General features: G+C 35.1%; 2 protein-coding genes across 3 annotated transcripts; one reads left to right on the top strand and one right to left on the bottom strand.

Moving 5' to 3' along the window:
- Positions 1-28,768: 28,768 nt before the first annotated feature.
- Positions 28,769-43,422, top strand: POU1F1 (POU class 1 homeobox 1). 2 transcript variants are annotated; one of them, XM_070942669.1, is made up of 7 exons: positions 28,769-28,915; position 30,994; positions 34,221-34,286; positions 37,770-38,012; positions 38,145-38,309; positions 40,972-41,032; positions 43,155-43,422. In XM_070942669.1, the coding sequence occupies exons 1-7, from the start codon at positions 28,769-28,771 to the stop codon at positions 43,363-43,365; spliced, it is 894 nt and encodes a 297-aa protein (XP_070798770.1). In that variant the 3' UTR covers positions 43,366-43,422. The 2 variants fall into 2 exon arrangements, with proteins under 2 accessions (XP_070798770.1, XP_070798769.1); XM_070942668.1 differs by lacking the exon at position 30,994 and having other exon boundaries at positions 28,769-28,982; positions 34,203-34,286.
- Positions 43,320-62,344, bottom strand: CHMP2B (charged multivesicular body protein 2B). Its single transcript, XM_070942670.1, has 6 exons — positions 62,167-62,344; positions 49,479-49,570; positions 49,095-49,289; positions 46,805-46,907; positions 46,365-46,471; positions 43,320-46,230 (listed from the first exon to the last, which is right to left on the bottom strand). The coding sequence occupies exons 1-6, from the start codon at positions 62,198-62,200 to the stop codon at positions 46,117-46,119; spliced, it is 645 nt and encodes a 214-aa protein (XP_070798771.1). The 5' UTR covers positions 62,201-62,344; the 3' UTR covers positions 43,320-46,116.
- Between the last annotated feature and the right edge of the window lie 9,745 nt (positions 62,345-72,089).

Raw genomic sequence — 72,089 nt, 5'->3', positions numbered from 1 at the left:
CCGGCTTGGACAAAGTTCGAGAATAGAAGGCAATGGGGGCTTCTCTTCCATCTGGCATGCAGTGACTTAATACCACCCCGACGCCAAATGGGGATGCATCGCACGTTACTCTAATCGGTAATGTCCCATTGTACTGTACCAGCACCCTGTCTGACGTCAATGTGTTCTTTATTTTTTCAAAAGTGATCGTCTCTGGTCTTCCCCATTTCCATTCTGTTTTTCTGTCCAGAAGCTGATGCAGTGGTTCAGCAATTGTAGCTTTCTGTGGTAGGAAGATATTATAAAAATTCAATAAGCCCAGGAACGCTTGCAGTTCCGTTTTGTTAGTGGGAGTGGGTGCTTCCCGGATGGCCTTCAGTTTGCTCGAGGCGGGACATATTCCTGTGCCATCTATCAAGAAACCCAGGAACTCTACTTGTGTTTTATCTAAATGGCACTTGTCCTTTTTCACTTTTAGTCCCACCTCCTGGAACCTGGCTAGCACTGCTCTCACCCATTGCCGTAATTGCCCTAGGTCTTTCGCCGAGATTAAGACATTGTCAAACTATGGGACTACCCCTTTGATTCCCTGTAATAGGTGCTCCATCAGGCTCTGGAACAACCCCAGGGCTACACTCACTCCGAACTGCAGGTGCTTACACTTGAATGCTCCCCTGTGTGTTACTATGGTCTGTGCTTCTGCTGTGGCATCGTCTACGGGAAGTTGTTGGTAGGCTTGTGCCAGGTCAAACTTGGCAAAAACTCTTCCTTGGCCCAACGAGTGTAATAAGTGTTGGGCCACTGGCACGGGGTATGTGCTTTGCTGTAACACCTTATTTAATGTACTTTTATAGTCTCCGCAGAGACGCACTGATCCATCTGGCTTGATAGGGGTCACGATGGGGGTTTCCCATCTCGCATGGTCGATTGGCTCTAGGACTCCCTGGGCGACTAGCTTATCTAGTTGCTCATCTATCCTGGGCCGTAGAGCAAAGGGAACCCTCCGGGGCTTGATTCGGATGGGGGCTACTTGGGGGTCTAGGTTGAATGATATTGGGGACCATGTACTTGCCTAATTTGCCATTGAAAACATCCGGGAATTCTTCCATCAGTTCTGCCTCCCATTGGTCGCCTCCGATGTGATTGATTCCGACTTCAGCTAGTCCCAAAGGTTCGAACCATTCCAGGCCCAAAAGGCTGGATCTGTCCCAGTCCACGATGGTGAGAGGAAGCTTCCCTCTGAATGCCTTGAATTGGATGTCGAAGTCCTTTGTGCCCAGAACTGGACTCCGGTTCCCTTGATAATGCACTAGTGTGAGTTATTGATGCTTGAGAGCGCGGGTTGAGATGTTAGGGACCAGCCGCTTGATGATCTTCCAGGATACCATTGATAGGCGTGACCCCAAGTCGACCTCCATCTTGCTTCAATGAGGACGGTCGCTGCCATCTTGTTTGAATTTCCCACGCTCGCATGGCCTACAATCCCTGACTGGTGGTCTCTCCCCTCTCCGATCCAGAATCCTCGCTTTTCCGACCTCTTCCGAATGGTTATTGCCTTCCACCTGTCTGGAACGGTCGGCTCTTTTGTCATGAGCTGGATGGTTGGTTCGGCCGGCTCCTCCGGGATGCTGGTTGGGTCGCTCTGCATGCTCTCGCTATGTGTCCCTTTCGGTCACATCTCTGACATAACACATCGTGGAACTTGCATTCTGCCCTTGGGTAGTTGCCTTCATACCCCGCACACCAAAAGTCTTTCTTTCCTTTTCCTTTTGGCTTCCCTTTTTGGTCCGGGCCGAGGTGGTGTACTTCGTCCTCATCCTCCTCTCCTTCTGACTCAGATTCTGCTTCCTTGTAATGGACCAAGGATTCTTCTTTCCCTTGCACCCCCTTGTTAACCTTCTTCATGGCCGCTGCAGATTTCTGGGACGCCTCCATTGCTGAGGCTTCTTCCAGGGCCTCCTTGAACATTATTTGGGGCCTGGCCAGTAAACTGCTTTGTAATGTGAGGTCCCTTATCCCAGCACTAGCCGATCCCTCATGGCTTCCTCTAGGGTCAAAAAGTCGCACGCGGCGGCTATCTCTCTTAAAATTGCCATGAACTCACTGATTGTCTTGCCCTCTCTCTGGTCCCTTCAGTAGAATTCATGCCTTCTTACCAGGGACGATGCTTAGGGAGCATAGTGCACCTTCAGGATTCCTTGTAGGGATGTCCAAGTCATGGTTCTCAACTCGGCAGGGGCGGCAAGCGCTTTTGCCATTTTGAATACGGCTGGACCACAATGCGTGAGAAAAAGGGCTCTCTTTCTTTGTTCCGACAAACTCAATAGGTCTTTTGCCTCCATGTACATGTAGAACCTTTCCATGTACGACTCCCAATCTTCTCCAGCCAGGTTGAATGGTGCAGGTGGGCTGATTGAAGACATTATCGTTAGCCAATGATTTGACTGGTGTCTGTAGTTGTTGATCTAGGTGGCCGATGATTGCTTGTGGAGATGTATCGTTGCGTTCTTCGTCCTTCAGGATCCCACCTTCATCGCCAATGTTAAGTATGGGCCGTAAAGAAAGACTGGACACTCTGTTAGCAACAAATACTTTATTTAAGCTCCGTAACTGCAATGGGGAATCCCAGCCATGGCAGCTCCTTTTATAGCCCGGAGCTGTCCGCAGCTTCAGCCACTGATGCTTGCTTAAGTTTCCCGCTCCCAGGTCTCTTTCGTTGATTGGCTCGTTTGAATCTGCCATTCAATATTCAACATTCACAGTGAAAGGTATACTTTTACTAATGTCAAGTGGTTATAAAATAAGCAAAGCTGGATCTGAATATTTCCACTCAAAATCTGCCTTTTGCCAAATTTCCAGACCCTACCCTCTTGACCAGTTCATAAGTGTCCCAATGGTATTTGAATTTGAAGTATTATCTTTGATGTGATTCTGTAATAAATTGGAAATAAATTCCAAAATGCTCAAATATTTGTAGCTTTCTTCTGTGACTACTGCTTTTATCAAATATTTCTTGTTAAATTACATTCTATATTCAACAATTTTGCTTTTGTGGCTTTCGTTGCATTGATGTCAAATCACACTACAATTTTTTACTGAATTCTTTTGTACTTTTAAATAAAGAATCTAGTTTAATCTTTGTTGTCCCAAATAATTTTAAACTTCTGTATAGCATAAAACATTTTTGTAAACTCCTTTTTTTGGATAATTAATACCCACAGTTAGTTTTGTTCAAAATTGTGGTCAGTAGGGCCATTGATATTGTAAAAAATAATGAATCAAATTTTGAATCTTGCAAAATTCCATGTTTGATTTTGACTTCACCTTACTCTTCCCTATTAGCAATTAGTTTCATTTGTGAAAACTTCCTTGAAATATTTATAAATTGTTATATTATTTTTTCTTTTTTCTTTAAAGCCAATTTGGCATTAAATAACTGGTCCTTCATTCCTCTTGAATTTTTGATGCACTATTTTTGCTCTACATAGAGTGAATCATTTCTTCTCAAAGTAGCTGTAGATTTTATTTGCAATTGTAATCATAAGTTGCTTGTATGTTGTTGGCAAAGAGATTATGATTCTGTAGTTTCAGAAGTTTCTCCTTATGATTCTGAATTAGGAATGCCTTTCCAGTAATTAGTCATTTTTCATTTTTTGGTGCTTCCAAAATCAATTCATCAACTCTACCAAGATCAAGTATAAATCTGTCAATGGTTTTAGTTAGAATGCATGGAGAAGATACCATGATGTCAAACAGAATATAGTTAAAATAAATTCTTTCCATCTGAGCATAAAGGAAACTGCCTACATAGCAGAGGAACAAAAGTACAAATCTTAATTGACAAGATTATTTTGGTGAACAGGAAAGAAGGAAGGGAGGGAGGGAGGGAGGGAGGGAGGGAGGGAGGGAGGGAGGCCAACTTAACTGTAGTTTGGATGGATTACAAGAAGGCATTCAACTCCTTGCCACATGATTGGATAATCAAGTGCCTAGAAATAACAAGATTCAGTAAAAATATCAGACATTTTGTGCAAAGATCAATGTGCATAATGGAAGACATAGTTTCTGAACAATGATAACCAAATGGGAGAGATTGATAGTCACAGAGGAATCTTTCGATGAGCCTTACTGTTTCCACTACTGTTTCCATTACTGTCCACTATTGTTATTGCATCAATTCCTTTGTCAACAATACTGAGCAAGTCAGATCATGGCTATCAAATATCAAAAAAGCATCTTCCAAGCTATCCGACCTAATTTATATGGATGATTTGAAGTTTTATAGAAAAACATCATTTGAAATGGAATCACTGCTCAACACTGCCCAAATATACAGCTGAGATATTGAGTTTGGATTGGACAAATGTGCCATTCTTATCATCAAGAGAAAAAATAGTGAATACAGAAGGATTCAAGATGCCCTATGGATATAACATCAAGAGACTGGGTGAACATGATAACTAAAAATACCTGGACATCCTTCAAAATGACAACACGAAGCTCATAGAAGTTAAGGAGAAAAATAGTATTGAATATATCAGAAGAGTGAGGATGATCTTAATGTCCAAATTCAGTGGCAGAAATATCATCAAGGCAATTAACACCTAGGAAATCCCAATTATTAGATATATAGTTGGAATAGTGGACTAAATTCAAACTGAAATAGAAGCAGTGTATCACTTAGCTAGATGCTGCAAGAAGATTGCACTGATCATTAGAAATATTGGCATTAGAAATTATTAACAATGATTAATTGGAATATCTGAAAGAAATGGTAGTTGTCTGTAAGAACTGGTGAAACCACAAAAATAGAAAAAGTAATAGAAAATGAAGAAGCTAAAGTGCTCTGGGACTTTAAAATTCAAACCTTACCACCTTACATCTCAGGCTGAACAATTGTTGATAAGACAGATAAAAAGGTATGGATGGTGGAAGTGGCAGTACCTGGAGAACAAGAAGAGAAGAGAAAGAACTGGAAAAAATGGCAAAATATAAAGACCTGCAAACGGAAGTCTTTCTGCAAAAGCAGAAGCAAAGATAGTACTGATATTAATAGGCACCTTGTGTGCAATTTCAAAACATCCACTTGAACACCATTTGCATTGACAAAATCATCATCAGGCAATTGCAAAAGGCAATGTAACAGCTTACATCCAAATTATTTTAATATTACTAAACAAAAATATCTGCCTATCCTACATATTTGGGAAGGATGTGTTTCCAAATCTGTGCAACCATATAACCGTTTTATAACCAAATACTTTTCCAGGCACTATAATGATGTTGCAGTATCTACATACTGCAGTCATGTCTACATAACACAAACAGGCAACAGTTTATAATCCTGTTTATTTCTTCACTCGGTGTTCTGAAGTTGTTCTCACTTGAGAGAGAATTTGTATTGGGGTTGTATTGATATCAGATAGCACTTCTGTAAATGTCTTATCTCTGAGTTCAGAGCTCAGCAGACTGAAAAATCTTATCATGAGGAAATTTTAATTCAGACTTCAAAATTAGAATGTCTATATATAATTCATTCATTTTGATCACATCTCCCAAATATAGAATGCAACACTGAAAGAAAACTAATTATGTCTTGAGGCAAAGCTCAAAGATGAAAGCAAAGAGGTAACATGGCTTATTTTATTTATTTATTTATTTCCCACAATTATTATTTTTATAATAGGATCAAAGTGTTTGGGATCTGTTCAGCCAGAACAACAACTAAATCTAAAATACCTTCACAATTTATATCTTTTCTGTCAGTTCTAAGATTAGTATATGTAAGGACACTATTAGTCTTTTTGCCCTAGAAGAACGCTATTATTATATTTAATTATTTTGAGTTTCTAGATTACAATTTTGATAGAAGTATACATTTATTTTTACATCCATGCCACAGTTACCCTTCTATGTACAAAAATGCACATTTCTCCACCAGTCTGTTAAATATAGAATAAAAGATTCATAGGTATGAATGAGGTTACATAGAATATTAATTTGGAATAATTTTATATATGTAAATATTTACAACATCATTTACACAAATGTAATCTTGGTTTTTTAAAGACATACAGAAAATCATTTATATATATAAATATTAATTATATTCTAGCATTTGGCTAGAATAGCTCAGCATTTGGTTTGATTCTGTCCTCACTAGTATGTATTTATTTCTAAAGACCATATTATAGTGCCATCTGTAGGTAAAAAGATAAATTGCCACAACTTAATAGAGTTTACCAACTGTAAATGGCAAATTTACATTTAGTAAATGCCAATATTCTTATGCTGAACTGAATGACTTCTTTGTATATGATAATATTTCCTATTTCTATTGAAATAATTCTTTTTTGTGCATTTACAAAAATTATTACTACTTTTAAATGTAATATTATTGCTGCAGCTTGAAATTTTAAAAACACTTTGTCATTTTAAAAGAAAGCCTAGTTAAATTTTTAATCACTGGCAGTATAATTCTAATGTTAAACATAGAATGTGCCAATGTTAAAGACTCTGCACCCATTTTGGGCTAGAACAAAATTCAAGGTAGAACACCATTTTCTTATTTTGTCCTTTATTTTTTGCTTTGCTCTGTTTTAGACTTTTTCAAGTTATAAAAGAGAAGGTAAAATATTTTTTTTTAAAAAAATCTAAATATTCTCTGATGAATACTGGTTAAAGATATCCAGAAACGCAATTTAAACCTATTATCAACCTTACACAGTAACTCTTTCTCGGTCTTTAATATTTAAGCCAATATCTTGGAGAGTCAATCTGTTCACCACCAATGCATTGTCTTTTGTCTTAGGATGACTACAGATGTCTTTGTAATGCCCGTAGATGTTAAATAAACAGCAGGGAAATAAATTAATGCCAGAGAGATAAATTCTGCATTTGTTTTTAACAGGTGTCTTATAATTTGTAAAAACAAACAAACAAAACAAGACTGTCACAAGTAAATGCCTTATTCTCCATTATGTAAATAGTATATGAACAGGGTATCAGGGGTTAACTTATTCTTCACTTCTTGATGTATTCATACTTCACCACTCCCTTTTCTAGCTCCACCCATTGTATATATAAGGAGCTGCATACATCCCTTCTTCGCTTCTATCTGTGAATATTCAGTGAATATAGAATGCCTTATGTAAATAAAGAGAGATATATTTGAACTCTTAATTCTCAAATTATTTATTGAGTCTGATCCTGAAAATATCGCAACAATCTGGTAGCAGAGGATGGTTAAATTGACTCAATAAAAATTTAAATATGTCTAAAAGAGATAGGCCCAACACCAGGGCATACAGCAAAGAAATGGAAACGGACCAAGAAATAATCGATGAGTCCACGAATGCAATTTCAAGAGAATCTGAAGAATACACCACAGAAGACGAAGAAATAATAAATGAAAATGATGACCAGGAGGAAAATGAAATAGAAAACAACGAACTCAGGTCAGAGATACTAAAACTTTTAAAAAGCCAAAAGAGCGATGAAAGTCTCATTGCGAACCTCCAAGATATACTAAAAAACAACGGAGCAGCGAGAGAAAAGCACATCGCTACTGAAAAGCCAAAAGACTCAAAAATAGTGAGTGAAATGCTTACAGACAAAAACGCAGTGAAGAAGAAAAACAATGATCCCGCGCTAAATTTCGAATGGCAGCCATCTTGGTTTCAACAGACACCCAAGGTGAGCGAAGCAGAGCCAATCAGAAAGCAAGATTCAAAATTTCTGGCGCGAAAGGCCTTATTCGATAAAGAAAATAAAAAAGAAAAAATATATACCTCAGAAGAATCAGAATCAGAGAACGAAGAAGATTCAACAGACATACAAATAAAGTCAGCAATGAAAATGCTTTTTGCTGCATTTGGATCGAAACTGAAGATTACTAAAAAATCAACCAAAAAACAAGCAAGCAAGCCAGAGCCTCAAAATCTACCCGCTCCTATCCAGACAACGAGAGCACCGACACCTGAACCCAGAGAGCCCTGCAGATACCACCCCACGCCGCAGACTGATCCAAGGACCAGCGCCTTCAGCAGAAGGAAACGAGCACCCGCTATCACCAGGACTCCCAAGATCGAGCCGGAGACTGATTCATCGGAAGAAGAACAAAGCGAACGAGCTGCAGCAGCGAGAACCTCTCACGACGACTCCAGGAACGAAATGAGCAACGCGCATGCACAAGACTATGAGGACAACCCAGGAAGACATGAGATGCGGAGAGAATCATGTAGACTCGTTGCGAGCATTCCCACGCCGTTTTGCAATTTCCAGCATTTACGAGACCACGGACTACCCCCGGTTGTAAGTAATGGACCCAACAATGTTGGGAATTTACCCAGTGACTTCCCAAAGCTGAGGATAGATGGCATTAATTTGCAAGAATGGTATCAGCAGCTCCAGGTTGTCTTTATGAAAGAAAACTTATTGTTTTTTATCACTAATCCCCCAAAAAGACCTTGGACTCTAAAGTTAGATTGCCTACACCATAGAGCATTTTTCTTATTAATTTCCAGTGTGTCTCCTGCCATGTATCATAGCATTAAGCAGAATCTGACTGTCTCAGAAATTATTCAATGCATGTTCAATTTATTTCACAGTGATAGTGTAGCTACTACCACAAGAATGTCTAAAGATTTCTTCTCTTCTAGGATAAAGCCAGGGGTTACCATAAGTGAACATTTAATATCTTTAAACAAAATTAGAGCAGAACTGCATTTAAGGGGGGAGGTGATTTCAGATCAAACGATGAAAAGTGTTATCATCAACTCACTTGACCCATCATGGGATAATTATATGTCACATTTAGACACAATCAATCTAGGATACTTATCCATAGAAAGTCTATCCAATAAGTTAATAGCTGAAGACAATTCAAGGAGGAGTCGCTCTGACAACCATATAGAACACAAACAATATAGAAAGGTAGCATTTCAAGAAAGATATCATGAAACATTTAGATGTCACAATTGTGGGTCCAAAGAACATAGTAGGAGGGATTGCCCTAAAATTACAAGAGAAAGACATAGATCAGAATACAGAAGTAAGTACAACAACAGACAGTCTTCCATTGATAGACATAGGTATAGAAGTCCACCTAATTATAAAGAACATAGAGGGGGCAGAGATAATTCAAAGGGTAGGAAATCTGGTTCACTGAATGGACTAAACAAACAAGACAACACTAACATACAACAAACAGAAAACAATAATTGGCTTATTGATTCTGGAGCAACTAATCACACTACAAATAATAGAAATATATTGTCTTCATTTGTAGAGGATAAATTTGTAATCAAAGTAGCTAATCAAGAAAAAGTCCAAGTAATAGGTAGAGGGAATGTAACCTTACCTGGTCTAGGAAAAATAGAGGGGGTATTACTAATACCTGAAATACCTCATAACATACTTAGTGCCATAAAACTAAGCAGAGATTCTGACACTAACATTGTGTTCTCAAAGGGAAAAGCAACATTAGAGAAAAATGGAATAGATATAGGTACAGTAATAATCAAAGGAGGCCTACCTTATTTAATGACAAGGGAGAAATGGTTACACAACATTGATTCAAATATGGAAGATAGCATTGAGATAGATAATGGAAACAATAGTAACAGTGACAATGATGAATGTGAAGTAACTCATAATCACAAAGATACACACAATGAAAAAAAACCTAAAATAGGTAAGCCAATTCACGATGAGTGTGCTCATGTTTTACATAGGAAGTTAGGACATGCCAGTTTTCCTGTAGTACAAAAGATGACTGAACACGCAGAAGATGTTAAAATAAAAAATTGTGAAAACTATTTGGAATGCTCAGTATGTAAGTCTACAAAGCTGAAAACTAGTCCCAGACCTAGAAGATCAACAAGGTCAACCAACAAAATTTTTGATTTGGTACACATGGACCTAGTTGGTCCACTAACACCATCAATTACTTACAAAAAACGTTACTTCTTAACCATTGTAGATGATTATAGTCGTTATGGATTTGTTTACACATTAAAACATAAAGATGAAACCTTTCAGAAATTCAAAGAGTTCTACAAACGTATAGAAACACAGCACAATATTAAAATAAAACAAATCATGACAGATAGGGGATGTGAATTCATGTCTAAGGAATTCTCCCAATGGCTAAAGGACAAAGGAATGTTACATTACACATCTAGCCCATTTTCCGCATTCCAGAACGGAGTGGTAGAGAGAAAGAACTCAACATTACAAACCATGATTAGATGCACATTAGAAGATGCTGGCTTAGGCAAACAATTCTGGTCAGAAGCCCTACAATATTCTAATTACACACAAAATAGAACTTGGTCCAGCATTGTAAATAAGACACCATATGAAGTAATGTATAATAGGAAACCAAAATTAGCACACATGCACATATTTGGAGTCACTGCAGACGTACACATACCTAAACAATTAAGGCGCAAAGGAGAGAACGTATCCAGAAGACTTAGATTTATGGGATACGAGACAGGCACAAAAGGATACAGATTCATCGATAATAATAATAAATTTATAGTTTCCAGAACGGCTGTGTTCCATGAACAGGCCAACTGGTCTAAAATACATCTTAATGAAATATTCCCAAACACCAACCCAGACACTAAACTCCAAAGAAAAGGGACTAGAGAAGAACACAGTCACAACACGCATAAAAACAAAACCAAAACATGGACAAACAGTCAACACAAAATAAAGACAGACTCTTTAACAAAAAAAGAAGCAAGGTATTTACATGACAATGATAGTAAGCCTGAAAGAACAATCAGAAGTAGTAGAAATCAAGTGCCAAACAAATACAAAGATTATGTAATGTATATGGATGGAGAATCAACAACACCTAATACATATGAGGAAGTGTTAAAACTTCCTCCTGAAGAAAAAGAAAAATGGGAATCAGCAATGACCAAAGAGATGGATAGTTTACGAGGGCTAAATGTATTTACACCTGCAATTGCACCAAAGGACAAAACCATCATTGGCACTAGGTGGATATATAAAATTAAAAATTTAGAGGGAGGCAATACACTATACAAAGCTAGATTAGTTGCACAAGGTTATGCACAGAAATATCCCGAGGATTATACAGACACATACTCTCCCACAGTAAGAACAGAGAGTGTCAAAACAGCTCTAGTTATAGCATCAGCACTCAATCTCAACGTGTTCCAATATGACATACAGACTGCGTATTTACACGCAAAATTAGATAAAGAAATATATGTAAGAGCACCTCACAGTCAATACACAAACAAAAATGAGACTTGGTTATTAAACAAAAGTTTATACGGGTTGAAACAATCTGGTAAACGATGGTATGATTGTTTAGTAAAAGTACTTAAAACTATGGATTTCAGTGCCACTACTGCTGACAATTGTTTCTTTGTAAAAAAGGATGGTGATTCCATAGAATTTGTATTAATCTATGTGGATGATATTTTGTATATAGGTAAACATAAAGAGAGGAGAGAAACATTTGTAACAAAACTAAATGAACATTTTTCACTGAAATCTTTGGGTAAAGTAAATAAGTATCTTGGTGTTCAAATCAGTAAAACCAGAAGGGGATTCAAACTTTCTCAAAGAGATAAAATCATAGAGCTCTTGAATAAATGTAATTTAAGTAATGCTAAGCCCTGTGACACTCCCATGCAAACTGATTTTCTAAGGAATGCAGACGAATCATCCCCTGAATTCAAAGATAATACATTTTATAGATCAATCATAGGTTCCCTTCTTTACATTTCCAATTGGACTAGACCTGATATTGCCTTGCCTCTCAACTTATTGTCCAGACATGTCAGCAAACCAACATTATACCATTGGGAAGCTGTCAAAAGGATATTAAGATATTTGAAGAATAGTTTAGACTTTTGTTTGTTATTGGAACCTGATAATATCAAGGAGCCCATCCTCACATGTTACGCCGATGCAGATTGGGCTGGCGATACTTCATGTAGAAAAAACACATCTGGTTATATATTTCTCCTTAACGGTTGTCCAGTTTACTGGTACACTGGCAAACAAGATTTAGTAGGTACTTCAACAACAGAAGCAGAATATGTTTGTCTATCTAAAGCAGCAAATAACCTTGTATGGTTTAATGACTTACTTTCAGACATTTGGAAAAAACCCACCTTACCATTTATCATGCATGAAGATAACAAAGCTGCTATCGAAATATCTAGATCTGATGTTATTGGACAAAGGTCCAGACATATAGATATAAAATTTAAACATGTGAGACAGTTGTCTCAGGATGGATTTATCAAAGCAGTTCATTGTGAAACATCAGAGCAAATAGCTGACATATTAACAAAGCCTTTGCCGTCCAAGCAACAGAAATATTTGACTTCTAAGTTACATGTTTTATATTGTTCTGAATCTGAATGTAATTGGTGTAATATATCGAATCGGCATTTAGAGGGGGATTTGTCACAAGTAAATGCCTTATTCTCCATTATGTAAATAGTATATGAACAGGGTATCAGGGGTTAACTTATTCTTCACTTCTTAATGTATTCATACTTCACCACTCCCTTTTCTAGCTCCACCCATTGTATATATAAGGAGCTGCATACATCCCTTCTTCGCTTCTATCTGTGAATATTCAGTGAATATAGAATGCCTTATGTAAATAAAGAGAGATATATTTGAACTCTTAATTCTCAAATTATTTATTGAGTCTGATCCTGAAAATATCGCAACAAAGACATTTGCCTCAATCGGAAAAAAAAAACACGATGAAATTGTCATGGAAACTATGATCCTTAAACTTAAACTAGATATATAGTGTTCAAAGGATTTTGTGAATGTACTACTGTTCATTGTACAATCATTTCACCAGCAATTTGCAGCTTGAGTAGCTTTTCAAATTTCAGTTGTAGTGTCAAAGGAAGATAATATTTGGGAATGTCTCCAAAAAAGCTTCTTCAGTTATAGTTCTTTAATAACTGTGAAAAGGAAAGTCCACTTTGAAAAATAGTTTGAGAATTTCTCTTTTCTCTGGATATGGAGAATACAGAATAACGAGTTGAAAGGGACCACGAGGTCTTCTAGTCTAAGCTCCTTCTCAGGTAGGAGACCCTATGCTATTCTGCACAAATGACTGTCAAATCATTTCTTTAAAACCTCCAGTGATGGAGCACCCACAACATTGGACGCAAGCCATTTCATTAATATTATTTTCATTGTCAGTAAATTTCTCCTTAGAGAAATTCTAGAGTGGATCTCTCCTGGATAAGTTTCCACCCATTGCTTCTTGTCCTCAGGTGCTTTGGAGAAGAGTTTGACTCCCTCTTCTTTGTGAAAGCTGTCATATATTAGAAAACTGCTATCATGTCTCCCCTATTCCTTCTCATTTTAAAATGTAAAATGTTTAAATTAAAATGTGTTTAAATTTTGAAAGAAAATAACCCCCCTGGAAATATTTGCATATGACTAAGGTTGACTGTGTTCCATCTAAAGAAAAATCAGAGATGGCTTCCCTATTCTGTGTTCTAAGTACCAAGAGAGAGAAAAAATTAATCAGTTGTTTCTTCCTTTTTCTTGGCCAGTGTTCTCAAATGTTTGTTTGCTAGAACTCACACATGGGTCCTAGCTCAGAAAAAAAAAAATTGAATAGCATTAACATTAGAACAAGACATACATTTATGTGGAACGTACATTCATTTCAAAATATAACATACCAATATTGTACTAGCACATTTACATTTGCAAATGCAACAGGAACATCAATTTACCTGTTACGCAACATACCCTACAAATATACCTTGTATTATCTGCTTGCAAAATAAAGCACAGAATGCTCATGTAACCTAAGCCATCATCTTATGAATTCTATTCTTCCCCATAACAAAGTGTATTTTTGTAAAAGCAAAACAAAATACCCCCCCCCCCCACAAAGTATCGATGTTCCCAGATAGGTTGCCGAGCATGTACTTAATACTCTGGCCAACGTTCCTCTTCCACATTATTCTATCTAGATCATTAACAGCAGGGACACAACTGGTTATTACTGCTATACTAGTTATGGCATAAAACATTTTTTTAAAGTAGACTACTCACAATTTCCAAGTCTAATTGCCATACTTAAATAATTGAATAATTTCAATAATTGAAACCGACAAGTTTTGCTTCATATTTAAAATGTTTTGTAAACTTGCTTGCTTCGTTCACTGAGGAACATTATCTTCTGATATGGATCAATATGATCCTCAGCCTCCCAGAGTGTTGATTGCAGTACAGTTACATTTTTATTTTGTAAATTTTACAGTTCTGAAATAATAGGCATGTAGTGTTGAAGTTTGCTAATCCATCCTTCTCTGTATTAGGACAACTTGTATTTATATGGCAGTTCATATATCAACCACAAGATGGCTTTATCTAATATTTGAACAGAAAGCTTTCAGTGTTACAAGATATACTGTATGTGTATTTCTGAGCATTGTACGTACATATATGTACAAGTATTTATATTTTTAAAAAATGGATATTAAATATGAAAATTATGAAGGAAATTTCTTTAAATGACTCTGAAAGCCAATAGGATTCATTAGGCCAATCAAATTTACACAAGAGAGGGGGAGTCTGCTATAATAAACGTTAAAGCCACCAATTAGTGATCTGTTCCTTAAAAGGGGCAGGTGGCAACATCTGGCAACACCAATCTCATAACATTGTCCCTAAACAAAACACAGGTCCAAAGTATGCCTCCCCCACCCCTCATCATCATGGATTGGATGTGTTATAAACTGGGTCAGGTCCATGACTGTCATGATTGCCCTGAATTTCCACACCATCTCTGAGTCTGCTCTCAAAGATGGCAGATTGAATTCCCCAGAGTTGTAAGTCTGGGTAAATATACCACCAGACTGGATGATTGATTGCGACACAAACAAAAATTAATCTGGAGTGATCTGGTATTCGAGCATATTAAACTGGATATTTTTTATTAAATAAAGAGCACTTAAAAGACTTTTTTAAAAAATTAAATAGTAATAGCTCTGGACCAGAATTTTAAAATCTTTGCAGTTGATTGACACTATAAGGCTCTTTATAGATTTTTTTTCAACAAATTATTCTTCTCCCTAAAATAAGGTGACCAGATTTTAACATTGGTAAAGAGGGACATTGTGGGCGTGGCTTATTGTGTGGGCGTGGCTTGGAGGCCATGTGACTGGGTGGGCGTGGCTAGCTGGTCATGTGACCGGGTGGCCATGGCTATGTGTATAGAGACTACTCAGAGGGCTGAAAAGTCATTTCTTACAGGTCCTCACACTTTTGACTGGTCCTTACACTTATGACCATCCTCACATTTATGCCCGTGCAGCATTCTTAACAACCATGTCACTCATTTCACAACTGCTTCTCTTCACCATGGTGACAAGATAGGGCAAAAACGTAAAATGTGAGGACAGTTGTAAGTTCGAGGACTGGTCAAAAGTTGCAAGCAAACAGCAAAGCCAACAGCCTGTTTTACTTTCAGTTTCGTTTTGAGCTTGGTTTGCACAAAGAGAAAAAAAAAACTGCTGAGCAATTTAGCAAGAGCAGAGCCCTGCGCAAATCAGCTGAGAGGGGGAAGCCGAGCTAATCAATGTAGGGCGGCCCTTTGAAGCCCCGCAGCAAAAGTTTAATCAGGTTTTTTCCCTCTAGCCATCAGCGGGGACTCAGGAGGCAGCCGGGACTCAGGAGGCAGAATGAAAAATCGGGACTTTTTTAAAACACCGCGGGACGTGGGACAAATTGCTCAAAAGCGGGACTGTCCCGCCAAAAGTGGGACGTCTGGTCACTTTACCCTAAAAGCACTTTTTCAGCTACCCTGTTTCCCCCCAAATAAGACAGCCCCTGATAATAAGGCCAATCGGGTTTTTGAGCACATAGCAACAAGGCCAAGCACTTATTTCAAGGTTAAAAAAAAAGAGTCTTATTTTCAGGGAAACATGGTAACAGAAGCAAGAATTTTTTAATAAACATCATCAACACTGTTAATGAGATAGCTTATATCTCTTAAGTTATGGTCTAAGGTTCATTATTTAATACTAAACACTACATAAAAATTCTCTGGCAGGTGGTGTCCCTAAGTAATACCAAGTAGACTTTCATTCAAATATGAAAATATTCATTTAATAAATTTATTTATTTTTTATTTAGAGTTTGTTAACTGCTCAAAAGCCATAACATGCATAGAGCTGGACACCTAATGACAGCTCTGATATCTTGCAGGTTCTCCGTGCAAAAAGTTTTAACTGGGTTGGGAAGAAATTTTAAAATGGTGATGTTTAGAAAATACACAGAGGAATTTCTCAAATGTTGGATGAAGAACAAGACCAAATGATGGATTTTGGGACCACCTCTGTCCAGGTATATATATATTTTTCCATGCATGAGCAAGAGATGCAATAGGCACTTCCAACAGCTAGAGCATTTCCTATCCTTTTCTTCTTATTGAGATGCTGGTCATAGCAAGCAGATCATGTCTCCTGAATTTAGTTGTCTAACATTCACTGCTACCTCATTAGAATAACAGTGTGAGGAACTAATTCACAAAGCAGAATTATTTTGTTTTTATTTCATAGGCTTTCTGAGAATTGAATAGCATGCTAAGTGCTTGTATTTATAGGCATGTGAGGCATGTGGCATGAGGCATGTGAGGCTGTTCATACAACCAATGAAATAGTAAATCAACTATAGGGAAATTTATTACATATGTAGTTTCTAATATGTTGTTACTATTTAACACACACACTATTTTTCTGTTCAAGTTTTATATCTATGCAAATAAAAACAATCTTTGCAATTGTGGTCATATTAAATAACATGAGGATATATTTCCTCAAAAATACATTAATGAAAACAGCCTCAAAAGCCAAAAGGTTTGCTTGAGTTTTAGCAACTTCATAATTCTGATATGATGGCAAACTATTACAAGAGTCTCGTGAATCTTTGCTTTGAAATAAAACCATCAGAATCTTCATGGTTTCACCAGACAGGGGCAGTACAAGAGATTATTTATTTATTTATTTATTTATTTATTTATTTATTTATTTATTTATTTATTTATTTATTTCTATGCTGCTTTTCTCCCGTAGGACTCAAGGCAGTATACAGTCAAGAAAAATATAGATACACAAACATCATAAAATTGCTAATTAAAATTATTATTATAACATAGTTTGGCCCAATTAAATAGAACCTAAAATTAGATAACATTTTAAAAACATTCACATGTTCATATGTTTAGCCCCGTCTGTTGGAACATCAGGGTTTTGAGGGCACGGCGGAAAGCATGGAGACCAGGGATAATTGACCAGCTATGTCAATCATTTAAGATAGATGGGAATAACTGTATGACAATTATCCTTCCAAAATTGCCAATAGCAAAAGGTACAAGCTAAGGGGTTTTCTCGTATAGAATCATAGAGATATCTTGGTGGAATACAATCCTTCCTTTCCATAAAGATTTTTAAATACAGATGCTAAGATCAGATGTTTTTGCAATTATCATTTGTTTTAGCTTTTTTTTTTTTAAATACCTTTGAATCCTTAGAGAGTTTTTTAAAAAAATTTGAAGTATCTTACTTTTGGAAATCCTGCTCTAAATACTTAATAGCATAAAATAAAATGTGTTGTACAGAACCAGAGACACTAAGCTATTGTAAGTAAATATATTTTTCTCAGTAGCTCAGTGTTTGTGTGTCCCTTTCTGTGTATATATATCATTATCATTCTCCATTGTCTATCCATTGCAGGATGAAGGTGTCTTCCACCTGTTTCCAACACATTTGGTCTTGAGTGTTCTTTTACCAATTGGCCCTGCAATTATTTTTATATTTGTATGTGTGTGTGGGTATTGGAGAAATTTTTTTTCTCTGGGCATTTATTTAAAGTGTTCCTAATTGGGATCTATTTCTGATCATGTTTGATTCAGATGCCAGCTAACTACTTGTGATCACTGTCTTTTATTATGAAGGACTTTTCGTGAGTTTTTTTCTATTGTTTAGAAAATATACTGCTCAAAAAAATAAAGGGAACACAAGCAGAAGACATCTGAGATCTGAATGAATGAAATAGCCTTATTAAATACTTTGTTCGTTACATACAGTAGTTTATACACTGCTCAAACAACTAAAGGGAACACAAAACTATTGTATGTAACAATGTAGCAGTGTATTTTCCTATTGCTTAGAAAATATTCTCATACATTTATTTTTCCTTACGGAGTTGCATCACTGCAAGAGTCAGTTTGGATATTGTTTAATTCATCCCATTTATGACCACACAGTTTTCACTGTTAAATTCCAATTTAAATTTATATTTTACACAGACACAAGCAAACACACACACACACACACACACACACACACAAATAATAAATCAAATTACTGTTTATTATTTGTATGAAGTATGACAAAAGTAGCTGAATCACTAATTCTTGTTCCATTTTGTGAGCATTCCTTTTTTGGCTCTGAATCCTCCGAAATTTCTGTTTTTGGATGCTTGATGAACCTAGTTCTACAATTCCTGATGCTTTCATGTGAATTCTGACATTGTCTTCTGAAATGCCTTGGGTTAGCAAGTATTTGGGGTTCTGCTTCATTTTTAAATTCTTGGGAGTGCTTATTAGTCAAGACCTTGCCTGGAAAAATAAGATGTCACTGGTGGTTAGTAAGGCTCAACAGCCTTCATTTTCTTAGAGTTCTGCAGAAAAATCAGGCGGAACAATGGCTGATGACTTCTTTCTATCGGTTCACAATGGAAAGTGTCCTCACCTACTGCATAACAGTATGGCATGCTGGTTTAACAGCTGTGGACAGGAAGGCACTACAGAGAGTGATTAATTTGGCACAAGAAACCATTGGTTGCCTTCTAACACCACTGTTAGAACATTGCCAGGTCTCGCTGTTTCAGCAGAGTAAGGAAGACACTTAGGGATGATTTACATCCTGGCCAGTGTCTCTTTTCACTTATACCCTTGGGCAGAAGACACCAAAGTATGGCAAGCCAGACAAACAGGTTTAAAAACATCTTCTACCTGTGGGCTGTCAGTCTTCTAAAAACAATCACAATCACTCTACATACATATGGAATCGTATGACTAGTTCTCACCCACACCCCAATTACTTGTATAAGGATTATTCTCTATACTATTCATGTTGTCTTGTATTTTTTTTTTTTTCATTATGGATTTTAGAGGCTAAACCAATTTCATTGTATACATGATGTACAATGACAGTAAAGGCTATTAAACTATTTGAATATCTCCTTTTGCGGTATTCAACTCTTAAAAACATTTTTAAATGAAATTCTTCAAAAAAAATTATAATATGTAACTGATCGATTCTAATTTGTAGAAAATTAAAATAAGAAATATAGAATGTTACTTGATATCAAATCAGACATTAGTGCCTTTAACTCAGTATTTTTGATACTGGCTGACTAAAGCTTTCCAGGATTCCAGGAAGATATATTTTTTTAATTGTATATAGGAATCCCAAATTCTGAACATAGATATTTTACATGAAAATCACTAGCTTTGTTTGTGCGGCATTCTATAGCTATAACTTATTCCAAAGCCATAAACTTCAGAAAAAAATGGTTAACTCTTCATGGATGACCACAATAATAGTGAGTGAAATATGGTAGACATGAACTATGGAAATCTATGGTTCTTTTTTTTCTTATTCTTACTATCAAAGCAAATATGTTTAACATAATCTGTTTAGCTTTAGAAAATGTAGCATATCATTTATTTCTGATCATATTATTTAGAAAAGTAGATATTGAAGGTATATAATAATTTCATAGGAGCATTAAATATGAATCTTGGCCCTGAAAAATTTGAATACTTTTAGTTTCTCCTGTATGCAAAAGGAGCAAGCTTGCAATATAAATTTTGAGAAACCCTGTTCACCCTTAGAAAGTGCGATTCCAACATTTCATTTTATTACCAACACTTCAAAAGTTTACTAACAGGATTTTGTCCTTTTTTAAAAAAGGAGTTATTTTTTCCTACAAGATAATTAAAAAAAACTTTATTTTTTAAAGTCATTTCAGTGACCTTCAAACTAAGCTGGTTTGGAGCTTGAATATGCTGATGAAATCACTTATGTTGGAAGATGTTTTGTTTTCTAATGAAACTCTAAACGACCAGCCATGCTGAACAGATGATGTTTTCTCCATTATAACCGAATATTCATTAATACACGCAGTAACAAAAGTTCAAGTATGAATATAAATGAACAATAGGATTTGCAGGGTGCTCATATGATAATCTCCATTAGGTCTTTAACTTTCTATTTGTAGGTGTGTTTCTAAAATAGCATGACCTTTTCTTTATGCATATTTTTGAAAAGAGAAAACAGTATCTCACCATGAAATATACTGAAACATTTTCTTTCTCTTTTGATTACTGTCAATTTATAATTATTTTTTTATATTTATAATCATAAATAATCTACCTTATAGTTTGTATATTGCATATACTAAATTCATTGCCGACAAGCATGGAGTTTTGTTATGATTTTGTTCTGTCTTTCTTTCATTCCTTGTGGCAAAAATATTCTGCCAGATTTATTTGACGATAAATTGAAACAAAAGGTGTGGATTCAAGCATACAACTTCCTTGATGAATCAACAGGAAGATAGAGAACATGAGGTAGACTAGCTAATAGAAAAGATGCTTTTTCCATAAATGATACACATGAATATATAAACTAACAAATTAACAAATAGCGCTAATAAGGTGTTTGTATAATAAGGGATCCATCTTTTGCAAAAGACATTTGCTGTTAGATCTATTTCTTCTTATTTTTCTGCACTTGCACGTAGTCCAATTTTTTGTGGACTTCAGAGGACAAAAGGAATCAGTTCATCTGGACAAATCAATTTAGTTAGCAGATAAACATCATTTGATAAAGCCTGATACATTTCCTACATGAATCTATGTGTTTGTATTTGTATGTACATTTCTTCAAGAAAAGAAATGTTTGTTCAATAGTTATGTATTTTGCATTTTTTGAATGTTGTTAGTTAACATATTCAAATGATTATTCTTTCTTTATTCAACTTAGCTTAGAGTCTCTATTTTGTAGGGGATCTGGGCAGATTTTGCAATACTTATTAAGAACAAATTATATATGCTATATTATTTGTTCTGAATAAACAAGTAATGGAAAAAGAAAGCTTATTAATTGATTTAATTAATTAAAGATAAGAAATGCGACAAACGACACTGACAAGTTTTACCATGAATTTCCATAAAATTAAGTATATTAGCTTGTATCCACTGTAGATTTTTATACTTGTATTCAAAATACAATAACTTTCACATTAATTATGTGTAATTCAATTTTTCTTCCTGAAGTAAGCAATAGAGTGGGAGATACATTATAAAGATACATTATTAACTTTTTACGGGTTCTGCAGAGCTAGTATTTGAAAAACAAGCTCAATAGTTCCTAAAAATTTGAATTAAAAAATTAGTTGGGCTGCTTGGTTATCTAAATAGCAGCATATCTGAAAAAAAAAGGTATATTCCATTGCCAAAATTATATATTTGTTCCTGATTCATTTGTGGTGTGAGAAGCGTGGGAACACCCTTTTCTTGACTAATATTGAAGCTGCAACATACATTCAAAGATTGTTTTTCATCAATCTTGTGTGAAACAGGTGTCTTAGGAAAACAAATTATCTTACATTTTGATCCTTCAGCAAGTAGGCCACAGCTTATCTCAATCAGGCTTTAAAACTATTGTCAACTATAATACAATTATCCTGGTTATAGTCCAAACCAAATGAACCAAGGCTTGGCAAGAGGAGTTAATATACCTTCTATATGTTTTTAAAAGCTATCTACACTGCTTTTCATACATGGGAAAGTGTTTTCCCATCAAATCTCTTAATCCTATCTCTTTATCAGTTTCCTGAAAGTACCTGTCTTTGATATGACTTGTTGAGAAAATCATTATTTTTGTCCCAATAAGGTAAACTGTTAGTTACAGTGTTTTGAATGTGTAAAATAAACTATCAATCTTTTATTTTGGGCTAATTTAATAAGTGTGATTCTTATTGTTATTATTATTAGTTTAACTTTTATTCATTAAACATGAAACTTGGTCAACTGAACATTTAAAAATGTATCACAAATATTGACTGGCTATTATATAATTATTATATAATAACCATATTTATTATTATTATTATACACAAAAATGACAATATACACAGTAAACGAGATAACCATGCTGGATTTCATATCCCAAATCACTAGTCAAACACTTCCCAAGCATTTAGGACTGTGTGATGTATCGGCGGATTATGCGAGCAGATCCCAGTAAGGTGGCTTTCTACAGCTGACCAATGGTGATCTTGTCAACACCAATTGTTTTTAAGTGCTTGCCTAGGTCTTTCAGCACAGCACCCAGTGTGCCGAGTACCACTGGAACCACCTGCACTGGTTTATGCCAGAGTCTCTGCAATTCGATTCTCAAGTCCTGATATCTGGTGACTTTTTCAAGTTGTTTCTTGTCGATTCTGCTGTCACGAGGTATGGCAATGTCGACGATCCACACTTTTTTCTTCTCCACAATCGTGATATCCGGGGTATTGTGTTCCAAAACTTTGTCAGTCTGTATTCGGAAGTCCCATAATAGTTTTGCATGGTCATTTTCTACCACTTTTTCAGGCTTATGATCCCACCAGTTCTTTGCTACAGGCAGATGGTAGTTGTGACACAAGTTCCAGTGGACCATCTGAGCGACTGTGTTATGATATTGTTTGTAGTCAGTCTGAGCTATTGTCTTGCAACTGCTCAGTATATGATCAATGGTTTCATCACTTCTTTGCAGAATCTGCATTTGGGATCATCAGCAGATTTTTCTATTCTGGTTTTGATTACATTCGTTCTGATGGCTTGTTCCTGGGCTGCAAGAATCAAGCCTTCTGCTTCTTTCTTCAGTGTTCCGTTGGTCAGCCATAATCAGGTCTTTTCCTTATCTACTTTTCCTTGGATCTTCTCAAGGAACTGTCATGCAGTGCTTTGTTACACCAGCTGTCAGCCTGAGTTTGCATCACTGTTTTCTTATATTGAGTCTTGGTTTGCTGCATTTTGAGTAGCTTCCTCTTGTTGACCTCCATCAAAGCTGGTTCAAGCATTGCCAGAGCATGCTTCTCTTCTTCGACTGTCTGCTTCCCTTGCAGAAGTCATTTTCCACCTGCTTTTCTGGACAAATATAGCCTGTCGACGTCACTATGCGGGTGCAGCGCATAGTGTATGGTCATCAGTTTTCTTGTTTTCCTATCCAGGCTGTCTAGCTCTGCCTGTGTCCAGTTTATGATCCCACCAGTATATCGGATGACGGGTATGGCCCAGGTATTTATAGTCTTGATAGTGTTACCACCATTCAGTTTGCTTTTTAGAAGTTTCCTGATCCTTTGTGTGTATTCTTTGCTGACCACATTTTTCACTTGCCCCATGCTTGATATTGTCCAGCTGCAGTATGCCCAGGTATTTATAGGCTTCAGGTTGGTAGCACTTGATGGCATTTCAATTCCATCACTTTCTACGATCTTCCCTTTCTTCAGTGCCACTGTGGTGCATTTATCCAGGCTGAACTCCATGCTGATGTCAGTGCTGTCAAAAAAAATGTCAAAAAAAAAATGAAAAAAAAAATCCCAATTTTAATGTTGACCAATCCGTAGCTTTCACTTCCAATAAACAGTTCTGTTTTCCAGTGCTTCATCACATTTGCAATGAAAGTACCAATGCACTTGCATATTCCGATGACATCCAGGCACTTGATGATCCAGCTGTGAGGTAGTGAATCGAATGCTTTCTTGTAGTCAATCCAAGTTGTATGCAGATTTGTTTTTTGGCTTTTGCAGTTCTCTAGTATCATTTTGTCGATCAGGAGCTGATCTTTCATGCCTCTGCTGCCTCGCTTGTTTCCTTTCTGCTCTACTGGCAAGATGTTATTTGCTTCTAGGTAGTCATGGATCCTGTCAGCTATAATGCCAGTCAGCAGCTTGAACATGGTTGTCAGATACGTTATAGGCCTGTAATTTGCAAGTGTTGCCCCTTTTGCTAGATCCTTCTGTATCAAGTAAGTTTTCCTAGCTATTAACCATTCACTGATGTTTCCTGTCTGCAGCATCTCATTGAATTGTTCCGCCATTTTTCCATGCAGGCTGGTCAGATATTTGAGCCAAAAGCCATGCAGTTGATCATTGCCAGGCGATATCCAGTTCTTGACTTTTTTCACTCTGTTGCTTATCATTTCAGTAGTTATTTCCAGTTGGTCCATTTTGTTCTTGGAGAATTTCGTCTCAAAGTCTCTGATCCACCCAGCATTTTTGTTATTACATTTCTCAGTCTCCCACAGGTCTTTCCAAAACTGAGTAGTTGCCATTTTCTCAGATTTTTCAATTTTCGTATCCCCCGTCTGATTCAGACTCTGATAGAACCATCTTTGGTCTGATTGGAATAATTGATTTTGTTTGTACTGGATGACTCTGGCTTTGTATCTTTCAATTTTTCTTGCTCTTGCTGTTATCTGCTGCTTCACAATTTCAAATTTTGTCATTTCTTCTTGTGCTGAGCCCGTATTTTTTTATCAGGTGTTTCTTGATCTTGCTGTTTTTCAGCTTTTTCTCTTGCAAATTCTTCAGGTTGCTTGCATCTGCTCTAGGCTATTGATTTTCAATTCCAACCTGATTTTTCATTGCGGTTTTCCAATCAATTTTCTAGGGACCTGCAGCTGTTGAATCCCCAGTTCTTCCATTACTATGGCTGCTGTACTGATTTGTTTGTTCAATTCACATTATCTGGACTGCTGCAAGTGCATAGTTTGCATCTATCATCAATGGCGCCAAATGTTTTCTAGGCACAGTCTTCAATGTTGGAAGCCTTCTTCTTTCTGCATTTATTGCAACATGTGCCAAGATTTTAGCTTTCAGTTCTTGCTGCCTGGCATTAAGTACTTCTGGTGTTTCAATGATGACTTCAGGCCCTTGCTGATCCTGTTCTTGCAAAATATCTGCATTTTCTTGCAGGCTGTTCAGTTGCTCCAGATGTTATTGGAGTATTTTCTGCTGCCACTTCAGCAGTCTGTTGTTCAGCAGTCTGTGTTCCCATTTCACAATTTTTCTATATTATTATTATTATTATTATTATTATTATTATTATTATTATTATTATCTCTTTTATTCATTAAACATGAAACTCAATCAACTGAACATTTAAAAATGTGTCACAAATATGATTGACTGGTGCTAATGGTTGATATGGGTTGCTGCCAGGGTCCTAGATATCAACCAAGTATCTTCTTAAAATATATGATGTTCCGAGTAGCGCAGTTATTTGCAGTTCCTCTGGTGTTATTGCAGGAAGCTGCAATTTCTTGATGTGTTTTGTAAAATTCTTGGACATGGTACCAAGTGCTCCAATGACAATGGGTATCACTGTTGCATGTTTCATCCATAGCCATGTAGTTTCAATGGCCAGGTCACAATATTTCATAATTTTTTTCCAGTTCTTCTTCTTCAACTTTGGCATCTCCTGGTACAGCGATATCAATAAACTGTATGCTTTGGCCCTCAACAACCATGATATCTGGTGTGTTATGTTCCAAATGACGATATATCTGTATTCAAAAGTCGCACAAAATCTTCACTGTCTTATTTTCGATAACTTTTTCCACTTTGTGCTCCCATGACTTTTCAGATACAGGTATGTCATATTTTTTACATAAAGACCAGTGGACTAATTTAGCAATAATAATAATAATACAATTCATTGCACAGTCAGCCAGATGTTCAGACTGGGTTTGGCATTTTGATCCACCTTGTTGTGGCCCACCAGTGGCCAGCTGAGCTGGCAGCAGAGTCAGACAGGGAGGAGGTTGGGGAGAAACATGGGCCAGTCCTGGGGGCTGGGGAAAGCTCGGATGAGGGCTCTGCATCAGAGGCAGAGAGGGAAATAGACAGCAATGAGGCAGAGGACCAGCTGGAGCCCATTTCCAGTGTGTGCATGCACAGAGCTGTCAGAAGACAAGAACAACTCAGAAACAGGGTCGACTTGGGAGTAAAGCCACACCTTGGAGATGATTGGCCTGTCCCATAAGAAACAAAAGAGGAGCGAAAGGGGACGGGGCTTTTGCAGAAAGCAATTCATTTATTCGGTAGTTTCAAGAGTGGAAAGTTCTGTTCATGACTCTAAGAGACTCTGTGCCAAGTTTTGCCTTACTCTGCATTTGGAAACAAGTTACGTGGCACCTTGCCAAACGAGATAAGGTGTGTTGATAAATATTCCTTTGAAAAACTGTTTGAACAAAACTTGCTGACTGTGAATGAAAGTAATTCACAGTCGTGTAAATAAAAGAGGTTTTGCTGGGACCTATTCCTGCTTCCTGCTTTTTAAGGACCTGGTTATCTACGGGACCGCCTACTACCACCAATAGCCTCCCACCGGCCAGTACGCTCTCATAGAGAGGGACTCCTCTGGGTGCCATCAGCCAAACAGTGTTGACTGGCGGCCCCTAGGGGGAGAGCCTTCTCTGTGGGGGCACCTACCGTCTGGAATGAGCTCCCCCCGGAGATACGGAGGATCCCGGATCTGCGCACCTTCCGCCGCGCTGTGAAGATCTTTTTATTCCACCAGGCGGGCTTGGCCTAATCTCTTCCCTCTTTTTAATATGTAAATTTTAATCTGTTTTTAAATTATTGGGGTGTTTTAATCTGTCTGGGCCAAAATGATTTAATTTGATTTTATCTGGTTTTTAAATTTTTTGTATCTATGTATTTTATTGTTTTATTGTTTGGCTGTTCACCGCCCTGAGTCCTTCGGGAGTAGGGCGGTATACAAATCAAATAAACTAAACTAAACTAACTAAACTAAGGGAGTCTAGGTCAGAACATACCTATCGAGTCCTTACCAAGGATCTGGAATAGGCAAATCTGGATGTTTGACAGTATTACAGATATTGTCACAGGATGGAAGCAGTTCCAAGTAAATCTGCCTTCTGCAGTTGACTAGTGGCAAATTTGTCAATGCCTATGGTGTTCAAGTGGTGCTCTAGTTGTTTTGGGTCTGCACCCAAGACACCTATTACTATTGGTACTACCCTTGCTTGCCTTTGCCATAGTCATTCTATTTCTATTTGTATTTTGTTATCTTCTCCAGTTCTATGTCTCTTCCTCCATTAATGGAGATGAAGCTGACAAGAAGTGGGAACCATCAACAATATTATTTGCATCACCATAGGATATTTCATCCCTTTGTTTGCAACCATAGTTCTTTTAGTGCCAGAACTTTTGATCTGTGATAATACCCTGCCCAAGGCACAATGTTATTAAATGAAATTAAATGCACATAAAAAATAAATCAAGAGAACAGCTGATATTAATGCAGCAATTTTGCTTTTCAGTTGGAATATTCCAAAAGTAAAGTGATTTGAAAGCCAAAGAGAGATGGAGCAAGGAGCGATGTTTATTTAAAAGAAAACAAAATCCTTCTGACTGCTTGGTTGTTAGATTCATATCCCCCATTTCTACCTAGCATCATTCACAATACTATTCTTCCAATTCTGTTCCTGCCATAATCATGTGATGATGATGGTGGCAATGATGATAATATAAGGATGTGAAATAAGGAGCAAAGGCAGCAGAATTAAAATCTCATGCATTGGATAGATATACAAGCATAACTGCAAATACCTTCAACAACCAGGTAGTTGTGATGATAGACAGATTAGTCCAAAGTCATCCACTGAGCTTTCATGGCTGAAGCAAATCTGTTTTCAAATCTGCTCCAACTTTGGTGTTGTCGTCTAAACACTCTACTATCTGGGTATCCCATGGGCAAGTTGAATAAAAAAATGTATTCCAGCAAACTAGATAGTCTAACCTTAGACCATGGATTAGACTGTTATTTTAGGATTGGATGAATTTGAATCTAAATTATTCTCCTTTCTCATCATTTTGCTCTGGCTTGTCCTCAGCATGCTTCTTTTGAGATTTTCTGAGGTTGGGATTTTGGGATTTCTAAGACAGTGAACTGTATAAGTTGACAGGACTGAGAAAACTGATGTTTTCCCGTGTCCTAAAGTAATAAACACTGATTCATAAAACAATATATCCAACCCAGTTTTCCCAGGCTCTAAAATATATTTAAGATTCTTAAAATTAATTATTCATATTTATATTCTCCAGATATAAAGAAATAAATCAGATTGCTGCATTTTGGAATGTAATATCATGTATAACATTTTAATTTCTCAATATTTACTGGGGATAGGGAAAGGCTAGGCAGGTGTTCATAAGATAATGCAGAGAAGCTTTCCTCCTTCTCATGAGCAGCAACTGGGGTAAAATGACTCCCTCATATAGCTTTATCCAATATTGTTTCCTTCACAAAAGCCAGCTTGAAAGAATTTGAAAAACTAGCTCTCTTGTTTCCCCTCATTAATTGGGTATCTATTGCCTTTGGGTGGGAAAGAAGGAGTTTCCAGAGTGATTAAGCAACACAGCCTAGCAAAGCCCATTAACATGGATAAAAGGATTTCCTGGTGGTATAAATGCCTGCACACAACTCGCAGTGCACCATAACTCACATTATGTATATATGCAAGTAATGAAGTTGGCCAACTGAATTTGAGTTGTTGTGAACTGTATAGGATAGTCTTGGGAGAAAAGCAAGGCAAGGCATACCTTCATTCCTCTTTCGCCCTCATTCTATTTACTTATTTTTTGCTTATTTTTGGTGGGAATGAGTTGTCAAGTCTTTTCTTCAGCTGACACCTTCATCCCCTTGACTTCTGACTCGTCTCCCACTCTGCCTCTGATAATGCATCATAGTGCTGCAGAGTGCTTGCCCGTCTCCAATCATGCCACTAATGTGGTGTCTACAGGTACCGTTTCTCTTATTATAAAATTGCTACTTTTATCAGTGTGCCTTTTTATCGGCTTCGGTTTAACATCTTTGCTATGCTATACAAATAATTTAAGAAATTCTTCAAGCAAAATCGGTATTTAATTAGCTTATGATGTCTTTTAATTACCACTTTGATTTCACATTGCTCTTTGAGGCCAACCTTATAATCAATATTCGACCATCAAATCAATATCATTCTACTCAATATTTAATGATTTGAATTCATTAAATTGAAAAGAATGCAAACTTTTTGTTTTCTTTCCTTTTAAAAGGAAATTCCATTCTGGCACAGAATGGAAAAAAATGGAAAAATTATACTTTATGAAATGACAGGTAATGACTTAAATGAATGGTAGGTATCTGTCAGTGCTCCAATCCTGAAGTAATCTATTTTGATGCTAATTATGCAAAATTAATTTATTTCAGGTGATATGAAAATGACTTTGCACTTCCATCTGATTTTCATTATGCTTTTTTCTCAAATGGTTGGAATTAATTCAATCTGTGAAATATAGAATACTATTAATATTGTAAAAATTCATTGGTAAAGAAAGCAAACTATCATGCTGTTTATGTAAAAATATTGAATTTCTTTATGAAAGACTAATTTAATTGCAATGCAATGAAAAAAAATCATTTTTATCTCTTTCCATCCTGTCTTATGATTTGTTTTTAAAAAATAGTTTTTCCATTGCTGACTCTCTATCATTGTCCACATAATTACAAATATGATAAAAAATAAAATTTGATGAATACTTCAAAGAAATAACTGCTTGTAATTTACCTCTAGAATAACCTTTAAATTATTAAACAATGAAAGTATGTACAAAGTTTTGCAGCTTTGTATTCTATACTTGTATTTAGAGAAATGATTTCGGTTACTATCTTCTACTGATTCTTTAAAAGGAATGAGAAAGACTTGATGATATGTTATTTTAATATATTTAATAGAATATTTCACATCAATTTAATCTGGCAGTTGATGGTTGTACCTGAAAGAAATCTTCTGCTTCTAGCTGAATGGAACTACAAAATTTTGAAATTCTTAATTTCATTTGAGAACTTTGAAAAATTGTTATACAATATTTCATATGGTACTAAACTATAGTGTAATATTCATTAGTGAAATATTGATTCATATTGATTCATAAACTGATGTATATATAATTCTTGGAAAAGGAATATAAATATTTTCTTGCTGGAAGATTTTAACTGAACTTGTATTTTATTTTTTTTAATAATAGCTTTACTTCTGAGTGCTTGCTTGTTTACTTAATAAATTCCAGTGTATTCAAAGAGTCAGAATTCCAAGTAAGCATATATATATAGACCATAGCTTTGTTTTCTTTAGTACTGTTTTAATCATGCCATTGAAAAAATTAATCTATATACAATTTTCTTGATTTGTACATCAATTGATAGCTTGATATTTAGGCATTTTGAATGGTGTTTGTCAACATATATTCACGAGAAAAAGGGATTTTTTAAGATTTATTTTCATTCTTATACATACAGAACTTAAAACAATGAATATCTAATACCCTACTGAAATTGCTTCCATGCAAATAAGTTCATGATAAGAGCGAAGAAATAAAGGAATGGAAACTGCCCTAATTAATCATTCCATTAATATAAATAAGCGATAGGCTATTTAAAAAAACAATAACAAGCAGATAAGTAAACTAGAATGATTTCTAAATTTTATCTTTATCTTAAAACACCAAAGTTTGCTGTGATAGCTTTTTGGAACAACTAAATAATGCAATGTTAGTAAATAGGCAGAAACTGAAGTTTGGGGCGGGAGGGGGGGGGGGTCATTTCGACCAGAACTTTGATATAACTTTAAGAACTTTAAGATCTGATTTCAGATCTTAAATAACAATTCTGCATTGATCTGGGAAGCAAATCAATAGCCATATTCCTATTGAAACGAAACTCAATATTTGATTTGTTTCATTCTTCAGCATTTTGCTGAATTAACATTTTAACACATTTACATAGTTTGACATATAATCTTTTTTTTTCTTTAATTTATATGCCGCCCTTCTCCAGAGACTCAGGGTGGCTTACAATGCATTAATCAATAGCCTTCATACTTTTGAATATTTTCTACAAAGTCAGCTTATTGCCCACAATCCTCATTTTACCTACCTTTGAAAGGATGGAAGGCTGAGTCAACCTTGAGCCTGGTGAGATTTGAACTTGCAGTAATTGCAAGCTGCAGATGTTAATAACAGTGCTTTGTTACACAGTTGTATCCTGTAGAACAAATAAGAATATGCACCAGAAACCTCATTTTAAATTCAAAAGAAATGAAAAAGCAAATAAAACATTCTGTGGAGATTTTGATTTATTCAGCTGTTTCAGGAGTATAATTTATTTGTTTTAATTATTTAAAGTCTGCTTCATATATGTAACAATTAAGGTCAAGAGTAGTCTACCACAGAATGGTTTATTTTCAATTGGTAATTTGCAACTTATCATTATGCAGCCTTCTTTTAAATAGTGCAATATATACAAATTCCTTAAATTTATTTTTTGAAGTTCCCAGAAAAAGATCAGCCTTAAAATGGTCATGTTTGTTTGCAAATTTGCATGGATGTTTTTAACTAAGAATCTTTGTTTAAAATAAAAATGTAATAGTATCATCACTTAAAGACAAATAACCTGCTATCCAACAAACAGTTTGGCTTTAGGAAAAACTTGTCCTGTAATTTACAACTTTTGCACTGTAAAAATATCTGGACTACATGTCTTGATCAAGGTAAAGCTGTAGATGCAATTTACATAGACTTTTGTAAGGCTTTTGATACAGTAGTACATGATAAACTGCTGTTGAAATTAAATTCTTATGGCATTTTTGGACTTTTACACAAGTGGATTGCTGCTCTCTTTGACTGCAGAAAGTCAAAATAGGGAACTTGCTGTCTAATCCTGCATCAGTTAACAGTGGTGTTCTGCAAGGCAGCATTTTAGGACCCATACTTTTCTTGCTCTATATCAACAATTTATATGATCAACTTAAAAGCAACTGTATGCTTTTTGCCGATCACATAAAATCATTCAATACTACAGATAAATCTGTTATTTTGAAAAGTGATCTTGACTATGTGTCTGAATGGTCATCTACTTGGCAACTTCAAATTTCGATTAATAAATGCTCTGTCTTACATATTGGTAAACGTAATCAGAATGTCAAGTATAATCTAGGTGACATTGATCTAGCAAATGACCCTCACTTTGTTAAGGACCTAGGCGTATTTATCTCTGATGATCTATGCTCCAAAGTTCACTGTAACAGCGTTACTAAAAAAGCACTAAGAATTGTAAACTTAATTCTATGAAACTTCTTTTCTGGAAACATTGTATTGCTAGCTAGAGCTTATAAAATTTATGCTAGACCAATCTTAGAGTACTGTTCAACTGTTTGGAATCCCTACCATATATCTGACATTAGTACGATCGAGCAGGTTCTTTATGAGAGCCTTTACAAGAAAAGTTTTGCACTTTTCTGTACATAATAGAATTCCCTATGCTACTAGGTTCAAAATGCTTGATTTGGATAACTTGAAATTGCATTGCTTGCGGTCAGACTTAGATATATTGTGTACAAAATTGTACGTAGTAATGTTTTACCTGTAAATGACTTTTTCTGTTTTAATCACAATAATACGTGCACGAACAACCGTTTTAAATTCAATGTAGATCATTCTAAACTTGACTGTAAAAAATACAATTTCTGTAATAGAGTTGTCAAAGTCTGGAATGCCTTGACTGATACAGTTGTCTCAGCTACAAATTTCCAGAGTTTCAGTTACAAATTGACTTCCGTGGACCTCACTTCATACTTGAGGTCTGTAGAGGAGTCATGCATAAGTGCACTAACATGCCTATCGTCCCTGTCATTGTCTTTTTATTTTTGTTTGACAAATTACAATAAATAAAAAAATAAAATAAAGTATCATCATAATTTTTGCATAATAAAGGATAATTAACATAATCAAGAAGACATTCGCCCAGTTAATTCTTAACACAATAGCTAATATTTTATGAATTTTGTTTTGCATGATATTAAAGTTACAGATCACAGACCTGTCTTAAATATGCAATATTATTACACTTCAATGCATAATCTTAAATGATTACTGGAATTTTTGTTGCTTGACCTCGAAATATGTACTAATATAAGAAATGAAGGTAAAACTAGCAGGCACAGGCCATGACTCTGAAATAATCAGACAACATGTCATTCATTATACCATTGACATGTTAATGAAAGAATAGAGTTATACTCATCACGACCATTCCTAATCTTTATCCATTCAAGGTGCCATTTATAAAGAAAACAATATATTTACACTGAAACATGTAATCCAGCCCTTCATTTTGTATGGTAAAAATTGCTCAGCGTTCCATGCAAGTATACTTATCCTCTTCGTAAAAAAGATCTTCAAGTCAAAGAGGGTGTGGGCAATTATTCAGTTGATCTCTTTCTTCTTTCTATATGACATATACATACTTTCAAAGATTTTATTTCATATTGTACTATATTTCAGAGTATCATTCTTTCAAAGTGTTTTACAGATAAAATAATGGAACAATTTAAATGTAACTTTAGAGGAGCAAGATTACAGAATTTGAAGCAGACTTCAAAAGTGAATAAAAGAAAACTCAATACAGCTGTCATAATATTGATCTTTGTAATGCAGTAAAATACTTATTTTATGCTATATTTGAAAACTAAGGAGTTGTTTTTTAAAAAAATATTTACAGTATCCTGAATAACAATAGTAATAATTATATTTCATTAAAATTATATGCTGTCTTATTCAACTACTCTGTAATAATCATAGTACTGTTATTATTTAGATAACCTTTTTTATAAAAATCATGAAGAAATCAGTTTACTAAATTTATACCTAAATATATGGCATGAATTGAAATATACATAATTCAACATGTGCTGAGTTTATCTGCCCAGTTTATTCCATGTTTCAGCCTATAACTTACTAGGCAGAGAAAATGGGATGAAAACTGGGTCTGTAGTCATTAAATTGGATGGCTGAATTGCTGTATGTAGAAATCAAACAATATCATATTCTTAAGATATTCAGTGAGTTCAGCTCATGATAAATCCAAAAGATAATTTTCATATCTTTTGATAGAGATAATATTTTATGAATTCATGTACATGTTCTTACTGGTCTCATCTATTTGTCTTTGACCCCAACCCTTAAATATGCCCATGTATGCTTTTCCATGGCTATTATGGGAAATATGCCTCCAGGTCTGCATTATTCTGTTCCTTCTTGTCATTATGGAAACCAACAAACTGCATATGGGATGATGGCAGGTAAGAAATACTTTCTGAAATAAAATCTATAGCATTTTGAGTCTGTGGGAATAATAAAGACAATTCCAAGTAATTTTTTTTATTATTTTTTTATTTTATTTTTTATTTTTAAAATTTGTATACCGCCCTTCTCCCTGAGGACTCAGGGCAGTGAACAGCCAAGTAAAAACATAAACTACAAACATTAAAATACGATTAAAAAGATATATACATATAAATTTGGCCCCATGATTAAAAACAATAACAAACAATTAAAAACATTTTTAAAAGTGTAGGGCCAGCCCGGCTTGCTGGAAAAAGAAGGTTTTAAGGGCACGGCAGAAGGCACCGATTGTTCATTGAAACTATAGCTTACCTGTGGCAATTACCAAAATCTTCTGCCAAAGTGAGTGCTAGTCTAAAAGCCTGAAAATCTCATAATCATGGCTACTTGGGATCATTTTTGGTCCATTAGGTAATATTGTCATTGTGTTATCACAAAGGGTTAGCATGTATAGAAAGCATGGATATTAAGTATAATAAATGTAAGACCAATCATTTGGATTTTCTCTCCATTAAGGATTTGTAAATGCTTACATAAGGAGGTCTGATCCATGAGAAGTATCTTGATAAAGGCCTTTCTTTGGTCTTGTGTCATTATTATAAAAATAAATTCCCCTTTAAGTTGAATCTGAATTCCAAATAACTTCATAATTTATTTATGTACTTTTCTTGACAATGTGCCTGAAATGGCTTCACTTCAGGAGTGGGTTTCTTTTTTCTTCAAATTTGCATTCTAGTTTATAGATCTGTGTTTTTTATTTTTTTTATTATTATTTTTTAAGACTGTCATCCAGATATTAACTAGGCTTGGCTTGGTTTAATATCCCAGCATAGTTACTGCTACTTCCTTTGACTTGTGCCAATGGAAGGAGTTTTACACACTGCAGTAAAAATAAAAATGCTTTGTTTTGTTCTAATTCATTCTTTTATCTTTAAGAAAAAGGAGCAACCAAAAGAAAGGGAACTATGGAAAAGAGTGAGAAGCAGTTTCACTCCAATTTCATTAGACTGTTTATATTGCAATTAGAACTCTATGTAGACCAGTGTTTTTCAACCTTGACAACTTTAAGTCCCGGCCCCTAAATTCCACATGCCTTAAATTTGACAGAGTTGAAATACTGATGTAAATCTTTGTAGAACAGTTCGTCGTACTTCTCATGATTCACCTACATTATCTCTCATGGCAATTCTCCATGTGAAATAATTAAACTTCCTAAAAAGAATCTTGGCATCCATTAAAAAGAAATAAAAGCTTCCAGATAAATATTCCGTAGAAAACTGCAAAAGGTTCTAAATAAAACAAGAAAAAACACATAGTATTATTTATAGGTGACTGGAATGTCTATGCAGATTCTCAGTCATCCAGATCATGGTTGTCCCAAAAGTGCTTTTTCAAAAGGCAACTGGACTTTCATTGTTTTTCTTTGAAGAAATTTTGCTTCTCATCCAAGAAACTTCTTCCATTTTGACCGAATAGTAGGGAATGGAAGGATTTATATTCCTTGCACTTGGTCATGAGAGTGATAACAACAGATGACTGCAAGCAGTATGAATCCTTCATTTTCCACTATTCAGTCAGAAGTGAAGAAACTTTGTAGATAAGAGATGAAATGCCTTCAAGGTAAAACAAAGAAAGTCCAGTTGCCTTTTGAAAAAGCACTTTTGGGACAACCATGACCTAGATTACTGAGAATAAACAACAGTATTTTAAATTGAAATATTTCTTAAATGTTCAATATCTAGGGGGCTGCAAACTGACAAAGGCTGCACTAAATGAATATGATACAATGCATTTTTTTTTTAAAGAAAAATTTGCAGAAATAATTCTTATTTATTAATGCTATTATGGGCTAAAGCTAAAGTGGAATTCCTTATCTCTCAATTGATATTCTTGCAGTCTCCTCTCCCTCCCGTCCATCTCTAATAGGTATCAAGCCTACTGCTCCAGATGTGCTGGCAGCAAGCCTCTCTCAAAGCCGTATTTTGCAGACCTGCAGCATGTCTCATCCCAATGTTGTGAATGGAGTTGGCACTTTACAAGGCAAGTCTCCCCCCTCTAGTAAAGTTCCTCTTAACCATCTCTTATTGATAGGGTGCTCTTGATAGGGTCTCATTGTCTTTTTCAGCTGCAGCCTCTGTTGGCTCATGCTTAATCTGTGCTCTACAGAAGCAGATTCTATCTACCTTGTATTTGTGCATCTGGTTTTCCTACAAAATGAGATATTACATTTATCACCATTGAACAGAATTTTGCTAGATACCTACAGCCTATCAAGTTTTTTTGAAATGCGAGCCTGCATTCTGATGTGTTATCTTTCACTTTTGTATTATTTTCAAATTTTCTCAATGTATTTCTAGATCCTTAAGTCATTTATAAAAATAGTGAAGAACACTGTGCCAAGGACAGTACTTTCAGATACTCTCATGCATACCTCCTTCCATGTAGTCATAGATTCATTAAGGACCATACACCGGGCATGGTTGTTCAATCTACTATGAATCTATGTGGCTGGTGGATTATTTATCCTTCATTGATTTATCTAAAACAGTATACACTGTATATGTGTAGAATGAAATGTTTTGGGATTACCATTCTCGTAAACACATTCCATAACTTGACTTGGTTGACCCAATCAAAGACGTCTACAATCAGTGAAGCTCATATTGACTTGATATTTTCTGGATTTCACATTTAACCAATATGAATCAGCAATGATGTTTCTTCTAAAACCAGCCTGATCACCTGTTAATTTCCCTTTTATAAAAGTTTATAATCTGAATCATACATGATACTAAGCTTTATTTTGCAAGTTTGTAAAATTAAGGTATTGTATAATTTGTACTATTTTAAAATTTCCTTTCTGTTGGCTAGCATGCCTTTCTACAAATTTGCTGTAATACCTTGGTTGGAATTGTTATTCTTCTGTTGCTTACCATATTTTTGTGAGTAATCCATTAACTCCTGAAATCTTCCAACTACCACCTATAGTGCTGATCTATTTGTTCTGCTACTAAAGGTCTTTGTACTTATGGAATCTACTAAGATTTCTTTGATGTCAACATTTCTACTGTATAGTATTTTACTTCACTCTTTCCCTCTTAAAGATGGACTTTTTAAAAATCAGTTACTGTTTGTCCAAGGTAGGTTTCCCAATCTGAGGTTACAACAGCCTTCTGAGTTCAGAGATCTTTTAAATGACTTTTCTTTTTTTCTGTTTCATCTTCAGTGTCTTTACAGATATCATTATAATACTGTTGTTAATATTCAGGCACATATTCTCTAAAAACAATTGTGACTGAATTCAAAACACTAACAACATAAGCTATCATTACCCATTCTTTACCAATGATTGATATACACTTAAAAAAACTAATACAATATTTTATCTCCTTAAAATAGGTTTTTAATCAGAAAGCTATATGTGTTTTGCTTCTGAATAGGTGGTCTCACTCCTTGCCTGTATAAATTCCCTGAGCATGCTCTGAGTGCCAGTTCATGTGCTCTAGGCCACAGCTTTAGTTCCATGCATCCATCTCTACTTGGAGCAGATCCTACCACTGATTTTAAGCAGGAATTTCGAAAGAAGGCCAAGTCACTTGATGAACCAATAGATATGGATTCTCCAGAAATCAGAGAGTTGGAGAAATTTGCCAATGAGTTCAAGTTGAGAAGAATTAAGCTAGGTATGTAATTCATGCAACTAGACAACTGAAATATTGTATACTTTTATTCTAAGTATCATATTCAGTGATTGAAAATAACTACACCTACCACTCTTTTTTGACCTTGGATTTTTAGTTTGATTCTTTCGGCAGGTTATACACAAACAAATGTTGGAGAAGCTCTAGCTGCAGTGCACGGCTCTGAATTCAGCCAGACTACTATTTGCCGGTTTGAAAACTTGCAACTGAGTTTCAAGAATGCATGCAAACTAAAATCCATATTAACGAAGTGGTTGGAGGAAGCAGAACAAGTAGGAGGTACCACAGATTTTTTAAAAACTATTTGTCTTATGTGCAAGTTAAGACTGCCGCATTTGAACCTGAAAAGTTTTGAACAGACATGGATACACACCTAGCACTCATCAGCAACTTACTAAACCAAATGAACATTAGGGTTAGGATAGTGTTGTGGTTGTGGAGTGCAGCCATTGAATTTAAGGAAGAAATGTAGCAATTTTAAGGATTTGTTAACAGGGCAAAAATGTGGTATTCGTTGTGCTCCAAAAAACTTCTTTCCTTTCAAAACGTAAATATTACATTGCATGTTTAAGACAGTACATGGAACAGTGAAAATATACAGGCAGCATGTTTGTTTTCAGACAATAATTCCCTTATTTGTTAAAGGAAGAACTGAATTATTCTCACAATCTATGTCCAAGTCTAGTGCCATGTACCTGTGGAAAGCTAAGCTATTGTATATTTGCATTATAACAAATGTTGTGTTTGTTTCTATGAACATATGTATCTGCATATGTAGAATCTCTTCACACTGATGTATAGTATGTATTGTAAATAGAGACCAGATACATTGTTATGGAAACAGTGTGATTCCTTTTGCACTATACATGTTCACTGAATGTACGGGAAAATTGCATATAAACAAAATCAAATATTTCTACAGCCTCACTGACAGAAATAGTAAAGTACAATCTACAGCTTAAACCAGTAATGCTAAATATGTTTCTAAACTCTATCACTTCAGGCAATTATAAAGCTACTTTAAGAAGTAATACTGTTTACACATTTTTAATTTGAGAATGCATCAAGATTTGATGTAACACTTATTTGCCTGATAACATATGTGAAGGCCAATTATGAAGCATTTCCTCAGAAGACTATGAATATGTAGATTTACACAAATGCAAAGGTTGCAGAAATAATGTCAGCAGAACAAATGTTTTTGGCCAAATATAGTCAGATTCATATATATTGGGACAATGATAGGTTTTTTGGGCACTTGGTCTCTGTACACAACCACATTGAATTTGAAATGAAACACTCAACATGAACAAAGTGGTATTTCAGTTTTAACTAAAGAGGTTTAACAAAAGTGTGGCATTACACATTGAGGAATTACAGCCATTTTAATACATGCACCTCAATTTTTGGCGAATCATAAATAATGGGACAAGTGGTTGACAAGCAGTTCCAGGTGTGCCTTGTTCCTTGATTAGTCCATGACAAATCAAGCAGATAAAGATCTGGCTTTGGTTCTGAGTGTTACATTTGCATTTGGTAGCTGCTCACTGGAACATTCAACATGATGTCCAAACAGGTATTATGCAAGTGAAAGAAGCCATCATTAGACTGAAAAAACAAAAATAAAATCAATCAATCAATCAGAAGACAGGAAAAACATTCAAAATAGCCAAAACAGTTTGGAATATAAAAGAAAGAATTAACTAACATGCTTAGCAGCACCACAGCACCTGGAAGACCATGGAAGATGATTAAATTGATGACCAGAGAATTCTGTCATTGGTGAAGAAAAACCCATTCGCAACATTGGCCAAGTCAAAAAACACTCTTGAGGAGGTAGTGATGTCATTATCAAAGTCTACAGTCAAAAGATAGTTTCATGAATGTAAATACAGAGGCTTCACAACAATATGCAAAGCACTGGTAACACTCCTGAACAGAAAGATCAGATTAGATTTTGTCAGAGAACACCTAAAAGAGCCTCACCAATTATGGAACTGATGAAATAAAAATTAACTTGTACCAGAACGATGGAAAAAGTATGGAAAACTAATAGCTCATGATCAAAGCATACATCATCTGTCAAACATGGCAATGTTATAGCATTGTATAGTATGTATGGCTGTCAATGGAACTGGGTTCCATTGATGACTTGACTGATAATAAAAGGCAAACAAGACAAAGAAATGGAATATTCTTCACTGGCCAAGTCAGTCACTGATCTCAACCCGAAAGAGCATATTGTTTTATTTACTGAAGGCAAAAAGATACACAAACAAGCACAACTGAAGGCTGCAGCACAGGCGTGACAAAGCATCTCAAAGGAGGAAACTCAGCATTTGGTCATATCCATAGGTTCCAGACTTCACTGACAGCAAAGGATTTTGATCCAAGTACTAAAAATAATCCTTATATTTGTAATTATGTTAGTTTCTTCCATCATTTATGAGCCACCAAAAATAGAGGTGGGTATATTAAAATGGCTGCAAGTCCTCAGTGGTTAATGGGTGCCCACACTTTTGTCAAACCCCTTGAATTAAAGATGAAAGTCGTCATTTCACTCACATCTTGACTGTTTCATATCAAATTCAGTGTGGTAGTGTAGAGACCAAATGCCAAAAAACTTATCATTATCCCAATATATACAAACTGGATGTCATATGCTCCTGATGTATTCAAATACGTTCTACTAACAGCCATATTGCACAAAATAATTCTAAACAATTTAGCATTTATTATACAAGACCATAGCAACCATAATGCATAATGTTTGTCATAAGAGTTTAGTTTGAAGTTTAGTCTCTCACTATCACATATAAACATATCTTTTATAAAATACCAAATACAAACAGAAACAAATATTAAACACAGACAGGTAACACAAGATGTTTTGCAACATTGTCATTAACTACCTGAAATTATTATTTTTTTCACCGTATAGCTCTATACAATGAAAAAGTTGGCATGAATGAACGGAAAAGAAAACGCAGAACCACCATTAGGTAATAAGAAATGCACCTTTTTCACATGTATAGTCCTCATGCGTGATAGGGATTCTGTCTTGATGATTAGGCTTCTCTACTATATTTTCTCATAATGATTTACAACTTGTATGCAATTGTTTGGACATGCCTGATTAAACTGTAGGTTTCAATGAATTTCTAAATGAACAGAGGGTGACAGAACTTCTGTGAACTATGAAAATAAATACTGTATTACATGTTTCTGAAAAATATGAACAATTGAAGTTGAAAAGAAGTTGGATTTTACAGCAATACAATACAAAATGTATTTCACAATACAAAATGTATTTCAAATTCAACTATGAAGTGGTCAGTAGGCACACAGCAGGCAGGGAAGAACAGAATGTGGAACTATTTCCTAAATCTGAATATTATTAAAAGTCTATTGGGAGATCTCAAATATGCAATACAAGTAAAGATACCCAAGAATATTTCTGATCTAGAAAACCTTTGCAAGTTAAGGTGGGAAAAATTCCAAAGAATGTAAACACGCTTAGATGATTACAGAAAATATTTGAAAAATATTAACTTAGCCATAATTACAAAAATAAAAATACAAAATACTGATTGGAGGGCATCCTAACTTCTCTACCTACCATATTTTTCTTATTTTGAATTTCTAAACTATAAATATTTGTTTATATTCTTAGAAAAGCATCTTGTTTTGTACCTTACTGAGATTATATCAAGTTATGTTCAATGAAGAATCCATTGAAACATGTATTTTAATCTAAAGAACTGAATCTTTTCAACAATCAAAACAAGAAGTGTGTTTCTATTGTATTCATGTTAATTTTTGCATTGTTGTGTTATTTATAATTTTATCAGATTGTAAACTGTTCAAAATGGGTAGTTTATATGATCACCTCAAACTTCAAAATCACCATCACTAATATTTAACAGAATACTGCTTTTATATCAAAACTGAAGTACTGTGCTGCCCTCTTGTGACTAGAATTGTTGGCTACAGTTATATTGCATCTTGAAATGAATTGTTAAAACTAAGAATAAAAATGTTATTACTGTATAGAATCTTTTATAGCACTTATAAGCCAAATCAAAGCAACTGTAATTAAAGCAGAAAAGAATCTTTGTGCGCCAAATTGACACAAAAGGAAGCAAAAGAATTTGCTCACAGGATTAAGAGAAAGACAAGAGACATTGTGTTCATTCTCATTTGTCCTTAGTTTTCCCTAGATAAATGGACTGTTCATATTCATTATTTCCAGGAAGGTTAGTCATAAAATATGTCAATAATATCAAAGCAATAGTAAAGGGAAAGAACAGCAGCAAAGAACAATTATTTAAATATACATCGTTTGGAAGTACTGAGAGAACCATGAGCCTTGGATCCTTTCTTCCTGTAATTTGTTACTTTTTCTTTTATTGAATGGGGAACATAAGGCCAATGAAGACGTTTCTTTTCACTGTTGTTGTTGAGTCCTGCTAAATAAGCACTGCCAATAAGGTCAAGCAGCAGCCAAGAGCAGAGCATCAGCAGGCCCCTATAGCTCTCAGCTATGCCCAATAATGCTTATAATTGCCATTAGCCCTACGAATCTTTAAATTTTGGCAATAGCAATACAATTACATTAGCCAAATCATCTATATATCTCTATCAATCTATTTAGAATTTTTATTCTTTTGAGCTTCTTTCTGGAAAAAACTATCTGCAAGTCTACTGAATTAAAAATTTAAATCTAATGCCACTCTAATGAATATTAGGGGATGAATGGCAACATAGGATTTCAGAGCTGAAGTATCTTCTTGGATGAGAAGCGAAACATCTTCAAAGAAAAACCAGTTCCCTCTTGAAAAAGCACCTTTGGGACATAGGATATTAAGAGTTCCACCAATTGTTTTCCTAATCTCTTTTTATGCTACTTTAGGCACTGATTGGGGTGAACATGGAAGTGGTCCTTCCCCAGAACCCTTGTTCTATAGTATATCTATTGTGTACCCAGACATATAAAATGTACATATGATTTCACACTCTGCAACACTGAGATACTAATTACATATAAGGTGCACGCTGTTTTCACAAAGCACGAAGAAAAGCTCTGTTTGGAATATGATTGCAATATGGTATTTTTATTTTCAGTATTGCCGCAAAAGAAGCTTTGGAAAGCCATTTTGCAGAACAAAGCAAGCCTTCATCTCAAGAGATCATGAGAATGGCAGAGGGACTCAATCTGGAAAAGGAAGTGGTGAGAGTTTGGTTCTGCAATCGAAGACAAAGAGAAAAGAGAGTAAAGACAAGTTTACACCAGAACACCTTTAATTCCATTATTAAGGACCATCAAGAGTGCTAGAATTCTTTCCACAGACAAATTAATTTCTTAGCTTTGTTTGAAAAACTTCTTGCCCCACTACACCGACAAAGAAAATAGCATATCATCTTTATAAATGTATTTAATAGTGAAAGTTTATGTATTTCTGTAAGTACCTTTACTTAAGACATTAAAACTGTATACTTCAAAAATGATTGAAAGAACACTTCACACCTCCCTGCTATTCATTAAGATGTTTCTTTTTCTTCAGGATTCTATACCAGCCGGAAAAAGAAGTCTAGCTATTTAAAAGTCATATCAACTTTAAATTATGCTTGTGCAACTTCTAGGCCGTTCTTCAAAATCATTTGTGAAGGGTCTATTGCTCTGGAAGACCCATCATATTAGTGCAGAAAGACAAGATATTTGGAAAGCTCAAAAACATGCATTTTTTTCCTGCTATGAAGACTGCTTGGTCATTTTATTGCCTACATTTTTAGTTTTTGCAAGGAGTAATATTTGGTGCTGGAAAGGAAAACATATCTAATATTTGTTAAAAATATCAAATATGCCAATAAATTAAGCATACCAATAATACGTTCTTTATATTTAATTAAATCAGTTTTTAAAAATTGTACATTGATGTTTAAATGGGAAGCATATGCCAAGTCCCATTTGGAATTTGGAGATCCAGTTGTTAGCAGATACGTGAACATAGTACTATCTATCCCATTCACAAAATGGCTATCACAAAACATCATCATCCCTGATCCCCAACCCCAAATCGGATACCAAAAAAATGTGATTATGATATTTATATACTGTAGTTGTTTAATCTAATACTTTATTGGCATCATACTTTATAGTTAAGATGAATTCGTATAGTACATTACAATATAAAGTATTTCTCTCTCCTACAAGGGCTGGAAAAATTGCAAAAATTCCTAAAGCAGGAAGAGATGAGAAAATAAACTGAAACTGAAAAGTTGCCACGTTAAATTCTGCCTCATATTGGGTCGTTTATCCTGTCTACTTCTTCTATTAGATGTTCCCCTTAATCTGTAATTATAGAATAATTAATTTTTAAACATAATTTTCAATATTTCAGCTGAGGTAGTATTTTTAAGATATTTTTCACCAGATGAATTATTTCTCCTCATAATTAAGCTTATTCTATATAAATTATTATAGATGTTTTAGAAGCAAAAAAAGAAAACAAGAATTTTTAAAAATTGCAATTCTTTTTCCAAAACTGATGTTATTAATTTAACTAATATCTGAATATAGCAAAGTACAGATGAGAAGATTAACAGAATACATATATATTGATTTCAGACCCATATTATGCAGTAATGAAAATTAAAACTAGTAAATTAAATTGGCAATTAATAGTTAAAAGACTTTTTCATTTTTACACAATAAAAGCTTACACAACCTAACCATACTGGGATATACTGTACTAAATATTGTTGTAGCTATAAAATCAAATTTCATATTTAAGTAATTTGACAATGCATAATTTTAAAATTTTAAAATTGAATGCTACATTCTCATTGTTGTTTTCATGTAATTATTGGTCAAATAATATAGCCTCAACAATTATTTTGTTATGCCATTCACTGATTCATCCTTGGACTTACAAGATCAGTGTCAAGTATGCATTGCAGTTTAAAAAATACAAAATACTCTTACTACCTGCTCTTCTATAGCTACACATTTCAAGTAAATTATTTGTCTTATAACACATATGTGTTATTTAACCATATTAGGTGCAAATTCAAATAAATTCATTAACTTTAGTTAAGCCTGTGTACAATATTCAAGTGTAAAAATGGATACAGAGCATATTATATTGGACAATAAAGGATATTTTGAAAAGTAACATTTGTTTAATGAAAAATGCTGCATGGTATTTATGTACAAATGCTATTGCAGGAAAAAAATTATCTTTTTCAGGTGTTACGTACTCCATACCAATCATGGAGTTCACATAATTTCAGTGCTACCATAAGTTAATGGCTTACATTAGTTTTCTCACATTTCAAAACTGAATTAAAAGAAACCAAGCATTATATACACAAAGGCACAGACTCTTCTTCAAGTCAGCTATATTACAGTACAATGGAAATTATTCAATATTTTCCTTTCCAACATTTAGACCACAGCCATCTACAGAAGTTCCATTAATTGGGTATCAATACTATTCCACAACCTATAATGAAATCATATGTATTGTTTTAACATTAATTAACTAGAAAAAGTTGTTAAAAAGTATTTAACGAAAGATTTCCTAAATTTTTACTGAAATTTTTATAATCATTCTGCTGAAGATAACTGTCTCTTCCAACTCAGAAAAAACAAGCTTGCATTTTAAGTCACGTTATTTCTTAAGAAGTGTTTACAATTAAAGCAGAGCTGAAATGCTTTCAGAATGACTGCTTCTAATGATTCACAAAATGTAAAAATCTAAAGATGAATGGAATAGTTATCAAGCTAAATATTTTTTATCCGAAACAAACTGAAGAAATCAAAATTTAAACCATATGTAATAAATGGCCTGTTAACAAAATATCCCAATTTAATAAAAGATATACAAATTCTTCATGACATATATTTGTTTTGCTCTCTTTCAAGTTTAGTTCTTCCAGCTCTCTGTAGTAATTACCATTACCAATAATGGCTTAGGCAAGATTTGCGATGAAATCTGGTTTTTTATTGAAACCTGTATTGGAGGTTTGTGCATATGCCAAAGTTGGAGCAGCTATAGAAGTCAGGCTTCATATTAGCATAAAGCTAATCTACTCCTAAAGCTTTAAGCTGCCGCTCAATCTCTTCATCTGAAATTGTAGCATTTTTTGATGTAGATGCAGACGGCATGCCTATCGCAGCTGAAGGAGCCTTTGCCATCTAATCAAAGAAAAATAATATGAAAAGTTTAATTTATGTAACCAAGATAACAGTCATCAATTGCAAGCATACATCCAAAAAGACTGCTATTACAAAGTGAATTAAAATGGGGGGGGGGGGACATTTCTTCATACCTTTCCAGATATTTCAATTCCAATTTCATCAAGAACTTGGTTAACAATATCCTGGCTTTCTTGTTCTTCATCAGAATCATTGAAGATATCATCTAGGGTATCGTTGACTTGAAAAAGAAGTCAAAGCCAAGAGTTAGCATAGTAACTAGAGAACCTCAGCATAACTTTTCACTGTTATGTCACATAATCTTTAAAACGAATGTTGGGAATAAACTAAATGTTTCAGCTATTCCCATTTCACCCTCTTGAACGGGCAGTGAAAGATTTCATTTCAATGTGCTGCATAAACCTTCCCCAGAATGTTGTCATTCTCTTCCAAGATGTTTATGAATATAGTAACTTCAATCAAAACTAGTTTAAAATCTATGAAATCAATTATATCAGAAGCCTAAAATAGAACTAAAAAAAAAGGTTTAGCATAATATGAAAAAACAGCTTACTCATTTCTTCTGTCATTTCCATTTTCATGTTTTCTTTCTGGAAATTCTGCATAGTTTGCAGTGTCTTCTGTGGATCCATCTTTTTATTGACAGCCAGCATTGTCTACCAGAATACAGAGAAGGTCATTTCATATTCAAAAATATTGTAGTCTAATATTATATAAGGATCACACCAGCACTGCAGTTTTATATATTTAAAAGAAAAAAATTCATATCTTGTTTGTAATCCAAGTTTCAGCATCATAAAGTGTTGTTAGATGTAAGCTATCTGCAAACCAGATTTTAATAATAACTATTTCTAATTTTGATTTGGCTTGGTCTAACAATAAATTAGAACTACAGATTCACAAATTTGGAGTAGGCTAGTTAGAGCCACAAAGTTCAATATTTACTCGGTAGACAAATTCAGATTAAAATACACCTAACAAATGTCCATTTAAGCCTCTTACTCAGCAAAGGAGAACTTGCTTTCTCCTTAAGGAATTGACCTTACTGCTCTTATTGGCAGGAGGTTTTCCGAGCATCCATCTGGAATCTGCTGCCCTGAATTGAGGACTATCATTCCATATCCTCCTAGAAGGATGTTTGAGAACACGTCATGGCCTTTTTCCTTGTGACATCACTTCAGGCATATGAGAATGTTAGCATATTCCAATATACTAATCATTTGTCATGGCAAAACAATACATTTCCTTCCTTTTCATTTTTTTAAAAACATGATTTTGTTTCCAGACTCTGGACATTTTATTGGCCTGATCACGTTTGTCATTTTTAAAGTGCTGGGCACAGTAATCAGGGTGCCCTAATAATATTACCTAATCAAATACTAGATTCATCAACCACCTCCTTTGTGTATTCTTTCTGGAGCAGAGAATTTCACTTTGATTGCAAACATTGTATTTAATTTTAATTATGGTTACTGAAATGAGCCAGCTTCAAACAATGGTTGATGGTAGGCTAGTTTCAAGTATGTATAAGAATAAACATTGTTTGTTCAGGAGCTGGAAAATGGTAGGTTTATGGATCGTTTATGTAATGCCAGCCCATAGTTAACAATTTTACATTAACAGATACATTGTGGCATGAGCCTTTACATAATATTTTATTATTTATTAGTCCAATTTATATGCCGCCCTTCTCCATAGACTCAGGGCGGCTTACAATGCATTATAGCAACAGCCTGCATACTTTTATGTATATACCTGCTTATTAGTGCTTTATATTTATATATATTTATATTTTGAATATAAAGGTCTTGCAAAATAACGGAACATCAAAAAGTCAGAAAAGTTTTAGATTTTTTTTTAATTAGTTGCCAGCTGAAACAAGGTCTTAAAGTTATTAGGCAATTTTTTTCTTAAAAAAAAATTACCACTTACCATATTTTTCACTCCATAAGACACACTTTTTTACCTCTCAAAAGTGGGTGGAAATGTCTGTGCGTCTTATTTATTTATTAGTCATATTTCTATGCCGCCCACTCTCCGAGGACTCTGGGCGGCTTACACCAAAGACAGTATACTATATAGCATATTGCCCCCAACAATTGGGTCGTCATTTTACCCACCTCGGAAGGATGGAAGATTGAGTCAACCTTGAGCTGGTGAGATTTGATCAGCTGATCTGCTGAGCTAGCAGTCAGCTGAAGTAGCTGCAGTACTGCACTCTAACCACTGCGCCACCTCAGCTCTTCAATGAATGAATGAATGGCAGGCAGCGATCCCTGCCACCTGGAACAGCTGATTGGCGTTATTCCGGGAGGCCGATCTAACTGCCGATCAGCTGCTCCGAGGCGAAGACATGGAAGAGGCAAGCTGTTTGTTGTTTGCTGCAAGGACGCAGCCAGATGATACCACATGGATGCTGGGATGCAGTTTTTTGTTTTGTTTTGTTTTGTTTTGCTCCTCTAAACCTAGGTGCGTCTTATGGTCAGGAGCGAAAAATACGGTAATTCTAATCAACCAAAATGTTCTAGATCAACAGTTTTCAACTGTTGTGCCATGAAAGGTCAGCTGGCATACTGCATCAGCAAGCCAAAATAAATGACAGGAAGTGCTGTGCTGTTGTCCTCCTTCCATTATATCACAGTGGTAAATTGCTTCCATTTTTCCTTCTAGGTCCCATCAACCTGTGATGTCACAGGACCTCTGGTTTTGTGACCTAAAGTCCTAACTATAACATGTGAGCTCTGAGATGAAAAAGATTAAAACACACTGCACTAAATTTTCAGACGGGTTTTTCCTAACTACCTGACTCCCAGTACTTGGGTTAGTTAGGATCAATTGCCTACCTTTGCTGTTGTTGACATTGCTCCTGCCATCTTCATCTGGGAATTCATCAGCTTTGTCTGAGTTGACATGGATGTAACTTTTGAACTAACAGCATAGGTTCGAGTTTTTTGTTTTCTCAACTGCACAAGTTGTTTTGCTAGAACCTTACAGGCTTCCTTGTTTCCTGTTTTAGCCATTTTCTTTATTTCCAATTCCTATTTATTGAAAACAAAGCTGATTTTAAACTTTATTTGCATTTGTATTTTATCGTTTATAATTATAATTAATATTATAATAGCCTAGTAATTGATTAATTTGTACTTGAAAACTTTAAAATAGAAAAATATCATTTTACAAATTGGTCTCTTACTGTGAACAATGAACTAGTTATTTGATACACTTACCAGTTGCTTTTCTTGTCTCTCCAAAGCTGCTCGATCTCTTCCTATAGCCCTCTGCGTACCTCTTAACTCCTTATTTTGTTCTTTAATTATATCTAAAACCCAAAACATTTACAGTTAATTCATAGACGTTGAAAACATGAATAAGACATTGATTTTCTAACAGTGAGAAGTATTCTTAGAGCTGGGTTGCTCTTCTTACTAATTACACATCAACTATTTTTTTTAGATTTCCAGAAAGAAAAGAGACCAACTTCTTATCCAAGTTCTGGTTCCATTTGCTCTGGCATGAAATCTGTTCTATCTACATTTTTTAAAATCTTAATTTGCTGCAATTTAATGCTCACCAATCTCTAAAGGTTCAAATAGTCCTATGTACTCTTTCTGATAGATTGACAAAAAATTCAGTTGTGTGTAGTCATCATTATGACCCTGTCTTATATTTTTTTGAACTCTGAAATAAGTGCTTGGTTTTATTGCTATGCGCTCAAAAGCCCAATTAGGCTTATTATCAAGGGATGTCTTATTTTGGGGGGAATAGGGTAGATACATGATAATTCACATTGTCCAATATTCATATTTATTAACGGGAGCAAATAACATTATTGGTGGAATAGAGAAAAAAGGGAAAGCAAAAAAGATACAGCATTCAATTTTTCAAAACTCCAGGAGACATCAACCAAAAAACCCCCCCCTCATAGGCATTGAGTAACATAAACTATCTTAAAAACTAAACAAATGCTGAAATAGCACTGCTATGACTAGTTTGTGAAATAGCATTAGGGCCAGACAGAATTCTGGGGGAGAGGGGGGAGTATTCAACAGAATGAGGTCACGATTGAAAAAAAAAAAAAAAACTATTGACTATTCCATGCCTCATGTACTTTACGAATTGCTATATGGACTCTTTTCATGAGCAGATTGGATGGATAGATTTGACTTGACATAGCATTACTGTTATATCTAGCATTGTACACAAAGGACTTTAAAAATAATGACCCGCACTCTAACTTGAGTCCAGAAGCCTACTGGCAACCAATGTAACCAATGTTGTTAAAACAGATTTCAAAGGAAGTTTTTTTCTAGCCTGGGAGGGTTATCCTCAAGGGATCTGGCTGTCAGATTTTGTAGCAGCTGCAACTTCTAGTTGCCTCCAATAACAGCCCTCCAATTGCTTCCAATTACAGTAGTCCAACTGACTGCTGAGCAAGGTATGAGTGTTGCCAGAAAATATATTCTAATGTTGTAGCATAAAAAAACCACGAAACTTATATTTTGATGAATTAAAACTGAACATTCAATTTATTGCCAATAATTTTCAGTACATTCAACTGAATAAAAAACCAATTAATTAAAAGGAAAACACGTATACAGTGATTTTTCTAATACAGGAAAGTTGTGTGTGTGTGTGTGTAGTGTATTGGTTTAAGTTTGAAGTTATGAACAGCAACTAGCATGAATGTCCTGTTTTTATATCTTCAGATTCAAAATTAACAAGAATGTTTTAAAAGATAAAATTTAAATTAGTAGAACTAATTTTCATACAATAAACCTTAATCAGAATAAGACAACTGACCATAAAACAGGCAAGCATAACTTCTCTTCCATTAAGATTGGTGAAATTTAAAAAATGTCTTTGGCATATGCTCATATAAGTATTGACATCCTTTAAAAGTGAACATTAAAATTAATTTTAAAATTATATACATATCATTTGGTATTCAAATCAAGGAAGAGCATTTCATTAAATCTATCTATCCCAGGATACTTTAAAAAAATGATATATTGAATTGAATTGAATACTTTATTTGGCTTAGTGTTATTAGACACTATTTGTCTCCAATGCAGCAGCTCTTGTGTATGTGTAAAATAAAAGAATAATTATAATAATACCAATAAAGGGAAATAAGATGATAAGTAATAATACTATAGCTATTATCATGGGGAGAAATACACATAGACATAAGACAGCAGAGCTGAGAATTAGGTGTTAAGCAGAATAATGGCCCTAAGAAAAAACTGTCCCCATGTCTAGTTTTGGCTTGCAATGCCCTGTATCGCCATCCTATGGGGAGGAGTTGAAACAGTTTATGTCCAGGATGTAAGGGGCCAGCAGGTATCTTCTCATAATGCAATTCATATTCTGTTGTTGCTTAAGTACAACTTAATTACATATACAAATAATAATGCCAATGAAATCTTAACTATCTACATTTGTCTTAATTGGCTAGTATCTGTAAACAAGTATTTTTTTCACTAGAATAATCATACTATGTTGCAATAGATTAAAAAAGATTTAGATCCTTTCTCTCTGATCGGTCGCAGTCTGTGTTGACAGGGGGGCAGAGGTCGACCCCGAGGCCCCTTGTATGTGGGGTGCCACAGGGGTCGGTTCTCTCACCCCTTCTGTTCAACATTTATGTGAAGCCGCTGGGTGAGATCATCCGTGGTTTTGGGGTGAAGTATCATCAGTATGCTGATGATACTCAGCTATACATCTCCACCCCGGACCACCCCAATGATGCCCTTAAAGTGATGTCCCAGTGCCTGGAGGCTGTACGGATCTGGATGGGGAGGAACAGACTCAGGCTCAACCCATCCAAGACCGAGTGGCTGTGGTTTCCGACGTCCCGATATAGTCAATTGGTGCCATCACTGACTATTGGGGATGAGTCATTGCCCCCCACGGAGAGGGTTCGCAACTTAGGCATCCTCTTGGACTCACGGCTGTCTTTAGAAGAACACTTGACGGCTGTGGCCGGGAGTCTTTTTATCAGGTTTGCCTGATTCGCCAGTTGCGTCCCTTTCTGGATTGGGACTCGTTAAAAACGGTCACTCATGCCCTCGTCACTTCATGCCTGGACTACTGTAATGCTCTCTACATGGGGCTCCCCTTGAGAAGCACCCGAAGGCTCCAACTGGTCCAGAATGCGGCCGCGCGGGTGGTAATGGGAGCAGCATGGCGCTCCCATGTGGCTCCCCTCCTGCGCGAGCTGCACTGGCTCCCTGTGGTCTTCCGGGTGCGCTTCAAGGTCTTAGTTACCACCTTTAGAGCGCTCCATGGCTTAGGACCGGGGTACTTACGAGACCGCCTTCTGCCACCAATAGCCTCTCACCGTCCAGTACGCTCCCATAGAGAGGGGCTTCTCAGGGTGCCGTCAGCCAAACAATGTCGACTGGCAGCCCCCAGGGGGAGAGCCTTTTCTGTGAGGGCACCCACCATCTGGAACGAGCTCCCCCCAGAGATACAGAAGATTCCGGATCTGCGCACTTTCCGCCGTGCCCTCAAAACATTCCTGTTTCAGCAGACCGGTCTGGCCTAACTTTCCCTTTATATTGCTTTTTGATTTTATTTTAAACTGGGATGTCTTGAATTATCTAGGACCAGAATGTTTAGTATATTTTAATTGGTTTTTTATTATTAACGTTTGTATTACATGTATTTTTATCGTTCGCTGTTCACTGCCCTGAGTCCCTTAGGAATAGGGCGGTATATAAATTTAATAAATAAATAAATAAATAAATAAATAAATAAATAAATAAATAAATAAATAAATAAATCTGCATTCTCCAAACTGGTACTGTTCAGAAGTGCTGAACTGCAGTCTTGAAATTGTATATATAGTGTGACTGCTGACTAAGTTTTCAATAACAAAATACTTTCCACTCTCTAGGTCCCACCTTAGTTGTTAATTTTGTGCATACCCCTGGCTGTTCTGTGAAATCCTGGATGGTTGAAACTACAGCTCCTAAATTTGATCTCTTCTCTTGCTGAACCAGCTCTGTGAGGCAGAACAAATGTAATGGGTGGTGTGGGTAGGCAGACAAAGGCTGTATAAGTAACACATTTTTTTCCAATTCTTTTTTGCTGGAGTGTATGTAGAATGCTTTTTTTATCCACTCAAACATAATGAAATGCTGGAAAGAAATATTGTACAAGCGCTTCGAATTCTGTCAGTGAGAAGGCTAAATCTTTAAAATTAAATCGGAGAAGCACCAAATTTAGTGTAACTGACAAAAGAAAAATCAAACTGAAAAACTAACTAGTTTTGGCCATGGTTGTCAGAGTAAATATCCTAGAAGAAAAAAAAAACCTTTCCCAATGCAGTTCAAATGGAGAAAACAATAGACAGTGGCTTGGAATGCTGCTAACTGCTCTGTTTTTAAGCAACCTACCTCTATTCTTAAGCTTATCTCTACATGACTTGGAAGGGAAACTGATATTAAGGGATTGGAAGTCATTCTCTTCATACTGTTTTACCATATTTTTTACAATAGATTATTGGAAATAAATTATGTGAAGGGGACTGGAGCTGTTAATCTACCTCTTCATCAGCATAATAATATGGTTATTATGGATAATTTTGAGAAATCAATCATTAACAAGATTATTGTCAGGAAATGGAATGACAGAAGAGACAACTAGAATATCAGTGGATAAAGTGTGAACTTGACTAAACAAGGAGCAAACTCATCATAGAAATAAGAGCTTCTTACTTCTCTGCATGCATTTCATCAGTGGACAATGACTCAGATGCGTCGTTTAGAAGGATCCATTTCCTTTTTGAGGTATTGGCAAGATCTGCCAACAGACTGCTGTGAGGGCAACCTGAAGCAATATTTTGCTAATAAAATTACTCTCATTTGCTCAAATTTTGACTGCAGATGTGCATGTAAATAATATAAGTACAGACTTGCAATACTATCTGGAATTAATTTTACCCTACACATTGCATGGAGGTAGATGATATGCTGGGGAATGTCAGTGTTACCATTTTGGAACTCTGCTATGCTCTGTCTAGATCTGTGATGGCGAACCTACGGCATGCGTGCCAGACGTGGCACCTAGAGCCCTCTCTGCTGGCATGTGCTCCATCACCCCAGGTCAGATCTCTGTGGTGTTTCTTTCATGAGTTTCTGTTTCCCTGCAAACAACTAAACAAAAGCTCATGAAAGAAAAAAATCTTACCTCTTGCTGTGCTGCTGGTGTTGGGATGCTCCGCCTCCCGCCGGCTAGCTGGTCTTCAGGTCCGTGCATGGTTGCGCATGTCTGTGCATGGGCGCGCATGTCCACACATGTCTGCACATACACATGCATGTTCACTTTTGTGCACACATGCATCTTTCTATTTGGGCAGGCATGCACATGCAGTTTGGGCACTCGGTGTTTAAAAGGTTCGCCATCCCTGGCCTAGATTATTATAAAGATGAGAGATCGGGTAATAGACTGGGTCATGAGGTTGTTGACATGTTGTTATGGAAATGGGTAATACCATCTGACTTGAAAGACACAGTGGTGTTTGTACTCTTGAAAAGGATTTTCCTAGACCCACTATGTAAATTAAATGTTATATAGTTTTTTGTTCTGGGTAAGATTGTTGAAAAGATGGTGACATTCACATATAAAACACCCTAAAGTAAATGGATCATTTCATTTTTAATCAGGTTCAGGCTTGGGCTTGGGTAGAAATAGCACTGATCATACTGGTGGACTTGAAGCTGGTTCCCAATGCAGTAAATGCATCCCTTCTGTGCTCTTAGGTGTACCAGCAGCACCTAGTACTAGCTTCTGGGCTACCTGAAGGCTCCACCCAGGCAAGATAGGATGGTTATTGATTCTAAAATCCACCAATTCTATGGTGATAATTTTAATAGGTTTGTAACCTCCTGAAAGAAAAGGTTTGTTATTAATTATTATTGCTATTTATTATATTGTTGTTGTTGCTGTCCTATATGGCTTGAGCCAGGGTATTCAATCCTAAAAGAGATTGTAGAAAAACTGAAGAAGAGGATTTTTCTCAGAATAGGAAACTCAGTCCAACTACTAATATGGGAAGAGGTTCTGCCTTAATTAACTCACTATAATTGAGATTGGCCATTCCTCCTGTAGTTTTCAAGATTTTGTATTTACCCCTATGGTTCTCTATTTAGGTAAATAAAGACCTCTGAAACAGTGACTCAGTTTAATGGAATCCATGTCATTATTGCTTAACCATTATAACCATAATTGGTTATTGCCAATTATTTGGGACTTGGTAGTGTATTTTCCCCACTAACCAAGATGAATAGGAAAAACCTTAAGAAAGTTTCCTTTCTTAACAGGATGTGTAATGGTGAGGGAGAGACAAAAAGATGGACCTGGGGTCTATCCCCATTCTTATGGTATTGTGCGGAGTAATGAAAATCTGGGCTTTCGATGATTAAAATCATCAAAAGAGTTGAAAAAAAAATTACAAGAGTTCCATTGTTTTCATTATAATAAGCTTTATTCTGTGCTTGATTTTGTACTTTGCCTAGAGCTTCTAAAGTGAGACAGCTGATAAAGCTTAAAAATAAATAAAAATATTTAGATTTTCACCTACACCATTATGAATCCATATGGAATGTGCCAGTATATTAACTACATACTAAACACAGAAATATAACTTTCTTCCTATTTTGTTTGCAAATTAATGAATTATATGGATTAATTTATGATGCTATTATAGTAATTTTACTATGTAAATAACTGCAGTTACTTCTAAACAGATTGTTTTCTGAAATTAATGCAATATTAACATAATATTTATGAGCAATTTTATTAGGATATGTTCATTTAGAAGTGCTATTGGAAACACATTTGTAACTGTCAATTAGAGGCAGTATTTTATTAACTATAAACATAGAGGATGTAACAATAGTGGCAATGATTTATTTTTAAACAAAGATTCTTTAAAAACCTTTGTTTAAACCTAGTGTTATCACTTGTTACACTTTGGCTGGAAACACAAAACTGTATTTTTTTTGACTAAAAGAAAATCAAGCGACAGTCTGGGGGATTAGAAGCAGAGGTTCAGCTTCTAAAGAAAATGAAGTTTTTAAATTATACAGCTGCCAGTCAATGATTACATTTATCTATTTCTTTGTAAAAAATAGTTTGTGGGGTTTCTTTTTATCTCTAAGGCCATTTCAAAGTAACATACAATAAAACCAAAATAATTCATTTGCAGCTGTTCAGGAGACAGACAATTTCTTCCTCTTCTACAGAAAAAAGGGCAGTCTTTTTCTATTAAAAATCCCATTTCTTTTGAAAATGAAATATTTCCAAAGTAAGTTCCATCTTTGTTTCACAATCTAAGGAAAAAGACAATCAATAATGATAGGAAGTGCTCCTGCTTCCCCCAACCTAGATTGTGAAAAATGAATGAAGTATGAATTGTAGTCACAGATTTATTTTAAATATTATATTAATCCTCTTTGAAATATATTTTCCACACCAATAACATTTATAAAATAGTCCAAATAAAATTATTTCAATAATAATGTGTAAATAGATATTTCTAGCTTGCAATGATTGAAATATAGTTTTAGGAATGATGGCATCCATCTTTCTCTACAAGAAACTTATTTTCCAAGACACAGTAACTTAATTTATTCAATTTAGCATGGCCATCTAACCCTGAAGATTCTGGCTCTTACAAAATCCATAAAAAGAAGTAAAACAGTTAAAACAATTAAAAGACACATAAACAGGTGGCCTGTCATAAAACAATTAGAACAAACAGGTACTACCAAACAAAGTAAGAGTTTTAATCATCATATTCCACAATGAAAACAAACATGTCCAAACATTAAATCAATCACCTTAAAACCTGCGGTTCAATTTAATTTATATTAGTCAAGGTTAAACAAGGATTACCATGCTAACTTCTGTTTTTGGAAACTATAAAATCAATTGTAAACTCCTACTGAAAACTGACTAGGTTTAGCTTAGGAAATCATGGTGATGGTTGGATCTTAAATGAGATTTAAGATCCATTTAAGATTAAATTAATTAGAACAAAAATAGCCTGTTTTTGACATGATCCTAAATCTGACACAAAGTTTTTTTTTCTATTAAAAGATGGAAACAACAAGATTTTATTAAATTGATATAGTAAAGAAACTATTATAAACAAATTCAGAGTGATCAGACAAAATTCATTAGAAACATATACCATATACCAAACATATACATATACCATATATATATATATATATATATATATATATATATATATATATATATATATATATATGTTTTCTCAGGTTTTCGCGGGTGTTTGTATGTAGGTCTTTGGTTATTCGGGTCTTCTCCCACGTAAAATTGGAAGTGTCTTGGCGACGTTTCGACGAAGTCTCATTCGTCATCTTCAGGCTGGTGTTCTCGGCTTGAAGCATGAAGCCGAGAACACCAGCCTGAAGATGACGAATGAGACTTCGTCGAAACGTCGCCAAGACACTTCCAATTTTACGTGGGAGAAGACTCGAATAACCAAAGACCTACATATATATATATATATATATATATATATATATATATATATATATATATATAGTTAGTTCTTTTACCTAATATGAGGCAATGGGGAAAAAGGAGGCCACTCCTGGTCCTATTGGATCTCTCAGCAGCTTTTGATACCGAAACTGTGAGGAATAGGAGTTGGAGGCACTATTTCTCAGTGGATGGGGAAAGTTTCAATTCGATGGGGAAAGTGAGAGGTTAGGCTCTTGCCCCCCATACCAGGGATCTCAGAATAAATGGTCTTACTTCTTCTATCCTTCAACTAGTGGTAAGTTCAGGGCGTAGTATCATCAGAATACTTTTTTTAACATCCGATATGATATCCAACATTTCAGTGGTGAGAAAAATAAGGTCCTGAACCTACTCAGAAAAAAACACATGTACATGTACAGGATATGTAGAACCTGGCTCAGCAGTGCCTGTGAGAGGATCTAGATGCCTTGATGGACCACCACTTAAGCATGAGTCAGTAGTGTTCTGCAGCTACTAAAAAGTCAACACAGTTCTAGACTGCATCAACAGAAGTATAGCATTAAGATCACTGGAAGTGATAGTACTGCTCTATACTGCACTAGTGAAACCACATCTGGACACTGCACCCAATTCTGGTCACCATGATACAAAAGATGCTGAGGCTCTAGAAAGACAGCAGAGAAGAGCAATGAAGATAATAAGAGGTGGTTTACAGGCTAAATTATATATGAACAGCTAAGAGGTATGCTTAGCTGTATAAACAGCTAAGGTATGTTTAGTGTAACAAAGAGAAAGTTAGGGGAGATATGATAGAGGGCTTCCAATACTTGAAGGGCTATCATGGTCAAGAAAGGGCCAATTTATTCTCCAAACCTGAGGGAAGGACAAGAAGCAATGGGTAAAAGCTCGTCAGAGGGATATCAAAACTGGAAATAAGGAGGAATTTCTGGACAGAGAGAACGAATAATCAGTGGAACAGCTTTCCTCCCAGAATTGTGGGTGCTCCATCACTGGAGATTTTCAAGAATAGACTGGACAACCATTTGTCCAGAATGGTATAAGATCTGCTGCCTTGAGAAGAGTGCTGGACTATAAGACCTTTGAGGTCTCTTTCAGTCCTATGAGTCTATGTTCTATTCTACATACATTCTAAAATTAGTCTTATATATTTTGGGCAAATATACATCTGAACTGCTTCTTAATTTAGTTAGAAAAATATGTCTTAAGCAAATAACTCTGGATGAGCCACAAATAAAACACATTAGACAAACAAACAAAAAATGTTATACAGTTATGGCACCTTATGAACCAAGTCACAACACATGTCAAGTTACACTAATAATCTGGCCATAAGGACTGGGGTAAAATTTTTGGGACCATCTGGGAGAAAAGCTTCATAGGCAGGGGCTGTGATAGAGGGTATCTCTCCTGCGTCTACCTAGATGAAACTGTTTTACCCAAGAGTCTCAGAACATATTTTTCTTGACAGATCTGATGGGAAAGGAAGTGGTCTTTCAAGTAATATATTTGCAAGTAAAAAAAAGCAACAACCAAAAATAAAGACTCCTGCCTTGGGCAGGGTATTAGCCTAGAAGACCTCCAAGATCCGTTACAGCCCTATAATTCTATGGTACAGAACTTTATATTACCATCTTTGGATGAAGGAGACATTCTGTTGACATTATATCTCAACTCCTGGAGAACAGACTGAATATGAAATTAAGAAGATACAATTGCTCATTGTATATTGAGACCTGTCAACCCCAGCATTATTTCTATATGGGCAAGCAATGCCAGAAAGAAAGTGATTTATGATTTAGAGGCTCTTCAGGACTTATGACTCATGCTTGATCAGGAAATATGACAAGGGGACCTTTGTATAATTTTCATTGATACATTTTATGACTTTACATGCCACAGGAGGATGAACTATAACTTTTATCTTCATTATCACCCAATCATACAACCCAGTACACTTTATATGACTACCTTTAAAGTATTAATTAAAATTGTAATCTTTCAAAAATGCAATGGCCTATATAATTCCTGACTTAAACCTGTACCTTACTTTTCACTATTTTTTGTTACTGATATGCTTTGGAGGAGGAGGAGTAATGTTATTTTTGTTTTAACTGTATTGTTGTTTTAATTTTGTAATATTATAACTGTGCAAGTTTTTGAGAGTGAAGTTTACATTAAATATAAATTTAATTGGATCCTGTTTTATATTCAGTGGCCTTGAAACTTTGGAATTAACCTCATTCTTGCCAATTATTATGCCTTTTTAATTAGTTCTCATGAGAACAAAGATACAGCAATTTTACTTGGTATTCAGATTTTTTGCCCATTCATTCTTATTGATACTGTTATACTGTTATTACTTATATGTTTAATATTTGGTTTGGTTTGTATTCATAACTGTTTTGCATGTCAGAAGAATGCATACTATAGGACAGCTTTATCACCTGATTGGCCCAAATTTTAATAAGTAATCACAGAAATTTCTATTACCTGAAAAACTTATGTAGAAAACTTAAGTATTCTGTGAACCATTGATACTATCTGTACAGTGAATTCATGACAGCAAGAACATTAGTGCCATATAAAACAGAATCTGAAAAACACTGCCTCCCCTCCTTTTATTTTTACAATGACTACCTTTCAGAAGCCACATGAGTTTATCAATCATAGTTTGGATTTGTTTGTCAATGTCTTTTCCAGTAGAGTTAAATCTACAAGTTGAAAGTTTATCCTTAATAAGAATTCATACATTGTAAAATGGATGCTACTTTTTCACAACAATCTATTTTCAAATTAAATCAATATGAAAATTGTGAAAATTAGAAAACATAGAAATAGCCAAGGCACATACAAAATATTCAGCATTCAGTAAACACATTCTAAAGCTCCATCGCTATTGTAATTTAAGTCTCAGTTCACAATAACCATAAGACAGCAGCTTTTGTTTCAGTCATAATAAAATTGCCTTTTGTCCAGATATAAATTATCTGCTTCAAAGCAGTTCAAAACATTCCCCTGCAGTTATCTATTCTGTACAAGAGAAAAAAACTTATTTAAAATGCAGTGCCTTCTGCCTTTTGATCCTGTTATTGTTTGAGCTGTGATAACTATAAATAGCTTGTCAATATGTGTGTGTGTGTGTGTGTGTGTGTGTGTGTGCCTTTGTGTGTTCTCTTCATATAAAAATATATGGAAGAAAATGAAGATATACTTTTTATTTTCCAAGAAATATATAGCAATGTTAATGAAAAAAAAAATATTTTTGGAATACTAATTTGTCTTCTCCTGAAAAAGAAGTTTTTTTCAAGCTATTTGTTTCCTAACACTGGAAAGCCCTGGAAAGTTCCAAACTAAGGTTTTTGGTTTGTTAATTTCTAAAAAAATCCCTGCATGAGACACTATTTCCAAGATTAAAAAACCCTACTATTTGGACTATTTCTACCAATGTTTTCAATTTGCTGTAAAAAGCAACTTTTAATATCTTACATCCTTTAAAATAATCCCTTTTTCCATTTGACCAGTTTAGTTTTCTGTAAAGTTTACTTAAAAGTACATACAACACTTATCTGCAAAAGAGTATAGCTTCCTCAAATTCCTTTAGATTTAAATTAGTTTCTCTATGTAATTTTTTTTCAGTCTAAACATATGGCTCAATTTCATTCGCTCAACAGGGTTTATACACAGTATAAAACAACTCCGAAAATTAAATAACCTGGTATGTTGTTTCTACTAATCCTACAAACTATTTCTCAACATACCTTTTGTAACAAGAGCCATTCCACTCCCACTCTACCTTTTTAACAATGCAAATGAACACCCCAAACCACCTATATATTTAAACCTAGTACAAGTCAAGCTGAAAGTGAGAAACATGTAGACCAAAAGGGCAAGGAATCCAACCCAAAAAGTATCATGACTACTATTTAACATCCAGTATATTTTGGCAATCACGGGGCTGAAGGGTGAAGGGGCAGGATGGACAGTCATAGGGGGGTGGTGGCTTAAACTAAGACATAATTTCGCCAAGAATCATACAGGTAAATGATAATAAAAAATGGGACAGTTTCGCCAGCAGCAATATTTGAACTAGATTTCTATCACTCCTATACTACAGAGCGTTGCCGTAGATCAAACTCGTTAAAATACAGCTGAATTACCCAAAAGGTCTCGGGAAACCCTGGACCCTTGTAAGATAGAGGTACCTGTGCGCCTCTGACATCAGAAGTGGGCTACACAACCGAAGGGAGCTATAGGAAGGAGTACACCTTCGAGAAATTAAGGGAACCTCTGTTGCAAAAGGCGCAGCAACCCCACCAATAATAATAATAATAATAACAACATAAATAAATAAAACCAGGTTTCAACCTCACTCACCGTCCACCGTCTTCTTCTTGAAAAGCGAAGCCATGGCGAACACCGAAACCAGTCGAGCCGCCGGCCTCCTTCCTTATAGTTCTCAGGTGACCAGGAAGCTGCTTCAGCGCAGAGAGACGGAACGAAGAAAAACCCGCCTCCCTTTACTTCTGAAAGCGCCAAGGCCGTGGCGACTGGGAGCGAGCGAGCGAGCGAGCGAACGGCAGCGCTGGAGGTGGAGCCGGAGCCGGTCTAGGCTGGGAGGCGTTTCTGCTGCCGCGTTCGCTCCTCGCCTGCCTTTCCCAGGGCTGCGGCTTCAGCTGCGCGCAGTTTTTGGCGTGATAAGAGCGCGCTGAGCGTCAGCTGGGCTGCTTCAGGGGCTGCTGTTGGTCCTCCAGAACTGTCGCCTCTTAAGGAGAAGCGCTAACCCGCTTCTTGTGCGAGCACAGCGTATTTTGGGGGAAAAAGCACCCTCCCTCATCCCTTTAACTTCATTCTCCGTCCTGAACAGGAAATATGGCCGAAAAGCACATTCGCCTGACATTTTTTTTAAAAAAAATTTTTTTACAAGGGAAGGAATGTAACAACCTGTAAAACCAGGCTTGTTTATAATTTCTTGTAGAGCAATAGCTTGAAGATAGAAGAAGAAAAAAAAGCAAAAACCTTTAAAATTGATAAAATAGCAGCTGATAGATGACGGGTTCAAGAAACATTTCCAGATCCATGTTTACCAGAATTCATAAGTTATCCTGTACAAAACTGTCTTTTCTTTTTTAATGTAATGTCAGGTACTCTGGCTGCCTAATTGTACAATAGTTTTTTTTCCCCCAGATGTTTAAATATGTTGGTTATCCATGATTAAAGCATTGAATTAGTAGAAACTTGAAGGTGACAGTAATGCACAGTGTGATCATAATGATAATGGAGGCTGTGCACATTCCAAGCAGCTATTCTGCCTGGTGATATAAATATTTTGTGCATTACGTAATCTTGTATTGACTATACATTCTTGAAAGAGCAGAATTTGACAAATGGCCAGCTGGACCTTTAAAAAAAACATCCTCTTTTTATACTTAGAAATAATTAGATTGACAATACAATTTATATGATGCTAGGGAATTGGCAACTTTATTTCTAGAGGCACTAAGATTCTTGCTTATCTTTTGCCATCTTATATGTCAATGATTTTTGTAAATACTTCGATGAATCTGTACAAACACTAAGGTATGCAGCAAACCAATTGATTTAAAGTGATGATATCGAAACTTAATCCATCCAAATAGATCAATATAACCAACGTTAAAAGGTGTAATCCACTTTGGGATCATATGTTACTGTAGAATTATGAATACCATGATGAATTTATAAGATCACCAAATATAAGCTATCACAAAATATAAATTACCATACAGTAATTTTGAGGAAAGGAAAATATTTTTAAATGATAGTTATGTTCGTAAGTGATATATTCTGTCTTTCCAAATAAATAGCTAATAAATGTAAAGTCTAAAAGAATTATAATTTTTATTGTAAATATATATTTTCTGCAATAATCACATTTGAATAACACCCACTACCATATGCAGGCATGTTCTAAAAAGGTAATATTTTTAGGCATAACTTAAAATATACTTTGTTTTAAAAGTATACTTTTAAAGCTATACATTAAAAATCATTGCTAGCTTTCATTCTTAATCTTTTTTAGTAAGAAACATTTAGCCATGCTTTCAAAATAACTTGAGAACAAGATTCCATTCTTAATGCATATAATAACATCATTACCTTAGAATTAGACATATCATTTGAAGTCAGCTTCAATAATAGTAGCCTTTTCGTGTTCTGATATCTGACTGCTTTCTTGATACTTCATGACATTTCTGGTTCTTGTGGTCTGTATCCGAAGTTGAACTTTTCATATTTTGCAGGATCTCTGAAACAGTCTGATTGAAATTATAGCTTTATAGTTAGTTAACTTTATTTTGAACATTCGTATCTAGCCAGCCATCCTATTTCAAATCTTTCGTGTAAGCCTGAAGATTTGTATTGCCAACTCCACACATGCATTCACCAAGAGAGCTACTCCAATAGATATGCAGGGCAAGTCTTTCTTCATATTCTTTCAGTTCCTATTTTGTCTCAGGCTCATAGAACCATTTCAATATAGTTTAAAGCATTAACCACTGAAGTAGTCTCTAGCTTCATGAATCTGCCAATTCAAGTACTGTAAAAAGGGAGTTGCTAATTCTTACTTCATTTCAGCTCCATTGCTTGGCATGATGTGACGCTGCACATGTGACAATAAAGGCTATTACGTAACGACAGTGAGCTAATTCTTGATAATTAAGGTTTATACTTAAAGGAAATATAGATTTTTGTATCATTTTGGTGTTCCATTTGTTGAATCCTCTTTAATAAAATGTGTTTTCTGAATCAATCTTTATAAACTCATTTTCTACAGTTTTAGCTTCTCATAAAGAATTGGCAAGTCCTGAGCACAATGAAATCTTTCTTTCTTCCCTTTTCTCTTAACTTTCTTTTTTCATATTTTGCAGATTGATTTTTGCTCATTTTCTTATATGACTAAGCCACCTCAATGTACTTTTTTATATTTTTATATTCAAACTACATTTAGTAAACACCCATAGATAAGACTCTTGACTTCTTGTTTTAACACAGGAAGTTTTTAGGAAAATCTTCACACTACCTTTGGTTTGATTGGTTTTTCGTGAAATACCCAAGTATTCCAGCTACAGTGTGGGCAGAAGCATTCTCCCATATAACCATGTTTGTTTTTTCTGACAAATAGTAATCTCTCACAAAATGCCATATACTACCCACTACCTTTCCACTAGTATTTGCACATCTGAAAATTTCTCCATCCATTGTTAGCAAATATTTTACCAAGGTAGACAAGTTCACTTGTTTAATTTTAAAAATAACATTCTAAATTCATTCACATTTTATCATTTATTCAGTTAGATAACTTATACCTGCAGTCTTAATGTTTTCAGCATTCTAATAACAGATTCATACTTTCTTGCAGTTAAGTAGTGCTTGCTAAGCAGTTCTTCTGCCTGAATCGTCTACTGGAGTGTGACAAAAGGACTTTTGGAAATGTAATCATTGTGAAGAATTTTGAAGTCAGAAATATTCAAGTTTAAGGATGAAATGATATTTCTTTATAAGATAATGCTAACACAGATTCTATATAGAGAGCTTTATGCTGTTTTGTTCCCTAGCATATTGTAATAATGGAGTGTTTTATGTACAATAGAAACTTATGTACAAATGTACTTAGCCATGAAGTTGATTGGAGCCCTTGGGCTAAGTACTGAACATTTCCAGATGGTGATTTGATGTGATGCAAATTTCCAATTCCCCAACATCCTCAGATAATCTATTTTGATTTTTTCTGACTTGCTTCTGAAATGAATAAAATTTGGTACCCAGCAGTTTCAACTTGAGTTTATAGACATCTGTTTTCCAGTTAGAAGAGACTTAATGCTGTTCCCCTTCTTCTCAACAAATAGATTATGTTTTATATAGCCCATTTTAGTATCCTGCTGGGAGTTTTGATCCTGGGGAAAGTCCTGAAATTCATTTTTCCCCCTACTGTGTGAGTCTTGCTGTGCCGTTATATGTGTGTATTTCCCTGGACTAGCCAGAATGTTGCTTTACCGTACAATGACACTCTGGCGAATGAAAAGTTCCTGTGGCTTCTGAATACATTTGTTAATTGCTTTTTAAAGTGATATTCCCCTTCCGGCCTATTGGAAGAATCATTTTGCAAACTACCAGTCAAATCTGAAGAAATATATGTGGACAAATTGCAACTATTATTATCACGCATGAATATTGTGGATATGGGGCCAAGAATGTTAGAAATGTGTTACTTTTCTTGTCAAAAAAAGCATGAAAAGCTGTTTGTTAATTCAATAGAGCACTAAAATGTGTTTCTGTATGTGACTGGTTCTGTATGTCTTACTGATTAGTCATCCTGAAGCAAAGGATGTGCACCGATTGGTTGGCATTCTGGTCAGCAATTGGCTATTATCAAATAAGATATCTCTGCAAACTCCAAATTTGCAATCATGTCGATAGTATCAGGCTAGAAATTTTTGACATTTTTGGATGAAGATAAGTACAGAAATACAGATTGATTTTAAACTATTTTGGAAATTATTAGATAATAAGACTTGTCATGTGACAGATCTAATTCATAGGATAGTTGTACACATACATTAGCAATAGCACTTCGACTGACTGTATATACCACTTCACAGTGCTTTACTACCCTCTCTAAATGGTTTACAGAGTCAGCATATTGCCCCCAACAATCTGGGTCCAATTTTAGGACTACTAATTGATAAATATAGATTAGTATAGATATATAGATATCTGTGATCCTTGAAAGAAGCTTGAATATTTAAAAAGAAGCTAATCCTATTGTGTTAATTGTTATTAAGCCTAAAATAAATGATAAGAGGTATATTTCTAAAAGTGATCAACTCATGGTTTTAATGAGTTCATATTCAATGTTCAGATTTGAGAGTATATGAACATTGTTGCAAAATTGCTTTTGCAAAGCTACTTTCCTTTTTATATCTTGATATCAATCTCCTTATGTGTTTGTTTCTGTGCAGCTGCATATTTTTATTCAAAGATGTTTAAGAATTATTATATGAAGAAAACACAATATTTGCTGAAATTACTAGAATTACATTATATAGCTGTTAGGAAAAACATTTAAGTGAAATATATTTCCATTAAAGATTTTTTCCTTCTTTTCCTTTCTGATTAGTTTTTTTAAAAAATAAACTAATACTGAATGTGATGGTATAAATTATTAGGACTTATAATAATCATTTCCCATTTAATGGAAATACGTATAATGAAATTCAAACCTCATGGAAATATATATTTTTAATGTGGCTTGAGAAAAACGATAAATATGTTTTTGTGGCAATTTGTAAAAATCTAAATAAATGCTGCAATTGTTATTTTACTAAGTTGTGATGGCTTATGGTGAGTCCACTTGCATTGTTACGATAAGCATACAGAGGAAATATCTTAAGCACAAAGACTTGGGAAGCAGCAGTTGACACAATGGCTTTACTGAATATTATTGGTAGGTGTGACTACCTTTCCTGTGAATTTTATGAGTTTTTATTATGATTTTTATGTACCTATGTATTGTCTTATACAGGTAGTCCTTGACTTACAAAACAGTTCATTTAGTGACCATTCAAAGTTACAACGGCAGTGAGAAAAGTGACTTATGATTATTTTTCACACTTATAACTGTTGCCGCATCCCAATGATCACGTGATAAAAATTAAGACACTTGGCAGCTGACTCCTATTTCTGATGATTGCAGTGTCCCAGGGTCATGTAATCCCCTTTTGCAACCTTTTGACAAGTAGAGTCAATGGGGAACCAGATTCACTTAACAACAGTGTTACTAACTTAAAAAAATTCAGTGATTCACTTAATAACTGTGGCAAGAAAAGTCGTAAAATGGGCTAAAATTCACTTAACAAATGTCTCGCTTAGCAACATACACTTTGGGCTCAATTATGATTGTAAATCTAGGACTACCTGTATTATGTGCATTATTGTATTGTTGGTTGTTTTTACCTCTTTGTAATTTGCCCCGAAGACTGAAATGAGTATGTAAAATTATTAATATTACATATTAACATTACATATTGTTTTTCTATACACATTCAGGAAGCCTGTTTTCTCAGAATTGCATTGTTAATTGCACTATTCACTAAGTCTGCGTTACTATTACTATTAGTCTTGTCATCATTCCTATCACCCATCTCCTCCCACTTATGACTGCATGACTATAACTTTGTTGCTTGTATCCTTATGATTTATATTGATATTGATTATTTCCTAGTATGATTTGATTGCTTATTTGTACCCTATGTGTTAAGGATATTGTTGTGTTACCAACCAGCAGAGTAAGTGCACAGAGAAACGGTACTGAGAGCAATGAATACAATACATACAAACTGGTTTAACAAAGCTTTTACTTTGTAGTGAAAAAACAATTGCATAGTCTTTTAATCAATCCAAGTCTTTAGCCATTCAAATCAATCCGAAGTTACAGATATCTTCTTACCAAACAGCAGTAAGTAATAAACAGCAATTCAACGCTGGTAACAAATCACGATGATAGCAGATCCATCCCCTTCTTCACATACGACGGTAACAGTTCCAACCAACAAGTCAAGCAGCAAGTCAAGCAATGATGAGAGCAAGTCCAACAATGACTATAGCTCGGCCTCCTTCTTATATACAGTTTACACTAGTAATTATCCACTTAAGATAAGTGAAGTCAGCAGTGCAATGACTCAACAGTACAATTATTATAATTGCAGTCAGCAGTTAGTCAGCAGTCATTAGGCATTACAATGACTCAGCAGTACAATTACTCAGCATTACATCTTAGAGTTACAGAACTCATTTAAAGTGATAGAACACATATATTGCCTGAACAACCTGTTAGACTTATACCATATTCTAACACTATGACTATCATTAAGTGTTGTACTTACGATTGTTGACAAATGTATCTTGTCTTTTTATGTACATTGAGAGCATATGCATCAAAGACAAATTCAGTGGTGGGATTTGACCGGTTCTACCTGGTTCGGGTGAATCGGTAGTATCGGTGGCAGGAGGCTCCACCCACCCATCCATCCGGACGTCATCATGGGTGCTCTGCGTATGCGTAGAGGTGGCACGTGTAAGTGAAGCGCACACACACGTGCACTCACATTTGCGAACCCGTAGCGAAGGTAAATGAATACCACTACTGGACAAATTCCTTGTGTGTCCAATCATACTTGGCCAATAAAGAATTCTATTCCATTCTATTTTAATTGAATACTTATTGCTCTTTACTCTGTGTCCCTCATTTGGGCTTGGGAGTTTATAGGTAGAGGAGAAGCATGAGATAAAGCAGCAAAGAATCCCCCCAAATCTCCCCAAATCATTCTTCAAAGCCCTCATACTAAGGTCTGTGACCTATCACTGGTGCTATTTCTGAATATGAATCTAGCATTTTTTGACAGAGATACCTGGAATTTTTGTAGAGAACTTTAATGTCACTGAAATTATTTTGGATATTGGTTTACAATCCCAAGAGTGACAGCCAAGAGTCAGAAATACTTTAAATGACAGGTACGGAGTCATCTCACTCTAGTTTGGTGAGAGCTCTCCTGCTTTTCTAGGAAGACTTTCACCATCCTGCAAGACAGCTGCAAACTAAAGGGTTTGTTGCTGAGGTACTTCCCAATAAAGCAGAAGAGTAAAGCCTGGCACAAGATGATTTGAGGGAGGGAAACAACCCCAGCAATCCAGGATCTTTCCTTAGCTTATGCCATATTAAATTGTTTGGCAAGTGGTTCTGTCATGACAATTTAATACGGCACAAGCTAAGGAAAGATCCTCATAAGTATCCTAATGAGGCAAATAGGTTTGGCAATGAAAGCATTGCAGAGTTTGCTGGCATACTTTGCTCTTGGCTCATGAACTAGAAGGAAACACATTAAGCTCAGTTGTAAAAGAGAACACGAAGTGTCTAAGTAAAAAATATCTATTATTCATTATCCGTTGCATCTGAAAATTACCATTGCAGATATTCTTAATATTTGAGGCTTCTTGGTCTTGCAATCATCATGAGAATTTAACTAAAAAAAGTTGCAAGCAAACTGATTTGGAGTTAAGAACTGCTTCATAGTATTTATTTATTTGTCCCATGTGTTCAAATTAAAACAATGTTAAACTTTCATTTTACCTTCTTAATGCTATCCCATTGAAATTTTAATAGATAAATACTTGAAAACTTTATATGAGCATTGCTTTGCTCTTATGTGGGAAAAGGGAATTTAAAAAGTTTGTAATGATCTTTTATCCTGGAATACAATTTTTTTCTCAAGTTGGTTATTTGAAATATGCTAAATTGTGATAGATGATACCAAATATATTCTCAGTATTCAGCTGATTGATGGTTTATAGGCTAAATTTTCAGTGGCAGCCAATTAGTGCAGTATGTAATTAATTCAGTGGAGGTACATTCATCTACTAATGGTTTAATGTTTCTTCTTCTTTTTCTGTACTTCTTTTACCACTTAGAGTGTCGGGAGATGTTTAATGTTTAACTAAAAGGAATGGGAATAAGTTAAGTTTCATAAGATATGAGAAATTTCAAATTTTAAATTATTTCATTTTTCTTCGTTCAATTTGTTATCACTCCATAATAGAATAGAGGACTTATACATGTCTATATCTTAAATTATTTATATATTTTGAACGTTTTCCAGTCATTTGATATAATAGTGATGCTGATAATCATGCTAATGACTAATGCTTTTTTAGTCACTATTTTTTGAAATAATTAGCAACATAGTACTTTTTGCATATGATCACGTAGTCCTTGATCCCTCTTCTGATTATCTAAGATCTAAGCTCTAAGCACCCCGTGGGCCAGATCCGGCCTGGGAGCCTTGAGTTTGACACTCCTGCTCTACATAATGTTAATTGAATGTAACTAACTTGCATATTTTGTATTGGACATGTAGGATTGTATTGTACATGTAGAATTGAGTGAAAACTTTAACAATCTGGACCCAGAGGTTCTTTTAAAGTGCAGTCTAATTCTCTATTCCTGTAACAAATGGAAGGTTTCCCTTGAATTGAAAATAGAAAGTATGATGAAATATGATTAAACTTCCGGATTCTTACATTTGCCATTATATAATAATAATAAAAAAAGTACTTATGCAATGTCTGCTTTGGGCTTTGAAGGAACTTCATTCACTATTTTTTTATATTTGAAATAAAAAATTCTGAAAGGCAAATAACAATAAATGTATCTTTAAAAGAACGGTACATAATGCAATTCACAGGACTTTGGACAGGACAGTGCTAGAAAAAAATGACAAAAGCATTCTTCTGCTTTGGACATACATGTCCATCTTGATAACAGTAACTGTGGAGAGCATTTCACTTTCTTTCATATTTGCTACAAAACTCTGATAATCTTTAACTGTGACAAATATGTCGAAACAAAACAAACACATTAAACAATGTGTTTATTTCTGAATTATAACCAGAAACTCATGGGAGATCTACTTCAATATTTTCCCTTTTAACAGACATGGAAGCATAGATTTTTTTTCTACAGTTCTTACTAGAATATTTTTAAAAATTGTAAAAAATATGTAAGGTTTTTGTCTAGCATCTGAAATTATTTTAAAATAAAAAGCTGAAAACAATAAATGATATCCAAAACAATTATTCTTTCTTGATTTTCTGCAGGAGCTTGCAATGTTGTTGGCAAGATAAATGTACCAGAAAATAAGTTGTTTATTTTTTTATGTTCTTTATAAACCACCTTCATTCTCTATGCATACAAAACTTTAATATATGTCTCATTTAATATTTATAGTGAAGAAAAACAGTAAGCTATGGAATGTACTTGACATAACCTTTAATCTAACCATATGAGAGTATAGTCCTAAAATATACATTTAAAAGACACCATTATTTGTGTGAGAAAGATTTGCACAATTTTCCCTGCATTGTGCTTGCACTGAAATAAATGGTTCCTGCCAAAGAGAAGTAGTTTAAGGCTTTCAGCCAAGTCTAGCTTCATCAACCAAGGAAAGTAGGTAAATATGTTTCTTGAGGGCATTCATAAAAACTGATGCTTATATTTTAAAGGCATTTAACTTGCAAACTTTCTATCTTTAAATGACTTTGCCCAAGGTAGAATAGGCATCAGGGATGGCTAGCTACTTCAGAAAGTAAATATTGTTAGTATTTCATCATCAGCTTCAAAATATCCTTAAGGAAAAGGTTTATTTTTTAAAATGAGATAGATAGATTATATGAAATTATTTATTATTATATACTCTCGAGTCAACTGG

Source organism: Pituophis catenifer, unplaced genomic scaffold (assembly GCF_029215685.1).
Source record: "Pituophis catenifer annectens isolate HBS135680 unplaced genomic scaffold, rPitCat1.0.hap2 SCAF_4, whole genome shotgun sequence".
NCBI lineage: Eukaryota > Metazoa > Chordata > Lepidosauria > Squamata > Colubridae > Pituophis > Pituophis catenifer.
This window is presented reverse-complemented; position numbering and strand designations above follow the sequence as displayed.

Coding starts and splice junctions, on each gene's coding strand:
- POU1F1 (XM_070942668.1), top strand. CDS start 28,769: ATGAGTTGTCAAGTCTTTTCTTCAGCTGACACCTTCATCCCCTTGACT. Junction 34,287..37,769: donor TGCATATGGGATGATGGCAG/GTAAGAAATACT, acceptor GCTTCTGAATAG/GTGGTCTCACTCCTTGCCTG. Junction 38,013..38,144: donor GTTGAGAAGAATTAAGCTAG/GTATGTAATTCA, acceptor TTCTTTCGGCAG/GTTATACACAAACAAATGTT.
- CHMP2B (XM_070942670.1), bottom strand. CDS start 62,200: ATGGCTTCGCTTTTCAAGAAGAAGACGGTGGACG. Junction 49,290..49,478: donor AGAGACAAGAAAAGCAACTG/GTAAGTGTATCA, acceptor TTCAATAAATAG/GAATTGGAAATAAAGAAAAT. Junction 46,231..46,364: donor GAATTGAAATATCTGGAAAG/GTATGAAGAAAT, acceptor TTCTTTGATTAG/ATGGCAAAGGCTCCTTCAGC.